Below are 71,651 nucleotides of genomic sequence, written 5' to 3'. Positions count from 1 at the left end.
CTGAACTTTAAAAGACCTACACATTAAAAATAATTCTCATGTTGTAGATCTGCTCTTTACAGCAAACAGTAGATTTTTTGACAAACAAGCCATTATATGGCTGACACCTGAGGAACATGAGTGGGAATAATTCCAACAGTAAGTTACTGTCTCAAGTGCATTTTCTGAGGCTTCTCTTTTAGTTTAGTTTTGTTTTGCCAACCATTTCACACTTACTTTATCTCTGATTGCTTCCTTACACCAAGACCACTAACAAAACACAGTCTAGGGCCCAGTGTCACAGACTAGCGGCCAAAGTCCTCACCTTGAAAGTACTGGGATCCCACATGGGCGCCGATTTTAAACCTGGCAGCCCTGCTTCCCATCCAGCTCCCTGCTTGTGACCTGGAAAAGCAGTCAAGGATGGCCCAAAACCTTGGGACCCTGCACCCACATGGGAGACCCAGAAAAAGATCCTGGCTCCTGACTTCAGATTAGCTCAGCTCTGGTTGTTGCGGCTGCTTGGCGAGTGAATGAACAGACAGAAGATCTTTCTTTCTGTCTCTCCTCCTCTCTGTATATCTGACTTTGCAATAAAAAATAAATAAATCTTTAAAAAAAAAAGAATGATGATCAAAACCACTACTGGGTCATTGTAACTGCCAGCATGCATGCCAGGTGCAGGTGCTGGGGGTGGGTTGAGTCAGACTGCTGCGTGCACCAGTGCTTATGCGAACTGCAGCTGGGGGCTTGCCTGGTAGGGGTTCTGGAAGGCGCCACTCCCATAGGCTGACACACCCAGTGACAGGAGATAGAGCAGGCAGTGGTCCAGGACAGACTGCAGCAACGGCCAAGGATCCAGAGGACTGCAGTCAGGAGTTGTCCCCCTAAATCAGTTAGTCCTTAGACCAACCAACAGGATCCCCAGTCTCAGGGAACATCCCCAGGATGTGTGGTCCAACCATGAAGAACACTTTGTGGGACCGAATCACCCCATGGCTGACTCCAGAGAAAAAATGAAGAACATACCCAGATGCACATGAAAGATAAGACAACCAGATCCTCTGATCCAACAGAAGACATCAAGTAACTCTCCAAAGAATGGAAAGAAAAGCAAGTGGCAGAACACGCCAGGCCAAGTTCTACAGAAAGCACCTAGGCAGGTGATAATCTGAGGCAGACACGGACAACCAACAGGCCTCAGAACTTCTACAGAGAAAATGAATAAGAGCCCCTGTGAGGACGGAGGGACTACCTCACCTCTTAAACAATGACTACTCGAGTAACACCTCCAAGACATTCCCCTCACTCCCCGTCACCACCGAAGCTTCTGAGGCCATGTACATTCCCCACCACTAAGGTAGTCTGACAACAAGGGGTGCTGCTCCCTCCACCTATCCCTCCAGCACCCCACTGGAGACACACCTGTCTCACCCCCGCTCCCTTCTCTCACCCTCTTCATCCCTACCAGAGATCCACATGGGTCTGCAAGCCCAACCCCTCCCCTCTGTAATAACATAAAGAATTAATAATTGTCATGAAAAACAAGCAAATAATACATTGAAAAAAAAAAAGAGTGACAAGAACAAATCTTCCTTCTGCCAACAGACCATACCTGCTTGCAAGCTTCCTTATATGATTGGCAGCCTGCAGCCCAGAATGAGAGGATCTCTGGGAACCCCCTTCCACACCCCAGGGAAAAATAACTCAGGCCTGCACCAAATTCTGCAACTTCACAGTGGCTGGAGTAGCTCTCTGCTTCACAGAGAAGCTGGGGCTGGGGACAGCTGATGTTTGTATTCTCTGCCACATGCCAAAGTTAACCTATGTTAAGTGTGTGAAGGTGCCATAAATGCACAGGTTTATCTTTGCCACAGTTGATTTTCTGAGGTTACCTGACTCACTGTAGATATGAGGTCTACAATTCAACTTAGCCACCAACATTCAGAGTGGTTCATTCTAGGGATTAGCAAATTCTTACTGTCATTGAAAAATATAACAAAGATTTTTTTTTTAGCTTTGTGTGACATACAGTTTGTGTAGCAAATGCTCAGCTCTGCCATTGCAGTGCAAAAATGGCCTTTGACAATATGTAAAAGAGTGAGTATGGCTGTGTTGGAATGAATTTTATTTACAAAAAGAGCAAGTATGCTGGACTTGACCTGTGGGACATAGTTTGAAAATCCCTGCACTAACAAAGCTGTTACCAATTTTTTGATTGTATATGCTATCAGTGTAAACAAAACAAACCAAAAAGCCCCACATACATACAAACCACACACTCTTAAATACATACCCCTATATACTAATTTATATGTAAATTATACACTTGGGAGAATGTGCTAATATAATGTTTTCATTATAAAGTATATGCAAAATAACCTATAAAAGATGAGACATAATCTTCAAAACATTGGTGAAATAAATTGAAGAAAATGGAAACAATGGAAAGTCATTCTGTGTTTATAGGCTGGAAGAATAAAAATTGTTAAAATATCCACTTTGTCCAACTTATACACAAATCTTATGCATCCCTATGAAAATACTAGTACTGAGGCTGGCATTGTGACATAGCAGGGAAAGCCACCACCTGCGTTGCTGGCATCCGCTATGGGTGCAGGTTCAAGTCCTGACTGCTCCACTTCCAATCCAGCTCCCTGGATTGTCTTTTCCAGCATGGGAAGGCAGTGGAGCAGGAACTGAAGTTTTTGAGCCTCTGCACCTATGTGAGAGACCAGGAAGAAGCTCTTGGATTCTGGCTCCAGACTGTTCTAGAGGTGCTGTTGATGCCTAATAGAATGAACCAGTAAATGGCAAATGTCTTTGTCTCTCTCTTCCTCTCTCTCTCTCTTCCTCTCTTTTTCTCTCCCTATAACTGAATTCCAAATTACTAATTTTTAAAAAATACCAGTGACAATCTTCATAGAAAGAATTTCAACCCTAAAATTCATATCTAATCATGAAATCCTCACAACTTTGCCTTCTTTTTGTGTAGCATGAGTAGCTTCATTTGACGTACATAACCATTCCTCTTCTGGCTTATGTTTTTTCATGGAATGGAGACTCAGTTATTGTATAGTAATATCAAAATCTGCCCACTTACTACTCATGGAGAATGGAGACTGTTTTGACTTTTACTGTCCAGAATATACTTTCTATTTCCCTGGGCCTTGAAGCAGGTCTGGTTTGTTTAAAATTGTGTTCCAACTAATTTGGATCAAAAACTGCTACATTCATGATAGCAGGTCAGACCTGAGTTGAAAACAGTACCCGCACCTCACTGCCCTTAAGGTTCTGATAGCTTAAACCTAGCCTTCATTTATTTTGGAATCTCAGAAAACAGACATAAGGTCAAGTTCTTTATTTCTGGGCAAATGGAAAGAACACAAGAAGACAGGAAAGGAATGAAACGAGTCCCATGGGAAGCAAAACCAGAGTGGACATTCGGGCCAAGAGACAGTATGCCTTCCTGCTCAAATGAGAAGATGTTTAGAAGTCAGTTGTGTGTAGAGTAGATGAAATGGCTACAAACCTAGATGCTTTAAAAGACAAAAAAAAATGTTTAGAAAATAATTAAAAGAAAAACATTATATTGCCCAAAGCAGAGAAATATGATGAAAAATGAAATAATGATTTTTATCCCTTGGGCTTCCCGTCCCCACAGTTGGAAAAAAAAAATCCCTGCTTTGCCCTTAATTTGAAATATTTGGAACATTGAATTTATTGACAGGAAATATATTTACTATCTAATCAGAGAAATTCCAGAGGGAAAGGAGTATTGTGCACATCAGAGGTACCCTAGAGGTTCCACTATTCATATCTCTGCATGAATAGTGAGGAAGGAGCCATATTCCCATTAAAGAGCAACACAGTTGGTTAAAGAGTGAACAAAAAGCAGCATTTCTTCATTAGTGTCATTGCAGGAAGCTGATGCTGTGAAAGCTGGAGGCCATCAAATGGGATATTGCAGCAATAAAACAGAATGAAAAAAATGAAATGCTCCATTCTCTTGTCAATCTCACATCCTTGTCTCTTTCTTTTTAATACACCAGGCACTACCCTGGTAAGCTAATCCATATTTGTGGTCTCATTTAGTGCTTGGTAATTGTGCTATGGGCATTTATTCATTTGACAGAATTTGCTTTAGATGAAGGGAACGGCCAGATTGGAAGAAAAAAATCCAGTGTTGCCAAATCACCAATTAAGGAAACTGCCAGAGGGAGAACAACCTGAGACTGGTATCAATAAAAATGATATAATGATGCTGCACTTCCACAGACACTGCGGAGAGACACTTAATGAAGGAGATAAGAGAGGTGGATTACACAGTGATTAATATATATGACTGCCAAATTTAGACCTTGAAGACAGACACAGTGGGTCCAGTCATTTTTGCAACGTTCTGGACATCTAAACACCAAAGGTGTCCCAGTGTGCAGCAATTGACAGCAAGGCTGACACTCTTTCCAAAAAATGGAGAAAGTGGCCTTATAATCAGCTCTCTTCATTGTGAAGCCATGTCACCTTGGTAGGCACTAGGGAAATGATAACAAATGCACCATAGCCCTGATCCACCTTCATGGATCTTATAATCTAGCAAAGGAACAGGCAAGCATGCAAGCTAATAGTATATAGCTCTAAAAGATGAATCAGAATATTGCTCTACTTTTCCCAGTGAGTCACCCATTAGTATCAAGATAACCCTTCTTCCTCCTGTTCCATTCTTCTGAGTCTCCCACCCTCACCTTAAGACTCCAGCTCTGTCTGGGGAGTTGACATCAAATCCTTCACATCTTGGGAATACAGCAGACAGATCAGTTCCTTGTTTGATTATTAAAGCTTTTCTTCCTATAACTGATTGTTTCTCATGAATATTAAACTAAGTCATCTGGGAAGATTCCCTTCCCAAAGGAATGGTAAAGGGGGAAAAAAAGACTGAGGGAAGAAAAGTTCCATCTTGCTGCAGGTACATTCAACCCCAGAGTGGTGGTAGCAGACATGTGAAATCAGTGAGTGCTTGGAGGTTCATGACAAAAGACATAGAGAATGTAATGTTTGTAGAGTGGAATATCTATGCATAACACTGCCCTACATGCTGTCAAAACATGAATTATAAGACAGGGCTCCTGTCCTGAAAAAGTGCTGAATCTAGCCAAGCAGATAAGATAAACGTGTATGAAATAAAAAAAGATACATGACAACTGGTGGTGATATGTGTGATGTAAATGCATTGACACTTTTGAAACTGAAATGTATTTTCCTGTTTCTCTGCCAAATGAGATAAGGACTAAGAAAAAGCAAGCTTGTTTCTTGTTTCTGGAAAGACTTGTTTCTGAAAGTTAGTACTACAAACCAAATAAAATAGCTAACATACTGGGACTAGCTTTTCAATACCCGTTGAAAGGCTCTTGAATTTTGTGCTTGTCACCCCCAGAGCTTGTATCTCTTCTATTGCTCAGCCTTTGCCTTGAAGACCTATTTTAAACCACCCAGCCCTAGCCCTAAAATGCTAAAAATATCTTTCTCAAGATGATCGGATAACCTTTGCTTAACGGAAACAATTGTTCTTTTTCCTTTTTCTTTCTTTTAAAAACTATTTTATCTTATTTTATTTTACTTGAAAGAGTTAACAGAGACAGAGTGAAAGACAAAGAGAAAAATCTTCCATCTTCTGATTCACTCCTGAATTGACCACAAAGGCCACAGCTGGGCCAGTCTGAAGCTGGGAACTAGGAGTTCCTTCTGGTCTCCCATGTGGGTCATTGTCCATTGCTTTCCCATGCCACTGGCAGGAAAAGTAGACAGGAAATGGAGCAGTTAGGACTGGAACTGTTGCCCGCACAGGATGTCAATGCCACAGGCAGAGGATTAGCTTGATATGCCACTATGCAGACTCTCCCCTAATTTCTTTTCTTTCTTCCTTTCTCTTTTCTTTCTTTCTTTCTTTCTTTCTTTCTTTCTTTCTTTCTTTCTTTCTTTCTTTCTTTCTTTCTCTTTCTTTCCTTCTTTCTCTCTCTCTCTCTCCTTCTTTCTTTCCTTTCTTTTCTTTCTTTCTTTTTCAGATTTATTTTTTTTTTTATTTGAAAAACAGCTACAAAGAGGCGAAACATAAGTATCTTCCATCTGCTGGTTCACTCTCCAAATGGTTACAATGGCTGAAGCAGAGCTGATTTCAAGCCAGAAGCCAAGAGTTTTTTTTGGGTTTCCTACATGAGGGCAGGGGCCTACTGCAGTTGGAAACTTAGTCTACTACATCCTGGCATGGACCTAAGTTTTTTCTGATTTTTTTTTTTTTTTTTGAGAATCGACAAGAATAGTTCAAGATTCCCATAAAGGCAGATATCAGGATACTACCTCATAATTCTATGGCCATACTGTTTGCCTGTAGAGATTGTCTTTACTTCTTCCTCGTCTGAGGATGAGGCTCAGAAGCAGAGCAACAGCCATGATTGGGGGCTAGCATTGTGGCTCAACAAACTAATCCTCCACCTGCTATTGCTGGTATCCCACCTGGACACCAGTGCATGTGCTGGCTATTCCACTTCCAATCCAGCTCCTTGCTTGTGACCTGTAGCCACAGGCTGCAGTGGAGGATGGATAGCTCCAGTCTCTTTTTGGTCTCTACACACAAGTAGAAGACCTGGAAGAAGCTCTTGGCTTTGGATTGGCTCAGATCTGGCTGTTGTGGTCGTTTGGGGAGTGAATTAGCAAATGGCAGATCTTGCTCTGTTTTTCTTCTCTGTAAATCTGCCTTTCAAATAAAAGTAAATGAGTCTTTAAATAACTGAAAGTTCATGCATCTAAAAATAATAATAAAGAGGGTGGAGTGAAGGGAAGCCTGAAGCTTAGGAACATTTAGAGACCTAGAGCGGGGCATTTTCATCTCTTTGTGGCACTGACAATGCAACAGGCTGAAGTTAATTTGGATACAACTTTGGGTCAAGTTGTATAACTTCATCTCATCCCCTGAAGATCTGATACACTCTGAATTGTGCCCAAGAGGAGGTGGAGGGACAAAGGGAACCAGTTTACGGAGAGGGTAGGAAACAGAAAATCCATCACAAGCTGAGAGAACACAAAGAATCAGTGTCAGAGACTCAGGTCATGTGTGTGCTTGCAACAGCTGGGCCTGAGCTGGATCTGAGCTGAGGACTCAATCCATGCCTCCCATGTATGAAGCAGGAACTCGGTCACCTAAGCCAACACCACTGCCTCCCAGAGTCTTTATCAACAGGTGGTACTTTCCTTGCTTCGCCACAGTACTGGCCTCCCAGCCTGCTGTCTGAAGACCAGAGCCAGAGAAGTGATTCACTTTCTGGTGTCCACGTGCTATGATCCAGATAATGGATCCACCATAACTTGATTTAAAAAAAAACAAGATGGAGAGGACTCAGGTCCCTCAATAGTTGTGGGGAAGATAGTAAGACAGTTGCTTGCTGAGCCCATTAGGGTATAAGATAGAAAATTATTTTTGCTTGATTCTTTGTATTTTGGGATTCTGATATTTATCCTGATCTTTGTGTAGGGGCTGGGGACAAAATTACTAATTCTCAATGAACTGTTGGGAGCCAAGGAACATAAAGAATGAACTGCAAAGTATTATATGAATATGTTATAGCTACCACATAGCAATCAACAATCACCCAATCAGAACGCATCCTCCCATTGAGTGGATGCAGCCAGTCTCATCTTACACATTAAACAAGTAAACAAGGGTTAGCAAATTAAATAGGGGTAGTGGATACCTGCTGGCAATTGGATGTTTGACCTCAACCTGTTCCCATACTTCTCTTTGGATTGCCTTGGGAGGTAGTGGACCCAAAGCCTAAGAGGCCATACCCCCTGCTGCAGTGACTGCCCGTAACCAGTCTAATATGAGAATGGCTAGAGTTCATGTCCATTATACTGCGGAGCAAAGGACTGACCTTAGCCAGGGGTCTGCCCTTTGCTGCAGGACAAGAACCTGCCCGGATGCCTCAGGCAATCAGCAGCTTTCCTAGAAAGAATGCCCAAGCAATTAAACAGTATCTGTCTTGAGAATCTCCCAATGTCCTTCATTACAAATCCTCTCAACAGTACTGTGAAAGCAGAAAGCAGGTGTAACTTGCCTAACTTGACAGCAAGCAGATGTTTGGGGAAGGATTTGCCAGCTAACAAGGGCACACGGAAACAGAACAGTACAGAGTGTGGACAGCTGCCCTGGGCACCTGATTCGACTAAGCTGCTGAGCCCAGTTTCCCCCAAGAGTGTCCTCCCCACCCTGGGCAGCAAGCGGGGTGGGGGTTAGAGTACCTGGTATTTTTACTGTCATAAATTAGAGACTCATTCCTTTGTATTTACTAGGAACTACAATGTAAGTCTTAGCGGGGTCTCATACATATTCCATTATTACCTAATCTAATGAGTCACAATGGAGGTGCTGAGCCCTGAAGGTAGGGGGCATGTGTAACACCCACTGATTAATGACAAAATTAGGATCAGAATCTCCTTCTCTTTATACCAACTCAGATCCTCTTGCCACATTTGGGCCCCAGACCTGAGCCAGACACAGTCAAGAAAAAGAAAACAGAGCCAAAATTTATAAACAAAAAAGAAAAAGCTGTGTGTATCATTATCATTGCAAATATAGTTTTATGAAACTTTGCCTTATATTTCTATCAAACCAGTGGTTAAGAATGCTATACTATTAACCTTTTAATAATCTGTGATTACTTTAAAATTTACTGCATGTGGGTGAAATGATCATTTTTCCATTTAATTATTGCTTATATCTTTTGTTTATATTCCCACTAAAGTCTTTACTTTTTACTTGTTGAGCCTCTATATTAAATATTATAATGCAAATTTAAAATATCCCAAAAACTTTAGAAAAAGGGAGAGAAGAAGGAAAAATGGTGGGAAGGTGGAAGGGAGCAAAGAGGGAATATCATTATGTTCTTACAAATCACATTTGGACCTGCTAAAAATAATTAAAAATTAAAAAAAATTAGTGAGGTTTTGCTTTCATAATCTGTTTATTGCAGTTTAGCCTCCTGAGAAACAGATTTCTGCTTCTCGGGCTTTTCTGCTAGTCTCCTTCTCTTCTGTTTTTGTGTCTCCTCATCAGGATGTCCTGTTTGTCACGAAAGAGTGCAAATGACAAATCTTTCCCAACAGCACTGGAGGCCAAATGGGAAGACAGACTCTTGATGCAATAAAAGGCCTATTCTTATCTGAGTGCTCTTGGGCAGTGCCTTCCAAAAAAGTTGCACACAAACCGTACTGTACTGTGACTGGATGCAGCTGGGTGATAGCACCCCATAGTAGTGGGCAGATGTGACTACATTTTGGTTCCTTGGTTAAGTTTCCAGCATAGTTAAGGGCAGCTATACACATGCTTCTGTACACATGCTTGGTAGCTGATTGGCTTAAAGTGTCCTCTGAGTTTTAAGTTAAAGTTGATTGGATGATTTGTAATGCGCACCACCTAAACTGATTGGATAATTTGTGCGCCAACCAGAATGTGGTCCACTGATTGGATGGTGTGAGAAAAAAATCCTTGTTGTGTCAGCTGGAGCTTAAAACCACTGACTTTAGTCTTGGAGCATGGTGGTTCACAGAGTGTAGTAGAAGCTACCACTGCGAAGCTTGCCTAATAAAGACTCCTCCTGGCCCCTGCGTGATAGAGCAGTGGTTAAAGTAATCGCCTTGAACGTGCCAGAATCCCATATGGACGCCGGTTCTAACCCCGGCGGCCCTACTTCCCATCCAGCTTCCTGCCTGTGGCCTGGGAATGCAGTCGAAGACGGCCCAAAGCTTTGGGACCCTGCACCCACATGGGAGACCTGGAAAAAGCTCCTGGCTTCTGATTGGCTCAGCTCCAGCCATTGCAGCCACTTGGGGAGTGGCTGCTTGGGGAGTAAAATTCACTTGGGGAGTGAATCATCGGACGGAAGATCTTCCTCTTTGTCTCTCCTCCTCTCCATATATCTGCCTTTTCAATAAAAATAAATAAATCATTAAAAAAGACTCCTCCTTATACCCTATGCTTGTGTCCTGTGTGATCTCTCTTGTTCTGTTAACAGAGACACACTCAATCTATCTACTTACAGATTTGTGCTAAACAAGACACAGTCTTTGAGGGCTTTAGATCTGTTGTGGAAACAGATTGCTTCCCTCCCCCCCTCAGTTTTCTATTCCATGTAATTAGCGTTGGTTTCTGATTTCTAAAAACATTTATTTATTTTTATTGGAAAGTCAGATATACAGAGAGGAAGAGAGACAGAGAGGAAGATTTTCTGTCTGTTAACTCACTCCCCAAGTGGCTGCAATGGCTGGAGCTGTGCAGATCCGAATCCAGGAGCCTGAATCTTCATCTGGGTCTCCCACGTAGGTGCAGGGTCCCAAGGCTTTGGGCCATCTTCGACTGCTTTCCCAGGCCACAAGCAGGGAGTTGGATGGGAAGTGGGGCCGCCAGGATTAGAGCTGGTGCCCATATGGGATCCTGGCATGTGCAAAGTGAGGACCTCAGCTGCTAGGCTACCATTTGGGGCTCTGATTTTTTTTTTTTAATCCTCTCCCACTGTTGTAGGCCCTGAAGCTCCTAGGGCTGCTTTCTTCTCCTGGCTTATGATCTATTGGTCTTTCTTGGGGGCATGTGTCATTTACTGCTTTAGAGAGGGGGAAAGGGAGATCTAGAAACTTGTGTCTAACTCACACTTCAACCTTGTTCTATATCAAGACAAAGACTTCCTTATTAAATGACCATAGAAATCACACTGACTGTTGCTTTTGACTGGAAGTGTGCCTGGAAGGAGGAGTGTTGGGGAGTGGGAACCAGAAATGAGTTTTGCACCTGCAGCTCCGCATGGCTGCTTGTTCACCATGTCAACATGGCTAATTATTTTTTTTAAAGATTTATTTTATTTTTATTGGAAAGGCAGATATATAGAGAGGAGAGACAGAGAGGAAGATCTTCCGTCAGATGTTTCACTCCCCAAGTGGCCGCAATGGCTGGAGCTGAGCCAATCTGAAGCCAGGAGCCTCTTCTGGGTCTCGTACGCGGGTGCAGGGTCCCAAAGCTTTGGGCAGTCCTCGACTGCTTTCCCAGGCCACAGGCAGGGAGTTGGATGGGAAGCAGGGCCGTTGGGATTAGAACCGGTGCCCATATGGGATACCGGTGCGTGCAAGGCGAGGACCTTAACCACTACGCCATCGCGCCGGGCCCAACATGGCTAATTATTAAATAGCTCAATTTTCTGTTTTATAAAATGAAGGTACAGCTCTTGAACCTATGTCCCTCAAAAGTTCTTGTGTTGGAACTAAATCATGATGATAGTATTTGGAGGGAAAGCTCTGGGAGATAGTAGGCTAGATGAGGTCATGTGTTTGGGACCATCACAGTGCCATTAGTGGCTTTAGAAGAAGACAAGTGACATGAACAAGCACCCTTACTCTACACTCTTGCTGTATGGCCATTTGAGGCCTACTTGCCATGTCAGGACACAGCAGGAAGGCTCTCACCAGATGCCAGCAAATTGGCATTGGATTTCCCAGCCTCCAAAACTGCAACACATAACCTCCCTTTCTGTCCAAAGTACTCAATTTTAGGTATTCTGACATCACAGCAGAAAATGGACCAAGACAGATTCTTATCTCACAGCCTTGTTGAAATCACTGAACATTAAAAGAAAGGGTAAGTAACTGGAGCCCAATAACTATTTTCAACCTCCTATATAGGGAGAATTTGGACATGGAAGTCATGTTGAAACAAAAAATACTGTGAGCTATTATTTGCGATATGGTCCAGAATGGCTTCTCTTGTAAAATATAAAGAAGCAACTAGAAGACATGCTCTTCCTCCCTTCAGCTCTGTGCTCCATTTCTGTGAGATGCTGTGGTTGTAGTGGAATCTCATCCAATGAAGACAATGAGAGTGTCATCCTATTCTACAATTATTATAACTGGTATGCTAAAAAATTGCTATTGTAGTTTACTGAAAACCTAAAAAAAGTAAATGTTGAGCTGGAGAAGAAACTAGAATGTGATGATTTACTTTGCTTGTTTTGAGTTTTGAAAGCTTATTAACAATTACATTTGAGTTTTCGGTATATACTTGACTTTTTATTCTGGTCTTACGTTTAGATAGAACTATGTGTTTGCAAGCAGATCAATGTTTGACACTGATTGATGCTTCTTTGCTATTTGATTTGACTGAGTAAGAGATCAATGTCAAAAGATGGGACAATGGTTCAATTGGCTAATCACCCTCATCGTTTCAAGCAATGGGATCCTACATGGGTGCCAGTTAATGCCGCAGTTGCTCCAGCTCCCTGTTTATGTCATGGGAAAGCAGTGAAGAATGGTTCAAAGTCTTGGGACCCTGCACCCACATAGGACACCAGTGGAGGCCCATGGAGCCTGGAGCCTGGGTTTGGATGAGCTCAGCTCCAGTCATTGTGGTCATTTGGGAAGTGAACCCGCAGTTGGAAGATCTTTCTCTCTCTCTTCTTCTCTTTGTAAATCTGCCTTTCCAATAAAATAATCTTTTTTTAAATTTCATTTTATGACAGAGTTTGATAGGCTCTGGGATTTCCCCAAACCCTGCCCCCATGTTGGATTCCTCCACAGCATTGCAATAGTACACTTAATATCCAGTCATAGTTCCTTCATTGCGGGCATGTACCATGCATAGAGTCCAGTGTCCTTCCAATAAAATAATCTTTAAAAAGGTGAGGTGGGGGCAGCGTGGTAGCCTAGTGACTAAAGTCCTTGCCTTCGGAACAACAACCAGGAGCACTGAGCGGTCCGCAGAAACAGAAGAACAGTAAACTTCCTTCGGGAATAGGGAGAGGAGCTTTCTCTGGTCCTTGCCTGATTCCAACTTTGGGTCCCCACCCTCTCTCGTAATAACCATCCAAAGATTAGTTACTCCTCACTGGGGTATTGGAGATTTCTCTGCACACCTCTCCTATAACTGTTCACCTAAACTGTTGACATATGTCTTGTTAGAGTTATCGAGTTAGACTACCCGAAAAACAGCCAGGTTCAGCAAAATCATGCCTCAACGCTATAAACTGCTAAATACTAAAATTAAAATAGACTTGAGACAGCTGAATAGTAATCTATAGCCATTTTAAGGTATATAGCACCGGTTGTATATAAACTAATAATTGAAATGTCAATGTGGAAGTCACAGGATGTGGTTCAGAACTTGCGTTCTTTTTTTTTTTTTTCTCTTTTAACATATTGGTTACTTAATACCATGTCAACTAATTCCATAACGTTATAAATTGTTACTGATGTAATGTCACGGCTTTTAATTGATCGGGATGATACTCTGCCGGCTCTACCTTCAGACCAGAGATGGTCTCCCCAAGAAGCCGTAGAACTTATCTGGACAATAAGATGCTGGACTTAATGCTTGGTAGATGCTTGCAATGAAAGAATCTCAACTGAATTTGAGCTGTGGTAATGCAATAAGGTGGAGGAATCCTCCATGAGGGGAATCCCAGTGCCTATAAAACTGTCACATAATGCAATGTAATCAATAAAAAAAAAAAAAAGCAGATTTACAAAGAAAAAGAAAAAAAAAATAAAGTCCTTGCCTTGCATGAGCCAAGATCCAATATGGGCGCCAGTTCATATCCCAGCTGCTCCATTTCGCTTCCAGCTCCCTGCTTGTGGCCTGGGTGGACACTGTGCCATTTTGGGAGATCCAGAAGAAGTTCCTAGCTCCTGGCTTCACACCAGTTCAGCTCGGCTGTTGTAGCTGCATGGGGAGTAAACCAGTAGATGGAAGATCTTTCTTTCTATATCTCCTTTTCTCTGTAAATATGCCTTTCAATAACAATAAATAAATCTTAAATAAAAGTTGGGACAAGGTATGAACAGGACTATGTGTGACAGCCTAGAGTGTATTAGTCTTTAATCTTCAAAACAATACAATAACTAAAAGAACATTTTTATTAATGACCTATAGGGAAAAAAGGCTGAAATAGTACAAACATTGCATGATGCAATTCTGTTTGCTGGAAAATAGCTTTGAATTTGACCCTTAGGAAAGGGTTCTATACTTGGAGCAGGAGCTTTTCTTTTCTTTTCTTTTCTTTTTTTTCTTTTTCAGCCACTTGTTTTATAGCACTAGATAATGAATTCAACATTCGTGCCAAGTTTGGGCTTTTCAAAGGAGGGGTGATGTGTTTGGTTTGGGCAGTAGAGTTTAAGGTGTCATCTAAGTGAGATGTTAAATAAACAGTGATGTATAAATGTGTGCAGCTCAGAGGAGAGCTGAGTGGAAATTTGAGTCTGGGAATTCTCAGATTATAGATGGTGTTTGAAATACCAGAAAGAGTGTGAAGCAACAAAATAAAAAATGAAGTGTCTTCTGGAAGGAAGTAATAGGTGAACTCAATTGTTACATATGACTAGGGGTGATCCCCCCAAAGAACTGGGGATCTTAATGGGAGAAGGAACTCAGGAACTTCAGGAAGTTTTGGTGCAGTTAATTTCTGGTGGAAAAGAGGTATCCATTGGATTTGAAGCCTCATATGTGCATCTCTGAGTATCTCCTCACTGCACAATAAAGTTCTTAGTCCACACATGCAACCTCTCCAAAGATCATCCCTTCTAGCAGGGTAAAGGACAAAAGAAACTATATAAACATAAATAGAATAGTTGGGGTTAATGACGGACACAGAGAGAGCAAATGTTAATTTTGAAGATTTAAAAATGGTCAACTGGCAACAAGGAAATGGCTGACACATTCTAGACCACCTCAGGCCTTATTTCACAAGCTGATTTGAGAAACAGATACTCTCACTCAGTGACCTTTCATTTCCCTTTACGTGTCTGCATTGTTTATATATATAAATATGAATGTATATCCTAAATAAATGCATATGATATATATGAATATATACCCTAAATAAAACTTGAGTCTTTGCATAAGAAAAGGTATATTTTAAAAATGGCATAGAGAATATCTGGAAAGGTTAGATATGAGTCATATTCAAAAAACCGAATAAGAAGCACAGAAATATATGTGTATACATATATGGATATATATATGTGTGTGTGTTATACATGTTGTGTGTGTGTATATATATATAAAACAGCCACTCTTTGCTATTAGATTAGCCAGATGGCAAGGGTTTATACACACAATTCCATAGAAAGAAGGGAGTTGGACCATAATCAAATGAGAAAGGATTAACTCAGCTACCTGACTTTTGAAATTTAATGGGTATATTTATGGAAGACTATTAGAGGTGACTAGTTTTGATTCAAAAAATGCTAAATTTCCTAAACCTGGGCTATGTTTTCAAAAATTCAAGATGCATTTAGCAAAGCGAGGAAAAATAAATTCAGGCTGCTAGCTTGGCAGCTGGTCTGGATACAGTATTTTGCTCTGTTTACTCTGTCAGGAAGCCAGTTCCATTTGATTAAATTCTGAAATTAGAATGCATGCACTCTGGAAGATACCAAGCCGCTTCATGCTTTCACCCGTATGGAAAATGTGATTAAGGAAATGAACTCAATGGCTGTAGCATCAGAAGAGATCAATGCAACAGCTGTATTCAACTAGGCTCAATGGGCTAGACCTTTACTTTATTAAAATGGATGGCTTTAGCATGGAAACTGTGTCCACATCACAGAACTGCCGTATTGCTCTGAACTCAGTCCGAGAAAAGAGCCAAGCAGAACTGCCATCAAATATTATGGCAGCGATGCAAATTCAGATTCACTCTCACACCACAAAGCTAAATTTCAGCCAAAAGAAGAGATAATTAAAGAATTTATATGCATAGTCTTACCACACCAACATATTGGGCTGTTTTCAAAACTGTTGGAATGTCCTAATTTGGCAAGCTTTCCCAAGTCCCCTCAGAAAAGTCTTAAAATCCTCTGTGGAGTGGCAATCTCTTTTGCTTTGTCTGAAATGAAGTAGGCTATGAATAACAATTCATATGTGAAATATTGTCAGAAGCCAGATCAAACCAGACAACCCAGTGGGGGGAAAAAATCCTTCATTGTGTTTGTTCATCCAGTTAACAGAGAGAAAGGGAGAATTCTATAAGAAAATCCTTAAGCTACCATGATTTTATTTTGGCCATACATGCTTATTAATGAGTTGAAAATGAAATGGAATGACATATTAATGCTGTGAGGCATGGGGTGTGTAAGGGTAATGTAACTGAAGAGATGCTGGTTTTGAGGAGGTCTCGATTAATCTTTTTAGAACAGAAGGATAGTGATGGGGTCTGTGTTGTGGTGTAGCTGGTTAAGCATCCCCTGCAGCACCAGCATTCCATATGGGTACCAGGTAAAATCCTGGCAGCTCCCTGTTAATGCACCTGGGAAAGCAGTGGAAGATAGCCCAGAGCTTGGGCCCTCCTGCACCCACACGGGAGACCAGGAAAAAGCTCTAAGCCCTGGCTTCAGTCATCGTGGCCATTTGGGGGAGGAACCAGGGGATGGAATAGACCCCTTTCTTTTCCTCTCCCCCACTCTGTAACTCTGCCTTTCAATGAATTAAAATGAAATAAAAAAACATTCATTTATTTTTATTGCAAAGTCAGATATATAGAGAGAGGAGAAGTATCTTCCGTCCGATGATTCACTCCCCAAGTGACCACAACGGCCAGTGCTGCGCCAATCCAAAAAAGCCACTTGCCCAGATCCTCTTTTGGGTCTGTCATGCGGGTGCAGGGTCCCAAGGCTCTGGGCTGTCCACGACTGTTTTCCCAGGACACAAACAGGGAGCTGGAAGGGAAGTGGAGCTGCTAAGACATGAACCGGTGCCAATATGGGATCCTGGTGCATTCAAGGTGAGGACTTTAGCCGCTAGGCCACAGCACCGGGCCCAAAATGAATTTTATTTTAAGAATAAAAGTGATAGGAAAATTGTGTTTCATGATCCTATTGCCAGGCCCTATATTTTAAGGAACTGTAACAGTCTACACAAGATCAGATTCTCCATAACTATTTCTCACTGACGAAACTCATGAGAAGCTGACACAGCCAGCCAAATGATGATAACCACAATGAATTCTCTCACTGAAAGAATGCTAAACAGAAGCTCACTTGGTCAGCTTGGAGCCATGGCAGGACAAATCGATGGATCTCACAAGCTACTTTAATTTGGCCTGGCATCCATCTTTACAGACTAAACGTCTGTGTTCTCACACCAGGGCCCATTCCTCCATTCACAGGGGAAACTGACAAATTCTTGTTTATAGAAATGTCTTCTGAGAAACATTAGGTAGACCAACTCTTTTGTTAATACAACCCTTGAGATACTTTTGTTTGTCTTCCAACTTCATTGAAATACATTATATATACAATAAATAGACCCCATTTTAAAAACTGAACAATCTGGGGGCTGTTGCTGTGGCGCACTGGGTCAGCCGTTGCCTGTGATGCTGGTATACCATATGGGTGCTGGTTTGACTCCCGGCTGCTTTGCCTTCCATCTACTCCCCGCTAATGCCGCTGGGAAGGCAATGAAAGATTGCCCTAGTGCTTGGCCCTATTGGAGAGATGTAGATGGAATTTATGGCTCTTGACTTCAGCTAGCTCCAGCCTTGGCTGTTTTGGTAATTTGGAAAGTAAACCAATGTGTGGAAGATTCTCTCTCTCTCTCTTTAAAGATTTATTTTTTATTGCAAAATCAGATAGACACAGAGGAAGACCTTCTGTCTGATGATTCACTCCCCAACTAGCCATATGGGGAGTGAATCTGCAGATGGAAGATGTTTCTGTCTCTCTATAAATCTGATTTCCCAATAAAAATAAATAAATCTTAAAAAAAACACATAAGGTATGGTGTTACTGTCTATAAGTTGAGTGGTAACTTTACAGGTATTGGTTGGCTTTTAGTTATGTTGTTTTGTATGTTTATTGTGTAATGCATTCCTTTTTAAGGGGGTAGGGAGTCTAGGCAAAGAAAACTCCATATAGGATTTGGCTACTGACTACCCTAGCACTATTTTACTAGTAGTATGGCATGGTCACAATTCGAGTAAGCTCTGAGGAAAGGCTGCCTGATCAAATTTGAATTCCTTGCTCTACCAGGAAACAGTTTTGTACCCTTGGGCAGCTTAGCAGAGAATTACCAACGTTCTTTGTAAATGAAGGCCCAAGGGCTAAGCACAGCCCTCTGCTGGCTTATGTACAGCCCTCTAGCAAAGAACACTTTGTACATTTTTAAGTGCTTGATAGATTTGCCCAAAACCACTGCTATTGAACTGTAAATGGCTTTGGAATTTAGCTTTTGCAGCAGATTTGATTATGCTTCTCAAACTCAAACTAAAAAACCAAACAGTACTGACATGCCAAGTGTATATGATGGCAAAGTCATTTCAACAATAACTAGCGTCTTTGGAATCACAAGCAATTGCAATCTGTTTTCTATACTTCCTGTGTTGTTAAAACAAGAAGCAAGATCTCCGTACAGTTACAAATTTGCAGTAGATATATTCGAGCTGTTAGAATTCAAATTAAGAGTCCTAGAAGCATTTTCTAGATCTAGACGTAAATACAGAGACATTTTTCACATTTCAAAATCCATTTGGCTGTGCAATTGAAGAGCTTTCACCTAAACTTCAACTGGAAGTGATTAATCTGTAATGTAATGACATGCTTAAAGGCAAATGTCAAGAGAGGAATCTAATGAAATTGTATAAACGCCTTCCCAGTGATGAATATGTTCAATTAAAACCATATGCTTAGGAATTCATATCAGTATTTGGCAGTATCTATCTGTATGAAACTCTATTTTCAAAGATGAAGCACATAAAATCTCATTAAAAACCAGCATTAACAGATGATCATTTGCGTTTGATTTTGGTAAAGAACACTGAGCTTTGAACTGCAAATGAACAAGATATTGTCCATCTCCTCCACCAAAAATAATCTCATCTTCTCCTTAGCATTCCAAACATTTGTCTTCAATTATTACATTTTAAGTTACATCAGAAAATTTTGTGACACCTGTTAAGTAAATATATCTGCCTGTTGAACTGCAACATCTATTTACCACCTGACTCTCAAAAGTTTGCCAACCTATTGTAGAATGACTGGGAAGATTCAGTAATCCCTGTGATGGTGAAAAGTGAGAACCTGGCACACGGAAGGCACAGTTTTGTTGTTGTTGTTAGTTTTTTTTTTTTTTTTTTTTGCTCATCACCTAATTTGAACATGCTTCCACATGCCTTTTATTATAAATTAGAAAATGTTAAATGTAAAAATATTCATGCATTTAAGCATTGATCCACATCTTTCATCAGGATCTAACTTTAAGTTATAGTCCTAGTGGTAGATTGATTTCAAATCCAACCAAACCTTTAAACAAAATTTATTTCACTATGTTACTCTTATCTTGTCAGGCGATGAGATCATTTTAGACTGGAGGCTACAATTCCTGGATTCAAAATAGAAATAGAATTAAGATGTTGGGGAGGGGGAAGAAAGATTAGATATAACACACAGGTTGACCATCTTGGTAAACAAGGATATTTAGAGAGTAAAAGAGGGCTGTGTCAATCATAGCAAGACAACAGACATTAAAAAAAAGGGGGAGAGGAGAGGAAGCGAGCTATCCTAGGTAGATAAGTTGGCTTGTACGATCATCGCCTGGAAATGGTTTTTAGCCAACTGAGTTTTTTTATTTGCTTTGTTTTAAAATAATCTTTTCTAGGCTATCAAGGAAAAGAGTCTATGAGTTGTAAATGGGCACAATGGTCTAGTTTAAGAGTACATCCAAGTAGGGAGAATCAAGATGGTGGAATAGTGTAACAACACATTTAAACAGATGGAGAAACATTAACCAGTATGAAGCAGAGAGGGCACATTCCAGGAAATAGGAGAGGACAGAACAACAGCAGAGGGTACCTGGAGACTGTGAGACACAGAAAAGTAGTAAAAATAATGATGTGGTTTTGCAGTGACTGATATCCCAGTGGCACTCAGCAAACGCAATCTGAACTTCACCGGCAGCCAGAACTCCACCAGCTGGAGCTCCAGAAACAACCCAAAGAACTTCCTGTCCTGCTGGTCTGTTTGATTTGACCAGCAGCAGAGACAGAGCAGCAGAACCCAAATGGGCAATATGGAAACAGGATGGATTTCGCAGCCTAGTCCGTTGCCCTAGAGTCGAATCGGGCACCATTTTGTTTAAGGTAGCCAAGGACTATGCATGCACTGAGCTGGGAGTCAACAAATTTCTGACTCAGTCAACTGCAACAACGTGGCATCCTATAGGTTCCACCCAAGAAGGTCCGGGTAACCCTCAGACCTGACAGCCAACATATCAAGCACTCTAGTAGTGGCATGTCAGGTGCCATTTCTCACAGTGTAGCAAAAGTTTTAGGACTTTAGTGGCTTTTTAAAATCATTCTTAATAACTTTAGTAGTTGAAAATTTTTATCCAGAGAAGGGACCCAAGAGACCTGGTTAAACAGAAGAAATATAAAACTACTTTGTTGATAACATTAGTGTATTGTCTATAAGCCTTATAAAGTTGTATTTTGGCATAAAAAAAGTTTTAGGACTGTAGGGACAACAGTGAGCTGCACATGTGCTGAGCTTGTGAGAACTCACTGAGCTCAGTGAACTGCACTGGTCCCACAGGAAAATAATATCGACTATGGCATTGTATGGATCAAAACAGGTCTGTAAACAACTCAAATTCAACATACCGTATGATCCGGCAATAGCACTCCTAGGAATATATCCAGAACACTTGTTTTATGAGAAATCAACATGCACTCCTATGTTCATAGCAGCATAATCAGTAATTGCAAAAACATGGAAGCAGCCAAAATGCCCATCAACAGAGGATTGGATAAGAAAGCTATGGTTCATCTACTCCCATGGAATACTACTCAGCTATTAAAAAAAACAAAATGCAGTTCTTTGTGGCCAAATGGGCCAAACTGGAAACCATAATGCTAAGGGAAATGAGCCAATCCCAAAAGGTTAAATACCACGTTTGCCTTAATTTAAGATGACACGATGTTATGTATAACAAGTTATGTTATGAATGTTATATGTTGTGTATAAACTAAAATTGAAATGTAAGTGAGGTGGTCACAGAAGGTGGTTAAGAACTCGCATTTACTTTTACCATATTGGTTACTCATTACTATGTCAATTAATTCCATAATGATGTAAATTTTTGCTGATGGTATGTTGGAGCTTTTAATTGATCGGGATGATACTCTGCTGGCTCTGTCGTCAGACCAGAGAGGGTATACCTAAGAAGCCGTTGAACTTGACTAGACAATAAGATGCTGGACTCTATGTTTAGTATATGCTTGCAATGGGGGAATCTCAACTGAACTTGAACTGTGGTTATGCAACAAGGTGGAGGAATCCACCATGGTGGGAGGGTTTGGGGAAGGGTGGGGAGAACCCAAGTACCTATGAAACTGTGTCACATAATGCAATGTAATTAATGAATTTAAAATAAAATTAAAAAAAAAACAGGTCTGTATAGCCCTCAGACCTAACAACCAACAGGTTCTGGCAAGATCAGCACCATCAACAACCTAGCAATGTAGGATACCTGGTGTCTCCCTCCTGGGACCTACTCCAACTATAAGTGGGAGAAAGATAGTACAGACAACGGTGCAGCCTCAGTACAGTGTCACAGGAGGTGGGGAGTGGTGAGCCAGGAGCTGGGGCTATGGAGACCATGCTGGAAACCTAACATAAGAATCCAGATCTGGAACTTGCTGGAGGGAGTGGCACAATTGGCTGCAAACAATGAGCCATGTGCCAACTGCAATAAGTAAAATTGAACTGTAGATCTATGTGTGACAGAGCTTAGAAACCAGCCTCAAGGAGAAGATTCTGCTAACCCGAAGTACAATGACCAAGAGCAAAAGAAGAGACAGAGGCACAATGAACACTACTGAAGACTTCCCTGCAAAGCAGCAAAACCCTTTGCCAACCTCAGAGTTTACTGAGGAAGACACTGAGAAAACGGGGATGCAGAATTCAAAACACTTGTTATAAAGCTTATTATCAACAACAAGAAGCACGTAAAGCAGGTGTTCAAGGATTTTAAGGAATATGTCACACTAGAAATGAATCAAATGAAAGCTAATATATCAGAAATGAAGAATACAGTGGAGTAAATTAAACATAGTGGAGAGTCTCCAAAATAGAATGAAGTAAGCAGAAGAAAGAATCTGAGAATTGGAAGATATTTTCTGTCACCAGGGGAAACAAACAAAAAGCTGGAAGCAGAGCTGGAGCAGGCAACAACAAAAAAAGGATTCAAGAATTGAAAGACACTAATAAAAAGCCAAATATAAGAGTTATGGGAGTCCCAGAAGGTGTAGAAAGAGAAGCTGGGTTTAAAAATGTATTTAGTGAAATAATAAGGGAAAATTTCCCTAATCTAGAGAAAGAATTGCGAAACAAGATCCAGGAGGGGCACAGAACTCCCAACAAGGTAGATCAAAAGCAATCTTCACCAGGTCACATGATCATCAAGCTCTCTTCATTCGAACATAAGGAAAAGATCCTTACATGTGTACGTGAAAAAATTCAATTGACATATAAAGGAATGCCAATTAAACTCACAGGCGATCTCTCACAGGAAACTCTACAGACCAAATGAGAATGGAGCAACATATCCAGATTTTAAAAACAAAAAAGTGTTGGCCCAGTATAATGTATACAGCAAAGCTTCTTTTGTGTTTGAAAATGAAATAAAATTCCTCCACAGTAAAGTTAAAAAAAATTTGCCTCTTTCAAACCTGCCCTACAAGTGATACTTAAAGATATTCTCTTGACAGAGAAGAGGAATAGCACCCACCAAAACCAAAGGCAAATGTGAAGAACATCCCAGTAAAATGGCAACAGAAGACTAAATCAATGAACAACCCATTGCTAAAATGACAGGACCAAAGTACTACCCATTCATATTAACCCTGAATGTAAATGGCTTAAGCTAAATCAAATGTCATAGATTAGTAGACTGGATTAAAAAACAAAACCCATCTATTTGTTGCCTACAAGAGACACATTTCACCAACAAAAATCAGTGAAAACTGTATTGCATGGATTTTGATTTTTTTGTTGTTGTTAGCTTCACCTCTTCAAAACACTTTCTTCTGATTAAGTTCTTCAGTGACTCATAGATCATACAGTAGCATAATTTTCTTCAAGAAGATTCTTGAGGGCCTGGTGTGATAGCGTAGTGGTTTAAGTCCTAGCCTTGCATGCACCAGGATCCCATATAGACGCCGGTTGTAATCCCGGCAGCCCTACTTCCCATCCAGCAACCTGCCTGTGGCCGGGGAAAGCAGTCAAGGATGGCCCAAAACCTTAGGACCCTGCGACCTGCATGGGAGACCTGGAAGAGGCTCCTGGCTTCTGATTGGCTCAGCTCCAGCAATTGCGGCCTGCTTGGGGAGTGAACCACCAGACAGAAGTTCTTCCTCTCTGTCTCTCCTCTCTGTATATCTGCCTTTCCATTAAAAATAAATAAATCTTTTTTAAAAAAAAGGTTCTTAATTTTTTTTTTACATTTCTTCAGCAACACATTAGTCATTCAGTAGCATGTCATTTAATTTCATGGTGTTGTTTCTTTTTTCTTCCTGCTGTTGATTTTGTTTTGTGGCTTGTCATTTAAGGGGATGTACAGTAGCTGTGTAACGGAGACTGTACATCTAGTAACATGTTATTTAAGTTCATGGCATTGTAAATTTCTATTTTTCTTCCTATTGTTGATTTTGTGTTGTGACTTTTCATTTAAGAAGATACACAATAATTGTGAAATGGCGACTATCATATCCAGTTATGAGGATACAATACAGTATGCATCTCTACTTGCAGACTAAAGATGGACTTACAATGAAACTGTTTACTATATGACAATAAGATGCTGGACTTTCTTTGTCCATGTCCACATTAATTGACATATGATTGTGTATGAAAAACTATACTTTGGTAATGATACAGGGAAACTCGGTGGGAGGGGGAACTGGAGAGTAGGTAAGGGAAATCCCAGGGTCTATGGAACTATATCATAAAATGATGATGATAATAATAAAAGATTAAAAAAAGAGTACATCCAAGTGCGCTGGCACATTGGCTCTGTGGGCTAATCCTTTACCTCAAAATTGTGGGCAATTGGGCCCAGTGTGGTAGCCTAGCAGCTAATGTCCTTGCCTTGCCCATGCCGGGATCCCATATTGGTGCCACTTCTAATACCGGCAGCCCTGCTTCCCATCCAGCTCCCTGCTTGTGGCCTGGGAACGCAGTTGAGGATGGCCCAAAGCCTTGGGACCCTGCACCCGCGTGACAGACCAGGAAGAGGCTCCTGGTCTTCTGGGTTGGGAGTGGTACAGCTGCAGCTTTTGCAGCTACTTGGGGAGTGAATCAACAGATGGACAATCTTTCTCTCTGTCTCACCTCCTCTCTGTATATATGACTTTCCAATTAAAAAAAAATCTTTAAAAAAAATTATGGGCAATCGCCCCTAAGTCTCTTCCTGCTACCTAGTGGGCATGGTTTGAGCTTATCTGCCCTGGCCTAAGGCAAAACTTCCAACCCTGTATACAGAACATGACTGGAGGGCCAACAGGATTAGGCGAGCCTTTTAGCCTATCACAATGCCATTACTGTGTGAAGGGACTACCTGAAAATGCCTTCTTATCCTCCCTTTTCTTAACCTTAAAAACCTGGAACTTGGGCTGCAGAGGGACATTTCTCACCAGCCTGGCTCCAGTGGTTCCTCAACTGAACACAGCGGCCCCACCCTCAGTGACTCTGGGGCCTGTTGTCCGGCTCGAGACAAGGAAAAACAGCATTTTAAACACAGGCACTGACACAGCTTAAAAAAGTGGTAAGTCTGGCTTTCTAATGAAAATATGTAAACCTAAAAAGAAAAAGAGTACACCCAATTTTTAGAGTAAGGAAGGACACAGTGAGAATTTCATTTCTAGCGATTTTGCTTAGTGTCATGGGGTCATCAAAAGTAGGGTTGTTTTGTTGCTGTTGTTTGTGTTTTTAAAAACTTATTTCTATTGGAAAGGCAAATCAGATTTAAGGAGAGTAGGAGAAACTAACATCTTCTGTCCACTTCTTTACTCCCCAAATGGCTATAATGGCCAGAGCTGAGCCCATCGGATGCCAGGAGCCAGGAACTTCTTTTGGGTCCCTCATGTGGGTGCAGAGTCCCAAGACTTTGGACTGTCCTCTACTGCTTTCCCAGGCCACAAGCAGGGAACTGAATGGGGAGGGGGGCATCCAGGACACGAACTGGCACCCATATTGGAATCTATAGCATGCAAAGTGAGGACTTTCAACCACTATGCTGCTGTGCTAGGTCCCCAGTGCTTTTCGTGAACAATAGCAGATGTTCCAGAGAATACTACTTTGGAGCTAGCCCTGCAGTATATCAGGCTAAAGTGCATTTTGGCATATCAGTATCCTAGTGGAGTGCTAGTTCACATCTCAGTTACTCAGCTTCTGATCCAGCTTCCTGCTAATATGCCTTGAAACACAGCAAAAGGTGGTCCAAGTGCTTTGAGTTCCTTCCACCTGCATGGGAGACCAGAATGGATAGAGTTCTTGGCCTATGGCTTCAGCCTGCCCAGACATGGCTGTGTGGCCACAAGGATGATCTGTATCTATAGTTTCCTTTCTGTGTGCCATTCTGCTTTTCAAATATGTCCATGAATGAATAAATCTTAAAAAAAAAAAAACAACCTTCCCATTAAGCTTCCTGATATATACACAAAGAGACAGCGGAAGATGGCTCAAGTAAATATTTGGACCTTGCGACTTTCATGGAAAGGCAGAATGGAGTTCTTGGTTTCAGGCTTCAGCACAGCTCAAACCCAGCTGTTGGCAGCCACTAGTATGGTGAACCAGTGGATACAAGACATATCTCTTTCTCTGTACCTTTTATAAGTAAATCTTACTAGATTACCTACCTGTGATGTTCTATGTTAGGAATTTATTTATTAATATTTGGGAATGTTATTTATTTGGGAATTGCCAATAGGGACAACTTGTTCATGAAGAGTGTTTACTCAACAGGCACTCATTAAATATGTATTCTTCAGTCACTTAACAGATATAAATAAGATTTAGCCATGTTGTTCGCTTTCAGACAGCTTTAATGTATAGGGAAATCAACACAAAAATTATACCATCCCTGGAACTACATATAAAGTCCTCTGAACAGAAAATGAAGGGGAGGCCCCAAGAAAAACAAAGGCAAAGTCCTATTAGATGGCAGATGCACAGTAGCAAGGTAGACAACTATCAAATGTTCTCTCATTTCCCAAGCTCTATCAATTAATGTAGTTCATTCGCAGATTAACTAGATTAAAGTGAGTGTTTTATTTGTTTGTTTGTTTCCCAATCTAAACAGACCTGGCCAACATAGGTAGATAACAGTTCAAAGGCAGAAAAGGGCAAGTAGTTCAGTTCAGTTCAGGGGACTAAAATGGGCACAGGCTCAGAAAAGAGCAGCAATCAAATGACTGTGGGAAGTGTGGATACAAGAAACATAGTTTGGTCAGACTATGGAAAGTCTTAAATCTCTGTTTATGGAGTGAACAATTTATTAGTTTTCATTGCTTCCATGGCTCTCATGTCTTTGGTAGCTTAAGGCAGCATTTCTCTCTTCTGATTTGGAAGAGGTGCATTTTGAAGTAGGGCTGTCTGCAGATATTCCAATGCAACAAGGACTCGAAAAAAACACTACCTTTCAGAAAATTTGCATGGTTAGCAAACTTAAAAAACCTTCACATTTACCTGCATTCATCAGGGCATATGCCACATGTCTTTCATGGATAATAACAATGCAGCCTGGCTTCTCAGTGCCTAGGGAATCTTCAGCCAAATGCTTGCCTTTCTCCTTTCTTCTACCTCACAATATTGATAGGTAGAGGTCACTGTATGAGTTGAACCTTGTTGAACCAGGAGTGAGGAAACCACAAATACGCCTAATTAATAGCATTCTGGAAACTTATTAAAATCTGTCACATCATACAAAAATCCATTTTGTGTATTGCACAAAATACTGTGTCCTGCTGAAAGTAATGCAATACTTCTAATTTCTTCACTGTAGGAAAAGTTTCCTTAGGGAGATGGACAGCATACAAACAATTAATGGAAAATAAACTTGGGACACTGGTTAAAATGAAATGCTTCCTTTCCTGAAGGGATTATCAGAATCTTTGACATATTACTACATGTTGTATATCCTTAAGAAGCCGGTAGAACATAATACCACATGTCAAGCTTACTGACCAGGCTGGAGGATGGACAATTTAGCTTTCTGACCATTACTTACTTTTCTCTTCTATAAGGTTTTTCTTCTTCTTTTCAAAGATTCTTCTCTCTGAGAGGCAGAGCTAAAGACAGAGTGGGAATGGTCTCCCGCCCACTGGTTTACTCCTCAAATGGCCACAACAGTTGGGGCTGGACAAACCTTAAGTCAGGAGCCAGAAATTCCATCAGGATCTTCCAAGTGGGGGTGACAGGGGCCCAAGCCTTCAAACCATCTTCCACCTCCTTCCCAGGCACATTAGCAGTGAACTCAGCTGGAAGTGGAACAGCAGGGACTGGCAACCAGTGCTGTTTCCCTCCCATCCTTTCTATTTTCTCATTTATCAATGCTAGAGTTACAGAATATAAAATCCAACTCAGGGAAGCAGTCTTCTTGGTATTTTTTTCTATATCTCAGACATTTTTAGTGGGAGTTTCAGTGCTGATGAGTAGAGGAAGTAATATCCGATGATTCACTCCCCAAGTGACCACAACAGCCAAAGCTGCACCAATCCGAAGCCAGGAGCCTAGAACTTCATCCAGGTCTCCAACACCGGTGCAGGGTCCCAAGGCTTCGGGCCGTCTTTGACTGCTTTCCCAGGCCACAGGCAAGGAGCTCAATGGCAAGTGGGGCCACCAGGATTAGAATCGGTGCCCATATGGGATCCTGGTGCATTCAAGGTGAGGACTTTAGCCACTAGGTCACTGCACTGGACCCTAGAATTCTTATTTCAACACCTGCTAGCCAGCTGCTCATAGCAACACAACCAAGTAGGTGCAACAAAAACAGAAGTCACAATACCTTTTCAAAAAACATTTTCTGGACTCTTGGAATTTATCTACTTATGAATGACAACATACTATGCTTATTCAGTGAGTTTAAATAAAAATTTAGGGAACCAACACTGTGGTGCAGCTTGAAATGCCAGCAAACCATGTCAGTACCCCACAAGTGCCAATTCAAGTTCCAGATACTCCTTTGGAGTCCAGGGCCACAGTGTGCCTGAGAAAGCAGCGACGGGGCCCACCTGCTTGGGCCTCGTCTACAAGGAGACCGCAAGAATCTCCCAGGTCCTGACTTCCGTCTGGCAGGCTAAGGTGATCATTGGGGAAGCTCTTTCTCTTTGTCTCTGTAATTGTCTTACAAATAAATCTTTTAAAAAAAATCACTAGTGCCTCAATTTTCATACTATAGTCTTCTCTGAGGAAAACTCAAATGAACTGTTTTGACAAATTTTATTGAAAGAATGTATGTCAGTTTCTGTTTCTACAATGAGACTGAGAGACACTCTGTAAATCGGATGCTACTGCAGAGATAAAGAACAAGGAGGAATTAGAAATCCATTGATTCAGACTCAAAATAATGGAGCACTTATGTGAACAGTATCTTCCTTCTGCCAAACAAAACAAAGCAAAACTCTCCACAAATGTCCCCCCCCCCTTTTTTTTTCTGGTACATCCACTGTTACTCAGGCAAAGCTGCATTCCTGACAACTCCATGAAAGAACACGCACAAATTTATTCTTACTCGGCCCTTCTTCCTGTAGGAGACTTTGGTTTCTTCATGTATAAGTCTTGGTTTCCTTTCCTGAAGAGGAATATGATATAAAGGCAATCCAAAGGCCACAGTTACCTTGTAGGTAATGTTTATGAGAGCCAACTGGTCTACTGCAGACAGCCCTTTTATGCCTTTTGCCTGTCTCAAGTGTCCTGGTTTGTTAAAACAGTCACCCTATTTACTGTATGTCATTTCCTTTACCCTCTCCTTTCCCACTTTAAATAAAGTTGACTTTAAAAAAAAAGATTTATTTTTATTTCAGAAGTAGATTTACTGAGAGGAGAGACAGGTCTTTCATCCACTGATTTAATTTCCAAATGGCTACAACAGAGCTGGAGCAGCCTGAAGCGGGCAGACAAGAGGTTCTTACATGTACCCCACCTGGGTGCAGGAACTCAAGGACTTGGGCCATCCTCTGCTGCTTTCCCCGGCACATTAGCAGGAAGCTGGATTACAAGTGGAGCAGCTGGGAGAGTGACTGGTGCACAAATGATATGCCAGCACCACACCTGAAGAATTTGCCTGATACTCCACTACACCAGCCCCAACCAAAATACTCATAAATGAGAAGGCACTGATGAAGTCATCTAGTCCTATATCACATTGTAAACACTTTGACAAAATTCTTGGCAGGATTCCACCTCTATCCTACACTTCTGGCAGCCAATATATTGCTTTTAGGTGACATTTTCCATTTTTAGGTATCCCTTCACTTTTAAAAAAAAAAGATTTATTTTTATTGCAAAGTCAGATATACAGAGAGGAGGAGAGACAGAGAGGAAGATCTTCCCTCTGATGATTCACTCCCCAAGTGACCGTAAGCTTCGCTGCTCCAAACCCAGGATCCAGGAACCCCCCTCCAGGTCTCCCACACGGGTGCAGGGTCCCAAGGCTTTGGGCTGTCCTTAACTGCTTTCCCAGGCCACAAGCAGGGAGTTGGATGGGAAGTGGGGCCTCTGGAACACGAACCAGCGCCCATATGGGATCCTGGTGCGTTCAAGGTGAGGGACTTGAGCTGCTAGGCCACCGTGCTGCCCCCTCCCCCTTTTTTCCAAGTCGTTACCACTTTTATTCATTAATTTTGTCAGATGGTTTAGTGGGCTGTGGGGGTAGATGGTCAGGAGCATATCCCCCAGCCCCTGCCCAGGTCAGGATGTACTGGGGGCTCCTGGGAGAGAGGGGGCGGGGTGCCCAGTTGTGTGAGGGTCCCCAGTTTGGATGGGGATAGGAGGATGGGCATCCCCTTGAGGCCAGAGGAGACATGTCATGACCACAGGTTAGGGAGGCACATCAGAAACCAATTACAAAGTTAGCAACTTGAGGTGTGGATCAGTGGCTCCAGAAAAATACAAAACAAGGGACTGGTCGGGCGCCATCCGGGGCGCCATCCAGCGAGGGGAAGGGCACCGGCAGGTCTAGGTCCTGGCTCTCTCTCAGCTGTAGCTCCAGGTCTGGCCTTCAGAGGGCAGGGACCAGCATCCTTTCACTTTTAACTAAGCTTCCTTTACCTCAGTCTGACATTCAGAATCAGCTAGGGAAGGAAGACTGGGGGAAACGGGAGAACTTTGGAATGCTTCTTGGAAAGGTGTGAATGAGCCCATCCAGGTCTTCTGAGGTCTTGGCCACACCTTCAGATGGGCAGCACCAGCATTGCCCACCCGTTTTCTAATTAATTAAGAGACCACCAATGGGAAACATCTTACCTGTAGGTTCCCCGCCCAACAAGGAGGGGTCAAGGAAGGCTTAAAATCCCAAGACCCTTCCTCAAAAATTTGGTCTCTCTCTTTCCCTCCGGCTCTTCGGAGGTGCTTTCCCCTTGCTCTCCCTTCCCTGCTCACCTGGTCCCTACACAAATAAACTTCTCTGTTTGCAACAGATTCCCGGCTTTTTATTTCTATACTAAGCTGAGGAACCCACCGGGCATTTCTGGTAACATGAACATAGCTGTCTTTTGATCAGCCTCGTGAATACTAAACAAAAGAAACAAGATCCCTTCTAACTCCTCTCATCCTTCAGGTCACATCTGAACCCATCGACAATTTCCTTTGTTGCCGCTCTACAGTAACAGCGTTTCTGTTACTTACTTTCGCATAGACTAAACTGCAAACAAGTTTGTGTGAAACAGACCGCGGGCACACGGAGGAAGGGTTTGGAGAGCCTTGTTCGGAGCTAACGGGTGTTAGGCTGCAATCCGGGCTGCCACGACCGTTCCCAGGGCCACCAGTCGCTGCTGCAGCACGCTCCTCAGCAGATCCCGCTTCAGCCCGGGGGCCGGGTAGGGGGCGGCTCGGTCCGCTCGGCGGCTCTCGCGGGCGTTCGGTCGCACGGCCGGCCGAGGTCTCGGACGAACCTCCTCAGGCCCGCCAACGAGGAAGCCGTCCCCAGACACCATAGCGAAGGCGGAGGCCGTCGGGCTGAGGCGGCTGCGGTAATCCCGGTGGGCCACCCCGTGCCCCTGGTCGCCGGCGGACCAGCACACAGAGTTCAGGGCCATCTTCCAACACTGCTCGTGGTGTCGCCGTTCCGTCCCCGGGTCAGGGCGGGAGCGCCGCGACCCCACAGATCAGTCTAGTCCGTCAGGGACGCAGACACAAACCACCACGCCCGCCATGACCAGAGGCGGCAACCGAGTCGGCTCCGGGCGCGACTGCGTATCCGCCGCACGCACGCGCGTCGCTGACGCAGGGTCAACGTCACGGAGGGCTTCCGCGATTGCGCAGTGCGGGCGTCGGTCGCCACTTTTCTGGCCTGGGCGGGGAGGCGGCGACGCCGACATGGGGGCGGCCGCGGCCGAAGCGGATCGCACTCTGTTTGTGGGCAACCTTGAGACCAAAGTGACGGAGGAGCTGCTGTTCGAGCTGTTCCACCAGGTAAGCGGCCGGACCTGGGTGACCTAAGGCCCGCGGGAGCCGGAGCAGAGTCGGGGTCCTGAGGGATCCTCGCATCTGCTCGGGAAGTTGTATTTTCCGCTTTCTTTGTATCTCTTTTTCCCTGCGGGTTGCTTGTAATTACTGCAGCATTGAAAGCAGACACGGATACACTGTGGCGTTAGTGCATAAAAATGCATTGTAACAATTCCCAAGCATCCCGTTCCTACCTGGCCTGCTCCCTCCCCACCAACCCTCCCAACCGGCACCATTTGGATTTAACTCCTTGGTAAAACGTTTCCGTGGTCAGAAAGTGATGGTTGCTTGGTCAGCTTTTCTAAAAATCGGATTAGTGCTGGGGAGACCAAATTAACCTGCTGCTTTTCTAGTCCCTCAGATAAGTGGATCGAATTCTCAGTCATATTTAGGATTTTTACACTAATCCAAATGGACATCCGCATGAGTGTATTTTCTAAAGTTCTTAATGGCATTTCTGTGGCTTTTTGACTTTGCAAGCTCTTTTATTTGTAAAGATTTGAGCGTTTTTCTGAAACTGCCTTGTTTAAATTTAAATTCCTTTTTTGTTTGTAGGCTGGGCCAGTAATAAAGGTGAAAATCCCAACAGATAAAGATGGCAAACCCAAACAGTTTGCATTTGTAAATTTCAAACATGAGGTGTCTGTTCCTTATGCGATGAATCTACTAAATGGGATCAAGCTTTTTGGGAGGCCCATCAAAATCCAATTTAGATCAGGTAACTATTCGGTGATATTCAGGTTACGATTTCACTTTGGATTAGTGGAAAAGCACAGACTAGGTTGCTAAAGAGACTTGAGTTTGAGAAAGAGTCAGGCTTATTTTCTGAAAATACTTTTTTCTGGTTGCTTTGAAATGTACTCTTCCAAATGTTGGTTCTGGATCATGGGGGGTGAAATTTGCCTCGTATCCAGTATAAAAGGCACTATAGGGATCAGAATATTATGGTTGGATTGGTTAGTTCTGCATTGGCCAGTACCTTGTGTGGATCACTAAGTTGTGCATATGTATTATACACTTAGCGTTTGCAGTGTGATGAGGCTGTAAAGCAGTTCATAACCATTTGGGATATTACTTGTTCAGACAGTTTACTGTTGTGAAGTGATTTGGGGTGGGGAAGACAAAAAGGTCAAATTAAATGTCCTCCCAAGAAGAGTTTGTCAAATCATTTCATTTTAGGAAGTAGTCATGCTTCACAAGATGTCAGTGTGTCTTATCCCCCGCATCCTGTTGGAAATTCAAGCCCGACCTCCACATCTCCTGGAAGGTAATCTTTATCACTGGTTATTTAAATCTACAATCAGGAATTCTCTTAACGTTACAACTTCAGATGCTTGAGTGAATAGCTTCCTCTGTAGGTGCCGACCCTTTTCTGGTACTTGTCTTGTTGAGTTATTGTTACGCTGGCATCATTCTAAGCAGACTATACGTAAATGGATACACAGTCCTTTTAAAATAGATACATATGTGTGTTCTCTTGGGATAATTACATATATTATTACAATTATGTTCACTTGTAGAAACAAATCCCCACATACACATGGATACTATCAAAACAAAATTTCTTTCTTTTTTTTTTTTTTTAAGATTTATTCTTTTTATTACAGCCAGATATACACAGAGGAGGAGAGACAGAGAGGAAGATCTTCCGACGATTCACTCCCCAAGTGAGCCGTAACGATCCGATGCCGGGAACCAGGAACCTCCCCCGGGTCTCCCAAATGGGTGCAGGGTCCCAAAGCATTGGGCCATCCTGGACTGCTTTCCCAGGCCACAAGCAGGGAGCTGGATGGGAAGTGGAGCTGCTGGGATTAGAACTGGCGCCCATATGGGATCCCGGGGCTTTCAAGGCGAGGACTTTAGCCGCTAGGCAATGCTGCCGGGCCCAAAACAAAATTTCTTAAAACCTCCCTTTACCCTTACTACTTGTAGCACACTGTTTTCTATTTTATTTCATCTTATTTCAAATTAATATTAAGACCACCAATATTACTTGCAGTTTAAAAATACTGATTAGTAAGCAGTGGATTGCAGTGAGTTCAAAGAATTGAATTCCAGCTATGCCTGTAGCAATTGTGTGATCTTCAGCATGTCTTACTTCTCTGGTCCTTTGCTTTGTAAGGCAAAGAAGCTGAATTTCCTTTCAAACTCTTGAAGCTACAGGGGAGAACAGTTACAGAGTTTCTTCACTTAAATGATTTTATTTGCTTTAGGAAAACTAATTTTTATCAGAGATAGTGTTTTCATTTCTTAGTGGTATTGAATCAGTCATAATAGGCTTTGCTTATATGATCTTATTTGTTCCACCCAGCGGTCCTAAGAGGTAGCCATTACTTTACCTTGTTTGTAAAAAAAATGGGGACTGGATGTTGACGTACCCAAAGTTGAACTGCTTGTAAGCAGTGGACTGGGATTTAACCCATAGACTGTGATTGAGAGCAGCTGTTACTGATCCTGCTTGCCTTAAAGGCTAGATGAAGATGTGCATTTATTTTTATGAAAGTATATTCTCTGGAGAAGAGTAAAAAGTAATTTGAGAAAGTTTGGACAGAGAGAGATGTATTATGATATTGGGGACTTCAAAGAAGCCAGTGTGCCAGTGGATGCTGGTGAGATTTCATCGTGCTTGGAGTTCAGCAGTAACTCAGAACTGTTGAACTATCGAAAGCTCTTGAGCAGGACCCTCAGAGTATGCCCACATCGGGCACCCTGGGGTAGTGTTGGGTGGCTGTCCTCAGTCTCAGGGTGCAGAGGTGTTTGGGAGGATGGGTGTGGCTTCTGTCCTTGCTTCCCCGCTTCCCCCAGATACAGGAAGGGAAAAAAAGAGAATGTGGAAATGGTAATCTCACCCACCTTCCTGTAGCCCTTGACCCTTACCACCCTAATCAACTGTGAAAATCATCAAATAAAAATAATAATTTAAAATGAATTCAGAATGGATTCTTAATCTATGGCCCAATACTCTCAAATTAATAGCAAAAAACATCAGGGAACAAAAAAAAAAAAAGAAGCCAGTGTACCTAGACTGGGGTGAATGAACATGGAAAGCAGTTGTTATGCAAGTATCGTGCCTAGAGGTTGTACACAATGGCAGCATGGACTGTAGGGATCAGAGTGAAAATGGGAAAACCAATTAGGAAGCTGATAGTAGTAAGGTATTGATACCCATGATAATGTAGCAAGGAAGTTGTTGTGGTGAGGTTGGTGGTTTTGATGCTATAGTGCTAAGAGCTAGAGAAGTGGATGGATATTAAAAGGAAAGTGGAATTGTAAGCCGGCAACCATGAGGGGGAAAAAAAGCAAAAATGTTGCCCTCCTTATATCCTTTCTTACCACTGACATTGAGTGGTATTTAACTATTTTTCAGCACAGTTGGAATTTAAGGCACTCCCAACCAATGCTAATGGAATTTACAGGTGTATGCTAGGTGGAGGGAGGAAAAGACTTTCCCTTCCTTTAGAAGTTCAAGGCAGAAAATGCACAAATAAATAGTCTTAAACAATTGAGTATCATTTTTATCCTTTTTATAATATAATTATTTTTCTGTCCTTCCCATACAGATACAAACCTAATTTAATAAAATAAAAAGTCCATGACAAATAGTTGATTCCAGAAAAATATTTTAAAATAATTTAGAACATTTAACTGAATTTTTCTGTATAAAAGTTGCCTCTTTAGGGAGTAGAATTAAGGTCCTTAAAATTAATATCAAAATAAATAAATCTTCCAAAAAATTAATAGAGCTATAATAATGCCTTACATTCTTAAGTCCTGGTCTTTTTCCCGGTCTCATTAGATGCCTCTCCAATTGCTCAAGCCAGACTTCTAGATCTTATCCTTTATTATTTCTTCCATCCTTCATATCCAGCATAGCACATCCTTTTGATTTTATATCTTAGACTAGACTTCTGTTCTAGCTAGGGATGAAGTAGTCCGTGTTTTAGGCTTTCAGGCCATATCCTGTCTGTCTACCACAATAGTAGCAAATTAGCCACAGAGAATACGAAACTACAAGAACGTGGATATTTCCAATAAAACTTAGTGTACAAAAACTAGTTTGGTGCAGAAGCTATAGTTTGCTTCCTCCCCCAGCTGTTCCCATACTTGGAATGTTTTGCCTACAAATAATCTTGTTATTCAGTTCTTACTTCAGATGCCTCCTTTCTGGAAAGGCTATTTGGCCTGACTAGCCCAACATAAAATGAAAGCCCATCATACATTATAGTATTAAGACTGGCAGTGGGGGAGGAACATCCTTTTGTCTGTATTCTAGTTCCCTAAGAAGCAGATGCCACGACTGTCTTACTCATTCTCACCTCTGAGAGTTGTATTGCTGCTGCTGATTGGTGTTTAATATTTTTGGAATGAATGGTTAAATGTTGATTTTGTTATTTTTAGCAGATATGAAAGGATTTTGGATAATGTGAATGCATCAACACAGATAATCCAAAGGTCTTTCTCTTCTCCAGAAAACTATCAGAGACAAGCAGTGGTAGGCTAACTTCTTTAAACTTGTTCTAAAAACTTGTGCTTAGAATATTCAGGTTATGTCACTGAGCTTTTGAAGCATAAATTAAGTTTGTAAATGTGTAACAACTTCTGAAACTTTTGTTAAAATTAGCATGATCTTTGTATATTGACCATTAAGTCTTCCCTGGACTGTTATAAACCTAACAACTGAAGATAAGTAGAAATAAAGTTAAATTTCATGTTATTTTCTTTTCGGCCTTCATTGGGGTGTATGTATTTGTAAACACCGGAGAGTCAGTCTCTGCTGTTTGTTGCTGCCTATGCTGAGTGACTTATCACCTTTTTTTTTAAAGATTTGTTTTATTTTTACTGGAAAAGCAGATAGAGAGTAGGAGAGACAGAGAGGACGATCTTCCACCTGATGAATCATTCCCCAAGCGGCCACCATGGCTGGAGCTGTGCTGATCTCCCACGCGGGTGCAGGGTCCCAAGGCTTTGCTGCAGGCAGAGGATTAATGTGCTGTGCCACTTTGCCGCCCCTCACCAGTGCCTTCTTGGAACTTAGAATTTTGTTAATAATGTCACCATGAGATTAGTTTTACATTCTTTTATTCTGTATTTTTTTCTCTACTGATTGACCACATCTTTTTGTTCATTTTTTATTTATGTGGTTTAAATTACTTACATTCATTTCTTCATTCAAAACATGATCTTGGCTTGTGGTTTGCAGATTTTCATATTTTACAGGTCTGCAGAATAACTATCCACAGGCAGAATTTGGGGACCACTGGCCTAGTCATATCATGCCTCAGTTTCCTCCCAGCTAGTCCACCTTACACATCATTTTCAAGTTAGAACTGTTTTAACTTCCCCACACTTTGACCTTCCATTTTTCACAGCACAGGTTAGCTTAGCCTTCTTGTGCACTGATTCCATTAAATTGGCTTAGTTCTTGTGGTGTTGGCTGCTTTTATGATGATAACCTGTCACACCCTCAATTATTTTATATTCTTTGAGCCCATTCTGTGTTACTCTGTAATTTTTATTTTCGCAATTTCCTTTCCTTGTCACATACCCCCTTTTGAAATATTCCTTAAAACAGTTCACCTTTTAGTATTCAGATCATGTGTCTTCATGAAGCCTTCCCAATTGGCTTTAAGTGCCTGTGTCTGTATGTTTATTAGTGATTTGCATTGTAATCATTTTGTACACAACTTCTTACCTTCTAAGTTTGTGTTTTTGGGAGGCAGAGTGTAATATTTATGTATCAATAGGTTGTAATCATAAGTAGGTATGATTTATACTTTTGTACTATGATGTTTAAACTTGCATTGATTCAGACAAGAGTGATTTGTCTAATTCTTATGTGCTTGGTTGACTGTGAGTACTGACTTTGAGAGCTTGAAGTATTTGCAGTTAACGTTTCCTTCTTTTTCTCTCCCCTCAGATGAACAATGTTTTGAGACAGATGCCATATGGTGGGAAGTTTGGTTCTCCACATGTGGATCAGTCAGGATTTTCACCATCACTTCAGTCCCATAATCATCCTTACAGCCAGTCTTCCAGCTCCCAGTGGCGCCAGGATACACCACTTCCACCACGTAAAGTCAGGCAGAATTCTCACCCCTACCTGGCAGACAGACATTACGGTCGTGAGCCTCGGCTCTCGGATCCCATCTCTGAGCGTCATTACCGAGGCAGCCGAGAGGACTACTCTGAGGACAGGAACCATGATGGCTGGAGCGCTGACTATGACAGCAGGAGAGACGGCAGGAGAGAGGGAAGATGGCGCACAGCTCGGCACTAACAAGTGTCCACAGCATGTTGTGTTATACGGTCATTCTAGGCACTTTTGACTATGTCGGTCTGGAAATATTTTGTTTAGAACTGTACAGAGCAGCTTTCCAAATTGCTACCTTTCTTTATACATTTTATAAAGCTAATGCCTGCAGTTGAATACAGAAAGGAGGATTGTGGTTCCATTCTTATTACACAAATAACTTTTCATCTCAGGGTTTTAGGCAGAAGAAAGTGCCCCAGTTCCTAATCACTTCACAGTGTAGAAAGGGTGAATTATAGATTGCTTGAACTATGAAGCAAATATTTTAATTATCTGTTATCCTTTTGTATTGCAAGAAATTTCTTAGTGAATCAGATTTTGGTGTGTATGATAGAAAATATTCAAATTGATAGTCTGAAATGATTATCAGTATTTTGGTAATAAATTTAAAAAACTTCAGTGATTCATTTTACTAACATTTGACAAAGTTCATGGTTAACTTTGGGGATAAATCATATTGCTTAGATAACTTAAGTATAAATTCTGTGACATGCTCTTTTTTATCCTAATTGAACACATAAGTGTAAATCTACACATGGTATGTCATTTAAACTTTTGGAATTCAATAAATCATTTGATGTATGACTGGAGTCACTCAGGAAGTTAAATATCTCTTGCATATTTTTACATTAGAAGTTACAGTATTAAAACTTTTTTCTTTCCTTTCAATGTATAGTCAGATAAAATAGTGAAGTGTTTGAAAGAATACTTGCTAGGCAAAACATGAAGTGCTGTTTCTATAAAACTTCAAAAATTTTAACATTTTTAGGATATGCATTCCTGCAAGAACACATTGTGTTACGAAGATTATATAATTTGTTCTTTCTTGAGCAATGGGAAACGATTTAAACACTTTATGGTTTTAAATTTTTAAAATCTTTTTAACAAAACTTTTATATATCAAAATGTAGTTGTTCTTTCACTGCACAATTGTTTCTAAAAATTCATTACTTAAAAAATTTGGATCCCTTTTAATACCAGCCACAATATATGTACGTGTTGCTTTTTAATGTATTAAAAACAAAACAAAACAAAATCCTGTCTTTTTTTGGCATCACCAGTTTTTGAAACATCACATACAATGAGGCCACAACACACTTTATTCAGTGATTGCTTGGTGTTATGAGAACGTTAGTTCCTTAAGTAACAGCATTCTGAAACATGTCTTGTATACATGAGAACTTAGTCTGTGGGTTTGTAAATATTGACAGATTGAGATTGCTTCATTGTAACTTCCCTGTGGGCCAGATCCTTTCTTGTAGATTTATAGAATATCCTGACTCAGTCATCCTTTTTAATGGCTTTCTCTCAGGGATCTTTGTTACATTCAGTGAAATCTTCACATCAGCTTCCCTCAACTTAAAGTAATGGTGTATACTATATAAAGTGTTAGAAGAAGACAGCCTGAATATAGTTGACAAAACAACTCAGCTAACTGTTGGGATCCAGGAGAGCAGCATTAGATCTTCCCACAGTGCCCCTTGGAGTTTGTCTTGTATATTTTGATAAGGATTCAGTATTGAGTTTGGAACCAGTGAATGTCAATACTTATTAGTACTGTAGTAAAGTCATCTCTATACTTAAACTAGTATTTTCCAACCTTATTTGAACATGTTCTCTGTATATACATAACACCTATTTAGATTTCTAACCTTTTTTTCACTCCATCCTTCCCTACAGAGTGAACCACCAATGGTTTTTACATTATTATCTAGTTCTGCTATGCAAACCCATTTTCCCCATGCCTACTGCTGCCATTTTAGAATGGATGGAAAAGACTCAGCAGGATCCCAACAACACTGTTTCCTTCCAGAATTTCTCAAAATAAATTCATTTCATACAAATAGAGAAAGTAGATGTGTCACCTAAATTAAAACTTTAGTACCTTCTTTCTCCTGATTAAATACAAAGTTCCTATTTATTGAAAGGCAGAAATGACCCCCATTTGCTTTGGCCAAGGCTGAGCAAGGCCAAAGACCAGGAACTAGAAGCCCAACCTGGATCTCCCCCATGGGTGGGAAAGACGCCCACCATTTCAGCCAGACCATGAACCTAGACACTGATATAGAACACAGATGTCCCAGTTTGAGCCACTGTGCCAAACTGTTGCCCCAAGTACAAATATCATTTTATGAATTTTTATTTATTTTTATTGGAAAGGCGAGATATCTGTCCACTGGTTCACTCCCCTAGTGGCCACAATACCTGGAGCTGAGCCAATCCGAAGGCAGGAGCTTCCTCTGGGTCTCCCACACAGGTGCAGGGTCCTAAGGCTTGGAACCACCCTCTGCTGTTATCACAAGCAGGGAGCTGGATGGAAAGTGGAACAGCTGGGATATGAACCAGCACTCCTATAGGATCCTGGTGTGTGCAAGGCAAGGACTTCAGCTACTTGGCTACTATTCTGGACCCTCAAATACAAAATTCCAATATGATTTTAAAATGACATCTGCTTGCTTTTCATCTCTATCCCTTCATTCACACTACAGTTCTGAGGAAATGGCCTTTTCTCAAAACTTAAGAATCCCTTCATTGAAAGCTTTTTCTAAGAGTTCTAAAATGTAGATGAAGTGCCATTGTATGCTTTTCCATTGTTTCCAATATTTCTCTTGTAGATTTATACTGGATTATGGTTCTGTTTTTATTTAATTTTGTTTTTCTTTGAACAGCCACACAAAAAGGCAAGGGACTCATAGCTTGTTCACTGTTAAGTGCTCAGTACCTTCTTCATGGTGTATACTTGTTTGTAATATGGTAAGTTTTTGGTAGAGTTACTGGACAAGGGTAAGTAGGATTTAGGATACGATTTTTTTTTTTTACTAGATTGCCTAACCCTGAGCCATGTTTGCTTCTTATAAAAACTGTTAAGGGGCATTTGGCTCTGTGAATAGGATGCTTGCATCTCATAATAAAAGAGAGTCTGATTCCTGGCTCTGTTCAGTTTTCTACTAGTGTATACCCTGGACTGCAACAGATGATGGCTCAAGAACTTGGCTTCCTGTTCCCCATTTCGGAGATTAGATGGGGGTTTGGGCTCGTGGCTTCAGCCTGGCCCATGCCCAGCTGTCACAGGCATTTGGGGGAGTGCACCAGCACATGGAAAATCACTCTGCCTTTCAAATAAAGTGAAATTTTGCTTTTAAAAACATGTCACCATCTACTATGCCTTTAATGCACTCTAGATCTAATTTTCTCAAATTTTAGGAAGTTTAAGCTCTGTATTCATGAGTGACAATTTTTAGGAATCATCTGCTTTTGAAATTAACATTCTGCTAGCTTTGTAAAACAAATTGGTAAGTTTTTTTTTCTGTGCACTGGTAAAATAAACTAATAATGCAGAAATAATTGTTTCTTCAATATTTGTTAAACCCATTAATACAAGTGTCTACATCTGTCTTCATTCCTTTTATTCCTTCTCAATCTTCTCTCGTTACTGATGTGTTCATGTTTCCTACTTTCTCAGGAATCAATTTGAATAGTATCTTTTTCGAGAAAATCAACACATTCTACTGAAGCTCATTGCTACTGACTTGTACTCAATTATAATTTTTGGGCAGTTCCCCATATCTAGTTATAGTTCCATTTTGCTCCCTAGTCCATCATTTGGTCAAACTGGCTAGGAGCTTTGCTATTGGTATGCATTTTCCATTCATGTATGGTTTAAGTCCCATGTCATACAATTTTTGTTAACATTCTCTTAAGCAGACTTAAACAGGAAAACTATCTTGACTTGTACTCACAGTTACCATTTCTGGAGCCCTTTATTCCTTATCAAGATCCATTTATTTGTCTGCTAATACTTTTGTACCTCCAAAAGAACTTCTATGTTTCTTACATATGAGGTTTACTAATGGAATCTTGATGAGTTGCATGTCTGAAAATGTTCCACTTTAATTTTTTATATAAATATATTAATTATTTTTGTTGGAAAGGCAGATATAGAGAGAAGGTGAGACAGATCTGTCCCCTGGTTCACTCCCCATGTGGGTGCAGGGTCCCAAGGCTTGGGGCATCTCTACTGCTTTCCCAGGCCACAAGCAGGGAGCTGGCTGGGAAGTGGAGCAGCTAGGACATGAAATGGTGTCCATATGGGATCCTGGCACATACAAGGTAAGGACTTTAGCCACTAGGCTATGGCACCAGGCCCTGATATATATTTTTGATTGGGTGTGGAATTCTGTTGATAGAGTTTTCAACATTTTGTCAATACTTTAAAAACCCTTGCTGTGTTGTTTCTTCCTAGTTTGCTATAATAAAGTTGTAGTTAGGTAATTCTGCCATTTTTTTTCCTGCTGATTTTGAGCAATTAGTCATCAGCATTGCGGGGTCTTCCCCACAGATTCCTCTAGTACTCCCTTGCCGGAGGGGGTGAGCCTGCTGGCAGCCATCCAGCCTCCTAGCACATGAAAAACACAGGCGTGACAGGGGTTCTGACTAAGCAGTTCTGATCTATTTGGGAAATGCAAATTCTTACATGGAGTAGCGAACAGCCTCAGGCCAGGAATTCCAGGAGGGGAGAAACTAGGAGCCAATTGTCATCAGCACAACTGTAGAAGCCACCTCCCACAGGCCAGGGGCAGGTGAGCAAAATGACCCTGACCAATCAGTCTTTGAAACAACTTGACTCCCGCCCTGGTTCACGCCTAGGGCTCTGTCCTTGGCCACCATCTTGCTTGCCTCGCCATCTGCCATCTTGCTTGCCAGTGACCTTGACTGTTGGTTACCAACTTGTTGACTTAGTGACCTCTTCCTCCTTTGAGCCCCACACCTCCCCCTTTCTTTGTTAAATGGGGCAGGGATCCATAGTGGCTGTGCCTGGCTTAGGTTGTCCCCTTTTTCCGGGGGATCTTATCCATCATTAGCTATCTAGCCATCACAGGACCCTGGGTGACTGTGCCTGGCTTAGGTTGCCCTCTTTTGAGGGTCTTAGCCATCATTGGCTGGCCGGCCAAGCTGATGAGATGGGCTTAAAGGGCTTATGGGGTGCTAGGCCATTTTAGCAATTTCTTTCTTTTTTTTTTTATTATTTATTATTTAACTTCATTAATTACATTGTATTATGTGACACAGTTACATAGATACTTGGGTTCTCCCACCCCTCCCCAAACCCTCCCACCATGGTGGATTCCTCCACCTTGTTGCATAACCACAGCTCAAGTTTAGCAATTTCTTGAAGGGCGATGAGCCCAGGCTTCAGGTGGGCAATGATTGGCAGCCAAGTTTTTAACCATTTCAGCGAGCACAGGATTACAGTTGATGGGACAATATTTGTATGATAAACAACTGAATGGATGTCTTGTGTGTGACTGATTGGATATCCTTTGCATGAGAACAACTGTATGGCTACCTTTTGTATACCTGATGAGATATCATTTGTATAAGAACAGTTGAGCGGGAAGTAATATACAAGGCAAAAGGACTTCCAAACTAAGGCATAGAAACAGTTGATGGCTCTGTTGATGAACTAAGTATCTCTACCCTAATCCTGTATGACCCTCAGCATATAAAGTCTGTTGCCCCTAATAAATTTTGGCTTGGAAAAATCCAAGCGTGTTATTATCGGCTCTGTGCACCAAGTCCATCGCTGCAGGACAGCGACACCCTGGGATCCCATATGGGCACCGGTTCTAATCCCGGCAGCTCCACTTCCCATCCAGCTCCCTGCTTGTGGCCTGGGAAAGCGGTAGAGGAAGGCCCAAAGCTTTGGGACCCTGCACCTGCATGGGAGACCTGGAAGAGGTTCCTGGTTCCCGGCACCGGTTCGGTGCAGCACCAACTGTTGTGGCTCACTTGGGGAGTGAATCATTGGATGGAAGATCTTCCTCTCTGTGTCTCCTCCTCTCTGTATATCTGATTTTGTAATAAAAATAAATCTTTTAAAAAAAAAGGCATTTCATCATAGAGGTGCTTAGAAAAAAAAAAAAAAAAACGTAAGGACCAAGGGTGAGTAGAAGTAATAGGGTAATCAAAGGGCCAGCAAGAGTGGAAGTTAAGGTGGTGAGCCACAGAGAGGAATTAAACCCTGACTCAAACCACCTCTGGTCTTCATACTGTTCTCTACTTTTTGCTAAACTTTCTCTAACCTTGGCCATAGAATCCTTAACTATTCCTAAAAACAACACTCCTCTCTGAGAGCACGCAAAGTCTGCCTTGTTGGAGGAAAAGAAGATCGAGGCCTTGTCTATGCTGAAGCCTGTTGTATTGTTGGACCAAGGCGGAAATGCGCGTACTTGTCTCTGTGAAACTCAGGGTGACCAAGCAGACAGCAGTCACTGGTTCTAGCTTGACTCTCAGGAAAAGGTTAGGGGGGTTTTAGGGGATGTATCTCTTCCCAATATATTTTTGGAAGCAATATGATTAAGATATAAAAATCACTGTTGCTACCATTCAATACTTTTCCATAAGTGCAAGGGGTCAATCAGGCCCCATTGGCAGGGACCAAATAATCATAGTTGGAAGTGTCTGTTATAATTTGATTGCACAAAGGCCGGTGTTGAGGGAGGATTTTGCCAACACAAAGTCCTTATCCGGACACGGATGGGATAGTGAGTCTTGCTGTGCCCAGTTGTTGCCAGTGGCACTGACAGGCATTGGCTGATTCGAAGAATTACCCATTACTGCAAGGCCCTCATAGAAGGGGGTCAAGCACTATAACATAGTCAGCAAGGATGAGTGAAATTAAACCCAGATATTTTTAGGGCCCCCCATGCCACTTGCATGAGGGTCCAGAGAGGACCTGAGCTATATAAATCACCTATTGTCAACCTAGGGGGTGTGGGACTTGTGACTGAAGGGGAAGTTGAGCTGGACATGCAGGGGGTGGGAGGGAGTGTGTGGGTCTGGAGAGATCTCCTGCTAAACCCTATTGGGTTCCAGTGCCAGGGAGTAACTTTGAACGATTAATTGAAGAGAAAAAAAAATGATACCTGCATCATATCCTTTCCTGTACAGCCTTAATCCCCATGGCTTGCTTTAAAGAGGGATCAGCCTCAGGAACCTCTGGTTCTTGGGCATCACAAGTTGGATTCTTAGGAGCATCTATGTAAAATTTGAGGCTTCTGGCTGGTATCCATAATGGGTTGTTTTCTCCTAAAGATACACCCAAATCCTCTGCTCAATGTTAATAATGGATCTGGGCCTCTCCATTGTCTGGTCAATTGGGTCTTTCCATCTTACCATATGATCTCAGGCTTAATTTCTTGACTGGACCAATGCCTTTGAAAAAGAGTTACTGATTCCTTTTTGAACAAATCTAATGTATTTAATGTTAAGAATGCCAGGCCTAACTGCTGATGAGGATTAACTCCCCCTTTTTGTTTTTGTAATTGAGTTTTTAGATCTTGATGGAATTTCTCTATAATAGCTTGTCCTTAGGGATTATAAGGGATTCCAGTAATATGGCTAATCTTCCAACATTTAAAGAATTATTCTAAATTCTTACTAACAAAGCATGGTCAATTGTCAGTCTCAATCTGTTGTGGCAGGGCTAAGATAGCAAAGCACTGTAAAAAATGACTCCAAACATGTCTGCTTTGTTTTCCAGAATGAGCTGTAGAGAATGAGAATAACTGTCTACATGAGTTAAGTGTCTACAGTTACAAAAACATACTTTAGGTATATAGTGAGTAACATTCATTGGCCAGAAGGCATTAGCCCTTGGCCCTTGGGGGTTTACCCCAGGAGATTGTAGGGGTGGCACCTAGATAAAAGGCATGCATGATTTACAGATATGGACAATCCTTTTGAGATCTTTAATTGGCATATTTGACCAATTATGGAGGCCTTTCCCAATTAACATGAGTATGATCCATATAGAAATTGGGCAGCTTGTAATGAATTAATAAGGACTCTTTGAGAGGCTAACTGACCAGCCATGAAAGAAAGCTAGGGATGTTTTGGTGGCCCCTAAGATGTGTCACATATAGGGGCTGCTTTTGATGGCTGCTGCTTTGCATTGGGGCATGGACCCCTGAGGTCCTTCAGGGAGGGGACACTCTCCACAGCAGTGTCCTGGCTTTCCACATCTGATATGCTTTTTCTCTTGTGGGCTCTCCTGTCAGACCAGAATGCCTTTTAGGCCGATTCTGAGGCCATTGAGTGCTACTCACGATTGCCAGTCTATGAGTCTGCTGTAAGAACTGCTTCCCATGTTGGAGCATTTTAATATTCCCTGACATCTGAATTATTATTAAGCACTTACTTACATATCCATATGGGGTCCCATGGCCAATTTTGAAACTGTACCCTTAGCAATAAGTCCATTTGAATGCATGCAGAACTATACAGCTGAGCAGACTTTGTAGGTCCTGAGAAAACAGAAACAGACATGACTTTCCAGGAGCCTAATTATACATTCATACATAATTTTCAAAAAGGATTTAGCTTAGCAATTCTCATTTATGAACATTTTCACCTATAAGCCAATTAAAATAGGCTACATAGCTTGCCACATAAACATGTACATGTATATCAGGTAATACGCATTATAAAACAAAACAGCTTTTGTGACAGCCTTTTTGAAAAATCTCTTTGGTGATTTAAAGTTACCAATTGTTTAGAATTACATCTTGCTCTTAGTAATCTGAATAAACCATACCTATAGTTTACTATTAAGCTTTAGCTTTAATGGATACAATAGGTCTGCTGGAAATTAGAAAACAAAGAATCTCTGGGCCCGGTGGCGTGGCCTAGTGGCTAAAGTCCTCGCCTTGAACGCCCTGGGATCCCATATGGGCGCCGGTTCTAATGCCAGCAGCTCCACTTCCCATCCAGCTCCCTGCTTGTGGCCTGGGAAAGCAGTCGAGGACGGCCCAAGGATTTGGGACCCTGCACCCGCGTGGGAGACCTGGAAGAGGTTCCTGGTTCCTGGCATCGATTCGGTGCAGCACCAACTGTTGCGGCTCACTTGGGGAGTGAATCACTGGATGGAAGATCTTCCTCTCTGTCTCTCCTCCTCTCTGTATATCTGATTTTGTAATAAAAATAAATCTTTACAAAAAAAAAGAAAACAAACAATCTCTGTTTAGAATTATGAAACATTGAACAAGTAGAGACATCTATATTTCACACTGCATGTGAAACCACTTGTAGGATTTTACATACTCTTATACCTTGGGGCCTAACCTTCACGATTGATAACACCACCTTTAGCCTCCTTTTAACTTTGTAATTTTTAGAATATTTGTATTAATGGCATTTTTTTAACATAACTTAAAATTCGGCATTACTTTGTATGCAATCCAAACAGCCAAAGTAAGTTATTACCTTTACCAGAAGGTAGAGCCTTTGACACACATTCTGCTGACTTTGAGACTCCCGGGGCCTAGCTGGAAATCCCCAAATCAGGAAGAGTTAAGCCTGTTAAAACCGTCAAGAGGCCTTAAAGGATTCCTCATTGTCATGAAGTAATACCCATCCATTCAGTAAGGCTGATTCAAACAGTGACAGATCAAGATTTTTTTTTATCACTTATAAAATGATCACATAAATATTTCAAAATAAATACGTTATCAGAAAACACTCTTGAAAATATAACTCTTTTTAAACCATGAGAATTTTAATTTATTATTTTTAATTCATTAATTACATTGTATTAAGTGACACAGTTTCATAGGTACTTGGGTTCTCCCCACCCCTCCCCAAACCCTCCCACCATGGTGGATTCCTCCTCCTTGTTGCATAACCACAGTTCAAGTTCAGTTGAGATTCCCCCATTGCAAGCATATACCAAACATAGAGTCCAGCATCTTATTGTCCAGTCAAGTTCAATGGCTTCTTAGGTATACCCTCTCTGGTCTGAAGACAGAGCCAGCAGAGCATCATCCCGATTGCAGTTTTATTTTTATCAGGAAGTCAGATATACAGACAGAAGGAGAGACAGAGGAAAATAAACCATGAGAATTTAACAAAGACAATATAGAGAACCAAAGGGGTTACCTAACTGAAAGGCAAAATGTATATTTCCTTAGTCACCAAAAGGGAAATATAACCTTAAACACAGGAATTAATGCATAAAATCATCTCATAGCTTTTTAAGAATTTAACAAATTCAAGAGTTGGAACAAGAATTGAGCTTACTTAAGCTGAGTAGACAATTGACCAAGTCACCAATTAAACAGCGACTATCTAAAGTTCAATGTTTTAATTTTTTAAAAGCTTTCAAAATTAGAGATTTTTAAAAAAAATCTCAGATATTTACTAGCATTTTTATGTACGCACACTTCAAAACCTTTTGCAAACAGATATTAACTCTAATGTGTCAGCATACATTAGGTATTAATGTTAAAAACTTAATGTTGTAATAGTATCTTAAAATTGTAGCCAATTATATATATGTAAAACTTGCAAGATTCATTTCTCAAATTTTCTGACTTGCACATCTCTTTCTAAATATGCTTAAGCTTTTAAGTATTTTGTCCCAGCTTTCCCTTTTCACACAGAAGTATGATAGCCATACACCTGTAGGACAAAATATTCTACAAATCTCTTCCTTAATAATCTGCTAAGTTTCTTGATTTACATTTTGAAACAATCATGTAAGACTACAAATTAAGACATTTTCTAAATAAAAGCATACCAAATTTTAAACACAATTGCTTTAAGCAATTCTCAGCATTTCTCCCAATTTGTGGAAACATAACTTTAATACAAACTCACCTCAAAACCAGGAAGTGGTAAGTTTTTCGAATTACTTTCCTCTCAATTTCGCTGTTGTCCTAAGAGACTACCTAAGAATTTACTGAAGCTAGTTAGCAGGTTTAGTTATCAATAAGATGAAAATAACTTAAAAGCTGATGTTAAAACACTGTTGTTTTTCACAAGAAATCAGACTTCAATTCCCTTGTTTTAAAGGCAAATATTTAGAAAATATATACAATATGATCAATTTTACTATACATTTTTGAAGAATTTGCTGTTTTCCTGTAAGGCAAAATCTCACATACTTCCTTGTAAATGAGAACACAAATAATTTATGATCTGGATCAATTTCATGATTAGGAAACATTTCAACACATGAACATAAACATCAATATACATTCTTTGTAACCATGTATTATTTACTTGAATAGCATATATGATGCAACAAATTTAGCTTAATTTTATAACATTGTGAGATTATAATCCAAATTATTTTGAATGACATTTTTTCAAATTTTGTCTCAATCTTTGAGAGTTTCAGGGATCCTGATCGAATTTTCAAAGTCATGAGCCTTGGTTTAGAACTCCGAAGAATTTAGAGGTCTAAATGAGTTAAACAAAAGTACATTTAACATTAAACTGAACATATTAAACAAATACTGTATGTTAGACCCGATCAGTGTCAGGACAACACTGTAAACTGAAGACCAAACAGCAAGAAAACATTATAGGAACCTTTCCCCAGCGGGGATGGGGAGTCTGGTCGGGCCAGGTCCTGTTAGATAAGCTAGACCTCTCTAAAATTGTTTACCAGGAGAGAAAGAGGGGTAGTCACGGTCTATCCCATCTCGTCTGTCAGTCAGTCACACATGCACCCAATTCAGAACAAGAACAATAATTAAGCAATTCAAGGCAATGACAGAACTGGAGAAAGAGGGTTAAAAAGAAATTTAGTTTCGTCTGGACAAAAGTAATAGAACACAAACAATAATGACTAAATAAACATATACACAATCACCAAACACTTCAGAAAAGAGATATTGTTCTTACCCCGTTCCTCAGCTAAGGGGTGGAGGTATGAGGGAGAGCTAGAGAAATTTAGGCCCTGAGGGTGGCTGAGTGTGGTTAAGAGCAGGTTAGGCCTAAGGTTAAAGCAGTTAAAATGGAGAAAAAGAAAGCTTAAACATAGGAAATCTCTGCTGCCAGTGAGGAGAGCAAACGGAGACCCTCAGACAGAGAGGGATGGGCCTGCCCTCGCAGCAGTGTTGGGACTGGATCATAAGAGGGGTGATGGAATTATCCAACCTTATGTATGCCTGAGCCAATCCTGGGAGCAAATTTACAACGTAAAGGCTATTGGAGAACAGATTAAAGCGTTCTTCAACTTTTGAGAGCTAAAACTGCAGCAAATAGTTTCTTATACTGTGCTGATCCTTGATGGGGTTCAAAATAGGTCTTACAGACACAACTGCGCAGAAAAAACACTGCTGTGACCCTTTCTCTTCCTCCATCCTCATGGTTTGTTGGTAAAATGGTAGGATTTTCCCAATCCAAGCAATTGAAGGAGGTGGCCCACTTATACAGCCCATAATGGCAGTCAACGGTGCCAAGATAACCTTCAAGGGAGGCTGCCAGCCTGTCGCTATTTCTTCGAACCCATTCAAAATCACTCATTCGATATGGGACAACAAGCTTCGCTGGTTCAATGCCATAACACCTAAGGGCTAGCTCTCGGCCCTTCTGAATTAGATCTACCAGTTGATCGGGACAAGTATAGACTCTGGGTGCCCCTCCAACAGACAAATGGACCCAGTGGAAGGGACTATCCTCCTGGACAAGAGTCTAATTTGGTTGTATGGGAATAGACATTCATCTTGTTCTATGTGTTATGAGTATTTTTATCTCTGATTCTTTGAGAAAATTCTTCCCGTAGTCTAGGGCAATTGCTTCTAACCTCTATGTTGATCAGTACTCATGAATGCTGGAGAACATCTGAGGGTTCCTAGCAGCTCCCCCAGGTACTGCCTATCCTTCCTTAGTTCCGAGTACTGGTCTCTCTAGATGCTTTGGTTTCACTGGCTTTACCAGCTGTGTCTTCTCAGTTCAGGAAATTTGTCAGGCTCTGCCTGCCCTGCTTTCCACACTGGCACTTGAACCATCACAGGACTCATCTCATTAGTTTCCTCTGATATTGATCACCTTTGTTCCTGGTGTCCATGATCTTGTGTTTTGATTATTGTTATTATGCCTGGGTGTTGATTGTTTCCAGAAGATAAGTGAACTTGAAACCTGTTCCTCTATCAGGGGTGGAAGTGAAAGTTAACAGTGTTGATAAACAGTGCACTTGCCATTCTTCCTTTGAAACGTTCTGCATTTTTATGTCTTTCTGTATAAATAACTGTTTCCACCATGTTTATTTTGTACTAATTTTATATAATTTTTCTAATTTGTGGACAGAGAATGTGATCTAGGTGCTTAAAAAAAAATGTGAAGAGACGAACCAGATAGCTACCTGGTCCCTTAATGCTGAGCCAGATGATTCTATGTAGTTACTTTTGCTGAGTCTGTCTCGTTTTTCCTTTATTTGTGCCAAAGCCATCACAGATGCAAAAGTTATACATTTTTCATCATGTACTATAACGTTTGTGAATGTGATCTCCTTGACCATTTTCATGTATTTAACTTTCAATTTTATTTTGTTTTATATTACTATTATTAGGTCTTTATTTTCATTAATACTTGCCAGTTATATCTGTTTGGCTACTGGTTAACATTTAATACTTATCAGTACATTTTATGATAGGGGAGGTAATATTAATTTTTTTAAGACTTCTTTTATTTGAAAGACAAAGCAAGAGAAAGAGAGTAAGAGTTGGAGAGCCAGAGAATTTTCTGTCTACTATGTCACTCTCTAATTGGCTGCAATAGCCAGCTCTAGGCCAGGTGGAAGCCTGGAGCTGAGAATTCCATGCTGGTCTCTTACATGGATAGCAGAGGCCCAGAAGCTTGGGTCATCATTTGCTGCCTTCCCAGGCACATTAGCAGGAGTCTGAACTGGAAATGAAGCAGTCAGGACTCCAATCAACACTCTCGTGTAGGATTCTGGCATCCCAAGCAGCTTAACTTGCTATACTACAGTGCTGGCCCCTAAGGTATATTTTTAATGTATTCATGCTATATATGTATTATGGATGCAGATAATATTGATCACCTCCTGTTTGCTATTCTTCCAGCTAGTGAGGCACTTCATAACCCTGAATGTATATGCTAACAATCTAGGAGCTTCTCAAAAAAAAAAAAAAAAACCCCAAAAACAAACAAACAAACAAACAAAAAACAAAAAAAACGGGAAGAAAGTGTTTAAACTACCCCAGAATCTCAGGTTTGGGGAATGCTATTAGTACTTTTAAAGATTCTAGTATAGCTGGAAACTCTAGTGTTGCACTATTGCTATTCCTGTAGTGTTTCCCCTTATATTCCTAATAATTACAAGTTTTACAAGTTTGTAGTTTTTCTAACAGTGTTGTATCCATGAAGTGAAAAATCAGGGAAGCAGAAATAAGAGTGACCTAGAACAGGGGACTTATCGTTGGATTAAACCTTGTGCAACTGTGAATGCTCACGGAGCCATCTGTTGGATTACATCTGGCACTGGGCCTGAAGCTACCATCAGTCTGCCAGACCAGCAGTTGGTGAAGGAAAACTGAGCAAGAACAAACTTCAGAGAAAGATGGAGCTAGCATCTGCCTCTTGCTATTCCATTACATATTGCTGGCACTTTTTGCTGCCTTTTGGCCCAGGACTCAAGAGCTGCTAGAAGGGACATGGCAAGAACTGGAGGAGCTGCAGGCCTGGTGCTGCATGCCACGAGGAGCCAGCACATCAGCAATGTGTGTGAGGTACTGTAACGCCTAACATCCTACACCAATCTTTCAGAGTATAAACATCATTACTCAAGCAAGCATGTTTTGGTCAATTACATTGCAATTATTATTTTTGTAAAGGTTTATTTATTCGAGAGAATGACAGAGAAGGAGACAGAGGGAGTTACCTTCCCCCTCCCCCACCTTTTTAAAGATGTATTTATTTTTATTGGAAAGTCAAATTTACAAAGAGGAGGAGAGACAGAGAGTTCACTCCCCCAGAAACTCCAATGGCTGGAGCTGAGCTCATACGAAGCCAGAAAGCAGGGGCTTTTTCTGGGTCTCCCCTGTTGGGTGCAGGATCCTAAGGCTTTGGGCTATCCTCTGCTGTTTTTTTCCAGGCCACAAGCAGGGAGCTGGATGGGAAGTGGAGCAGCTGGGATAAGAACTGGTGACCATATGGGATCCTGGCACATGCAAGGCAAGGGCTTTTGTCACTAGACTATCACGCTGGACCCAGGGAAGTAGCTTCTATTAGATGGTTCATACCCCAAACGGCTGCAAAAGCTGGGTCTTGACTTAGCTGAAGCCAGGAATCTGAAACTCTATGTGAGTTTGCCATTTGAGTGACATGGGCCAAAGCAGTTTTGCCATTTTCTGTTGCCTTCCCATCACATTTAGCAGGGGGACAGATCACCAGAGGACTCAAACTGGCAGTCTGATCTAGGAGGCAACCTATAAATGCAGGGGTTCCAATTAGCCTTTGAGGCTTACTAATTCACTAGAAAGTCACACAGAACTGAGGAAAGAGGGCTACTTAAGATGTCAGTTTTCATTATAGGAAAAAGCTAACATGTAAACAAAACAAAAAAATTAATATCCCAAATGTGATGCTTCCATGTGCTTTCCTCACGGAGTCGGGACGCACCATTTTCCTGACACATTGATATACATAAATCAGTAACTTTCTCTAAGCTTCCATGTTCTTACTGAGGTTTCATCACATAGCCTTCACAGCTCAAATCCTTGGCTTTCTGGTTGAACCCAGTCTTTACCCATCTCCCCTCCCAGGAGGTTAGACTGAAATCATGTATGAACTTTGCAGTGTAGCTAAGCCCCGTTCAGAAACTATCAAGGGCCATCATGAGTCATCTTAGTAGCATAAGGTAGCAGGGTCTGCTATGAATAATAAAGGCATTCCTATCACTTGGGAAATTCCAATAATTTCAATAATTTTGCCCCAAGGTGCAAGAACAAAGGCCAATTTCTTGACATATATACACCAATTCTGAAAGGGAAGTAGACAGGGAATTCTGGGAACTTTAGTTCAGCCTCGGTTGACCAAGATAACACTATTATGTTTGTCTCTACTATATCCCAGCAAGAAAATACCTCTACTGTACTTTTACATTCCTCATTGTTTCTTTCTCAACACTGGCTTATAAGCCTGTCTTTCAGGATTTATCACTGGATTTTAGTTTCAGAACAACACATTGGATTTTAGTTTCAGAATAACATTTGAAGATATTATCTGTTTTCGTCTAAATCAGTCAAATTCATAGAAGCAGAGGTTAGAATGGTAGTCAACAGAAGCTGGGACATGAGTGGAACAGCACAAGGAATGGGAAGCACTGGTTAAAAGATCAATGGAGTTTTCAGGAGAGGGGGAATGAATTCTGCTGATCTGCTACATGGCATGTAACTTTAGTTAAAAATAGCATATGAGGCAACTTGAGAAAGTCCATGGAGGGGCCAGCATGTGGGACAGCAAAATAAAGCCTCCATTTGCAATGTCGGCATACCATTTTTGAGTGCTGGTTCAAGTCCTGGCTACTGTGCTTCTAATCCAACTGCTTGTTAATACACCTGGGAAAGCAGCCGAATAAGGCCCAATTGCTGGGATCTTTATCATTCCTGAAGGAGAACCATCCCTGGCCATGTGGCTCTAAGGAAAGTGAATCCTCAGATGGAAGACCTCTGCTTTTCAAATAATCTGGAGAGAAAAAAAAGTCCGCCTGCGATGCCTGCTACCCACATTGAGATGCCTGGATTTAGATGCCAGGTCCACTTGCAATGCCAGCTTCTGATAATGCACATGATGGTTCAGGTGCTTGGGCAATGTCACCCTGTGAGACCCAGATGGAATTCCAGGCCCTGGCTTTTAGCCTGCGTACATGCTCACTGTTGTGGGTGTGCAGGATGAAGCAGCAGAGAGAAGATATTTCTCTGTCTCTGTGTGTCTGCCTTTCAAGAAAACTGTGAAGAAATAAAAATTATTTTTAAGAGTTCATGGAAAATGGAGTCTAAAGATGAAAAGTAAAAAAACATATATATATACATATATATATATATAAACATATATATATATATATATACACTTTATTTCTGAATGTAAGTTCCATGAAATTCAATGTACTTTTGTAACTGACTATATCAGCATTTGGTTCATCCTACAAAAAACTAAGGTCCTGGGAATTTAACCACATCACTGCAGTGTTTGAAAATGTTAACTGACAGATAAATGGATGTTTTTTAAAGATATTTGAAGAATACGAAACCAAAAATCAGGACTGTAAGGTGGATGCCACATGGTTTCTCACAGTTGCCCTTGTTTGAGGGAATAAGCAGAAGTGCTCTGTGGTGAGGGACTCCGTGGAGCTTTGCTGGTGCCTGCTAACCTTCTCAATACACTCTCCTAATAAGGAGATGTCACTTTTCTTAGGTCCTCGGGAAAGTCAACAAGCAACACAGCTTGGACATGCCCAAAGAACGATTGCCAAGACCTCTCTCTGCACTTGATCAGTCTGGTTTGGCTTTGCTGGACCAACGTTACCATTAGACATTACTTCAGTTGTGCTTTATCTTCAGGATCACACTGGGAAAAATTGTGTGTGTTCTTCTGTTATGTTTCTTCAAAGAAGTGCTTTAGGGTCTTGATCCCACTTGCTTAACTTTTGTTAAACTGATGATCAGGAATCAAGAGCAGATGTCATGACTCAAGCAGAAAGTTTACTGCACTTTAATTTTTCAGTCAGAATTGTGTAATTGGAATCAGTTTATGGCGTTGGCTTCTGCTGTTATTTATCAGTCCTCTGCAATTAGGTCATAAACAAGACTGATTTTAAGGACTTTTAAAACATTTTCATTTTCACCTTATTTGAAAGGCGGAGAGAGACAAAGAAAACCCTATCCATTGCTCAGTCTGTGAATACTCCAAAAATCCAAGGCTGAGCCAGTCTGAAGTCAGAAGATTAGCGCTCACTTCAGGACTAACACCTGACTGGCAGGGGCCATGTGCTTGAGCCATCACCTGCTCCCCTCCAGGGTGTGTATTATCAGGACACCGGTCTAGAAATGGAGGCAGGACTCGAGGCTATGGATGTCCTGTCCAGTGTTTTAATCAGTAGTTTTAAAGTTTTTCCTCCAAAATTGATGCAGATGGTCTGCTACTGTGAGCTTCATCTTCAATATCATCTCCTTTTTTCTTTAAATAAGTTATCCACTTTTTTTAAAGATTAATTTATTTTTGTTGGAAGGCAGATCAGATTTACAGAGTGAAGGATGAGAAAGATCTTCCATCTGCTGGTTCACTCCTAAAATGGTCCCAAAGGCCGGAGCTGAGCTAATCCAAAGTCAGGAACTAGGAGCTTTTTCCTAAAAGGTTCTTTCCTGGTCTCCCACGTGGTTGCAGGGTCCCAAAGTTTTGGGCCATCCCCCACTGCTTTTCCAGGCCACAAGCAGGGAGCTGGATGGGAAGTGGAGTAGCTAGGACATGTACTTGCAACCAAATGGAATCCTGGCACTTGCAAAGGTGAGGATTTAGCTACTGAGCCATTGTGCTGGACCCGCTCACACACTTTTTGTAAAACATCAATGATTTCATTGTAGTACTAGAGGTTCATGGCAAATTTCAAGTTTGTTCTTGCTACAATTCTGGCAAAATTCATATTGCTGCGTAAGGGTCTGTTTCCAAATAGATGTGTTAACTCTCCTAAGTGCCTCAAAATAGATCTTGGTTAGGACTCTAAGTGCAAGTTAGTGTAAGTTTATTTTTGTATAAGAGAAATTTGAAATCCAGGAATAGCTTTTTTCTTCTTTTTTTTTTTTTTTAAAGATTTATTCATTTTTATTACAGCCAGATATACACAGAGGAGGAGAGACAGAGAGGAAGATCTTCTGTCCGATGATTCACTCCCCAAGTGAGCCGCAACGGGCCAATGCGCGCCGATCCGAAGCCGGGAGCCAGGAACCTCTTCCGGGTCTCCCACGCGGGTGCAGGGTCCCAATGCATTGGGCCGTCCTCAACTGCTTTCCCAGGCCACAAGCAGGGAGCTGGATGGGAAGTGGAGCTGCCGGGATTAGAACCGGCGCCCATATGGGATCCTGGGGCTTTCAAGGCAAGGACTTTAGCCACTAGGCCACGCCGCCGGGCCCCAGGAATAGCTTTTTTCATAATATGCATTTCACAACATTTCTGAATACCCCTCAGTATTTCAGAGTCCTGGGTATGTTAGTCCTGAGTGATGGATATGTTAATCAACCTGATTAGACCACCCCACAATGTACATACATATTAATACATCACATTTTATCCCATAAATATATACAATTTTTAGTTGTAATTTTAAAAAAGAAAAACAAAAAGAGGTGCTGATACACAGTGAGTTAAACAGCTGCTTTTCATGCTAGCATTGCATGTCAGAATGCTGGTTCAAATCCCAGCTGTTTTGCTACCAATCCAGCTCCCTGCGAATGAGCCTGGGAAGGCAGAGGAAGGCAGCCCAATATATGGGCCCATAAAAGCCTCATAGGAGACTCAGCTATAATTCCTTGGTCCTGGTTTTGTTCTGACCCAAACCTGGCTATTGTGGTCATTTTTTTGGGAGTGAGCCAGTAGATGGACAATTTCTGTCCCTCTCTTTGTTGCCTTTGAAAAATAAATAACTAGATAGGTAAATAGATAAATCCTTATTTTTTTTCAAAATCCCTTGTTTTTCTAAAGAGTTACTTTTTTCTTTTCTTTTTAAAAACTGTTGAGTTGTTTTTACTTTCCCCAAAGTACCAAGACTCCCTTGTTCCAAACTGCAAAGTTGCAAAGGTTTCAAAGTAGGGGAAATTCCTAACTGGTTTCCTAACCAGGTGCTTTGGTGGGGTGCTCAGGTAAATGGTAGTGCCTTCCCAGAGGCATAGCAGCTGCAGGGGCTCAAAGCCACCCAGCATTCTCTTTTACTGTTTCGTATTCAAAGTTTGGATTTCCTAGCTGAGAGGTGAGCTGTGAGTGCTGAGGGGAGGGTGGTGGCAAGCGTGAACTGCAAAGCCAGCATCTGTGAGCTCAGGCAAGCTGAGGAACCAGAGGCCACTGGTGGGAAGTTAGCTTGCAGTGCTGGACATCTGCAATCAAACTGTGCATGGGTCAGCACAGATGGTTGGGTCTGTTTGGGATAGCAGAGCTGGGGTGGGCAGCAGGTAGGTGGACCCCTCCACAGCCCAACTCTGGTCCCTCTCAGGACTAAGACAGGGAGCTGGGAAGCCTACATTGCACGGGTCCCACGGCCTGTGGCTGCCCTAGCTAACCCCAATCCCGGGAATGTGTTCCCCCTGCAGCTCTGGGAGGCCGGAGCGCGCCCTCTGGTGGCTCCGAGATCTTCCTGCCCTTTCCAGTTGTTGTAGCCCCTGAGGCCCCCTGTCCCCACTAGACATCTCTTGTAACCTCTTTGGTTTTAATTTCAAAAAAACAAAAACAAAAACAAAACAAAACAAAACTTCATTTATTTGAAAGGCAGAGAAACAGAGAGCACAGATACACACATAGATATTCTCCATCTGCTGGAGAGAGAGAGAGAGAGAGAGAGAGAGAGAGAGAAACATGCATCTTAACAGCTGAGGCTGGTGCAGACAGAAGCCAGCAACCTGAGCTCCATCCAGACACCCTCGTGGGTGGCAGGGGCCCAAACACTTGGGCCATCCTCTGCTTTCCCAGGATTATTAGCTAGGGCCTGAAAGTGTGCTCTGATATGTGATGCTGCTGGCTTCATCCTGTATCACAACACAGGCCCTGTGTGTTAACTTCTTAACACCTGTCCTGCAAACTCTTCGCTTAGTCATTTCTAAATCCTACTTCTGTAATAAATTAATTGAAAATCAATGTTTAGATCTTGAATTTCTCTAAGGAGAAAGAAAGATTGGTTGGCGAATGTTTTCAAAATTACTGTATGCTTTCAAGACTACTTAACTGTTGAATCCATCTCTAATTTATTTTACCACATCATATGAAGTTCTGGTTGAGTCAGTTTTTTTCCCTACTCAATCTCTCCAAGCGTTAAATATTTTACTTATTTATTTTCAGAACTCAAAGGGTGACTGACCAAAATAAAAAATCAAATTTTAAGAAAAAACCCAATCAAATGAGCCAATCCCAAAAGGTTAAATACCACATGTTTGCCTTAATTTAAGATGATATGATGTTAAGTATAACATGTTATGTTTTGAATGTTATATGTTGTGTATAAACTAAAATTGAAGTATAGGTGAGGTGGTCACAGAAGGTGGCTGAGAACTCGCATTTACTTTTACCATATTGGTTACTCATTACTATGTCAATTAATTCCATAATGATGTAAATTTTTGCTGATGGTATGTTGGAGCTTTCAATTGACTGGGATGATGCTCTGCTGGCTCTGTCATCAGACCAGAGAGGGTATACCTAAGAAGCCGTTGAACTTGACGGGACAATAAGATGCTGGACTCTATGTTTGGTATACGCTTGCAATGGGGAAATCTCAACTGAACTTGAGCTGTGGTTATGCAACAAGGTGGAGGAATCCACCATGGTGGGAGGGTTTGGGGAGGGGTGGGGAGAACCCAAGTATCTATGTAATTGTGTCACATAATACAATGTAATTACTGAAGTTAAACAATAAATAATTAAAAAAAAAAAAAAAAGAAAAAACCCAATCGTGATTTTGACTGTGAGTGTGTGAAACTTGTAACTCCAGAAGAACTGGCTTCAGAGCTAAGTGTGAAAGCGCAAGTCGCAGAGCTAAGGTCTGCTAGCTTTAGAACTGGAACCTTTTCATGGGAAGATAATTCCATTAAAACTATTTTACTATGGTAAAATGTAGAACACAGAATTTAGCATTTTGACTAAAAAGTACAATTCGGTACCACTGAGTACATTCACACAGTTGTGCCAATATTTCTCCATTTCTAAAACTTTTACATCACCCTACACAAACCCGGTACCTATTAAAGGAATAACATCCAGCATGCCCATGCCCCGGCCCTGGGAAGCTGAAATCTGCTTTCTAGCCCTGTTAGTATCTCATGTAAGTAAAATCATACAGTATTTCTCTTTCTGTGTTTGGCTGACCTGCCTTGGAGGCATCTTCCCCAGTGTAACAGGTGCCAGCAGTTTCCTTTCTTTTTATGGTTGAGCAATATTCCATTGTGTGTAGATATCACATTTTGCCTAATTATCTATTTATGGACATGGGTTATTTCCAACTTTTGGCTGCAATGAATGGAAATAGTGCTATTTTAACCAGTCATTTGATTTATCACCAGGGCGCCCAGATTTTTTTTTTTCTAAAGATGTGGAACTTGTGAATTCAAGTCTGAGTTCCTCTCCCAAATACAGTTTCCCACTCTAAGAAGCTGCAAGAAACGGTTCAAGGATATGAACTCCTGCCACCGCTCTGAGATACCTGTATTGAATCCCAGGCTCCTGGCTTTGGCTGGACCCTGTTCTGGCTGCTGTGGGCATTTGAAGAGTGAACCAGAAGATAGAAGATCTTTCTGTGTCTCTTTCTATCATTCAACTAACTAACTAAATAAATAAATACTTTTTCTTGAAAAAAAAAAAAAGAAGTAATTACGTGACTGGGCATCTCTTAAAATTAACTTAAAAAAAGATTCAGCACAAACAGATCACAAGGAAACCTACTGCCAAGAAGGAGTTCACTGAATAAATGTATACATCTATTACTTGTCTTTTTGTACTTACAGACGAGCGAAAACCAAAGAAGGAAGGAAAGGCTAGTGGTTTCTGAACTAGGAGGGAAAAAAAAGGGAAAAAGAAAAATCTCTCTTTTCTCTTTATTATGCCCTAGCAAAGTTAAAGAACCTTAAAAGAAGAATAAAGAACAGTTTTTATGTAAGTAAAAACTCTCAAATGTATCTCATGAGGGAGATATAAGTGTAATAAAATAGTTCTGTACCAGGAACTTACAGTATGGTTCACACATGAGATGACGTCACCTTCGCTAAACTTAAACCAACGGGGGAGGGGGGCTAGTTTCGTTGTTTATAAATGAGGAAAAGGCAATTCACAATTTTTGTTAGTTCACAGTCATACAGACAGTAAGCGATCACTGGAATTTCAATACAGCCTTTCTGACTCTTAAATCCATGTCCCTAAAACCAAACAGGAGTCTGTGTGTGAAACTCCTGTAGTACCAACCATTATCTTTCTCCTTTGTGTTCTGCTTTGGAAAGAACCATTTGATGTGACAGGAAAAAAAAGGGGGGAGGGAGAATACTTTTACTACATTTGTAGTATTGAAAGTTTGCACCTTTTTCCTTTAGAGGGGGATTTTAAAGATTCAGTTTGGTGCCTTAAACTTATGAGTAAGGAAAAAATTCAGTTTGAAGTCAGTGCAGAATTATCAGAGAGGAAATTGAAGACATCTTCCTGTTTACAATGCTGAGGATCAGTAATCAAAGTGTCATTTAAAGTGAGGTACACGTCTTGTATTACTTTTATGGGAAGTAAAACAGATACGGTACACTCTAAGAAAGTAGTAGTACCCAGGAGTTTGCAAGTTTTAGCACCGCTGAAATTTAGCAGCCTCATTTTGACAAACCATAACATAAAAGGAGATGTCTGCAATTAGATGAACTTAGAAACAGATCATGAAAATTTTTAGATGTATCACGCACTGAGGATTAAAGCCCACAGGGAGGTGGCGTTTGATTTCTGCAGTGTTTGACTTCCTGGACACGCTTCTGAAACACCACTCTCAGTTCTTTCATTGATAACCAAAATTTTTAGAGTTCTATTTTATTTGTTAAAATTATGCAATGTTACCAACAGTTTATGTTTCCATGTGAAGTTTGTTATTGTTGTTTCCACACAAAATTAAACCCGAAATGATTATTTTTGTGCTTATTTGTATATGGAGACAATGTTTAAAGATGGTGCTCAATTTACTAAGAAAAAATAAAATTACTGTTATCAGCATTTTGTCAAATATAATTATTAAAAAAACAAAAGCAGGGCCAGGCACAGTAGCCTAGCGGCTAAAGTCCTTGTCTTGCATGTACTGGGATCCGATATGGGCTCTGGTTCTAATCCTGGTGGCCCCCTTCCCATCCAGCTCCCTGCTTGTGGCCTGGGAAAGCAGTCAAGGACGGCCCAATGCATTGGGACCCTGCACCTGCATGGGAGACGTGGAAGAGGTTCTGGGCATTGGCTTCAGATGGCGGCTCAGCATCGGCCATTGGGGCTGCTTGGGGAGTGAAATCAATGGACTCAAGATCTTCCTCCCTGTCTCTCCTTCTCTCTGTACACCTGACTTTCCAATAAAAATAAATAAATCTTAAAAAAGTAAAAATTAAAAGACAGTATTTGGGACAGAGGTGGCACAGCTGCTTGGTTGTAAAACCAAGGGTTGTAAAACATCTGACCTTAGTGTTCTTTCCCGCAAACTATTTGCAGCTAGCTAGTCTGGAATCTCCTCTAGGTTCCTGTGCAGTCCTAGCTCACTCCTGTTATCCTGCTCCACTGTCAACACAGATGCTGGGATTTCAGCCACCAAACCGGAATTCCAGATAATCAGGAAAGGCAAATCAATAACTTCTAAGAAAGCATTTGGAACCCTAATTATCTCATTAGCCAGAATTTGGGCACACGATTACATGACTAGCCAAGAGCATAGCAGAGTGCCCAGCTGAAAACCAATAAAGTTGGGTCAATGTTCCTCCATAGTTGCTTTTCTGCCTCCATCACCAGAAATGACTATTGTGTTTAAATGGGTTGTTGATTACTAATGACTTATTTATGCTACTAATTAAAACCCCCTTTGTGTTAGCCTTCAAGTTACCTTTGCATTAATTTTTAAATATTTAGACTAATCTTTCTTTTTTTTATATTTATTTATTTTTATTGGAAAGGCAGATGTACAGAGAGGAGGAGAGACAGAGAGGAAGATCTTTCGTCCGATGATTCACTCCCCAAGTGGCTGCAATGGTCGATGCTGAGCCGATCCGAAGCCAGGAGTCAGGAACTTCTTTCCTGGTCTCCCATGCAGGTGCAGGGTCCCAGTGCTTTGGGCTGCCATCTGCTGTTTTCCCAGGCCACAAGCAGGGAGCTGGATAGGAAATGGAGCTGCCAGGATTAGAACTGGTGCCCATATGGGATCCTGGCAGGTTCAAGGTGAGGACCTTAACCATTAGCGCTATTGCAACAGGCCCTAGACTAATTTTTCAGAAAAGATTGTGCTGCCACTTTCTTTAAAGATAGGATAATAATTTTCAAAGTGATCAGAATCAACCTGTTTAAAGAAATGTAGATGACAGTAGCTGAGATATGGTTTGAATTTAGATTTAAATGTTTTCAAAACCTTTAAACTTTTTTTCAATTGTAAGTGGAGCACCCCAAATCTGTATTCACACTGTTATTCTTTTGCTTAATCAATATGATTACTCTAGGTGGGCATCACTTTTGGATGTCATTAATGCCATGCTATTCTAAATGAGAAAATTGCCTGAATTTTGGCTACAAAGAGAGTTACTAATGGATTCAAGCTTGTTATCAAGGCAAGACATGTTAGGTGAGAGACTGACAGAAGTAACTCACTCTGGCGCCCCAGCTGGGATGTCAGCTCCCTACGGAAGTCACCTGTCCAAGCATGTCCAGGATTCCTAAAAATGCCCATGCCTCGGCATGTTTACCTTGCTTCTGGAGGCACTGCCAGGAGACTGGGTTTTTCCAAATGCCAGTTTCTGAGTGGTCCCTGGCAATGCCAAGAAGGAGGTAGTTGGATCTTTGCTTTATGTGAAAGTGCTAGGGAAAGCATAAATGGCACTGCATTGCCCATGTCTAATTTCTGTCTAAAGTCTTCAAATTTATTCCACCCTTGAATAAGGCCAGATGCAACAGGCCAAGAGTGTCGTGTTAGGGGCAGTTCCTTCACATGGAAGGAAACATCAGGTTTCTTCCCTTTCTCCAAAATGTTATTTTGCCTTTAAAATTTTATTATCCTAGTGGAAAACCATTATCATTTGTGCTTTTCTTTGAAGGAGCTCTTTTAGTACAGCTGTACCCTCTCCCTTCCCATCTGAGATCGCAGTCCAGTATTGTCTAATGCTTAGTACATCGTTACATTAAGTGCTCAGTGTTGACTGATCCAAATTGTGGCACAATGCATTTCAAATTTCATAAAGATTATTGCAGTGTTTATCTCACACCGGGAGTGTTTTGAAGATTACAAGTCTGGTCAGTGTTTCCACCCCGCACTTTTGCTGTGAGAGATTTTGATTCCTCCTCCAGACCATTAGAAGGAAATAAAATGTTACCTGTTATCAACAGTAAATACGGATATCGACATTTCTCAAGATCAATTTTCATAAAATGGGGGAAAGTAAGTATAAAATGCTTCATAAACTGTAAGACAGTTTAAACACGTGAAACAGTTTCATAACTTAGAGAACCACCAGCACCATCATTGCTACTGCAGTAGGAGAATCCTACACAGGTATAAAATAAATGTGTTCTGTAAACTAAAGTTCCATTTAGTACCACGATGATAAATCCCATCAGATAAAGCTCTCAGGGAGCAACCTGCAACAATGTGAGGTTTATGAACATGCTGGAACAATTGCCAGGAGGAACTAAATGACTTGCCCCACAGAGGTGCCTTTAATAATGCTTGGGATGATTCCAAAGAGGAACCAGGGGAACAGGAATCACCTTTGGGTTGGTTATCAGGATCATCGGTACTCACGGGGTGTGTGGTCGGGGGCAGAACACGTCTGGGAAAGTCACAGGTCACAGGTCGGAAAGCAGCAATAAAAAAATAAGAATAAAAAAAAAATAGGAGTCAGCCGCTAAAGGGTGGAAGCAACCCAAGCATCCTGCAAGGAATGAAGGCCAAAGCCAAACAGCATACACTACCGTGCAATATTATTCAGTCTTAGAAAAGGGAGATTCAGCCTTGCGCTATAATTTGATGACACTGAGACTATTATGCTAAGTTACACTAAAAAGTTTGTGTTTGGAAAGCTGAAAAAGTTCTGTGGGTGAATGGTGGTGATGGATACGCAGCGGCATTAGAATTACTTAATGCCACCATGCGATCCACTAAAAATGGTTAAAATGGTAAGTTTTTTTGTTAGGTATATGTCTCCACAATTCTAAAAAGTGAAAAAAAAATACGGTTAAAAAGAACACAAGCAATGAATTCTCAAAAACAGCTTGGTCATGTCCTATTTGGAACACTGTCTTACCTCCTATTAGCAACACCACAATCTGATTACTAGCAGCAAACTGGTGCTCCTCTTTCCTTGGAAATCAGGAAATAAGTGTGGAATATTCGTGCTTGAAACCCTTTTATGTGCCTCTCACACCTGGGTGGGAAATTAAGGATGCTTCTCTGTTAGAGTGAGTTGCAGGCTGAGATCCTTGGAGGCACAGGTGGTGCTCCACTCTTCTGGAAAGACTTCAAACAGCAGTTTCTCAAGTCTGTGATTTTTAGACAAGACTAGGCAGTACCACATCCTTGATGTTCATTCACATGTTTATAGGCTCACAACAGCACCGAAAAAGCATTCTCTGATTAACGTGGCTTTTACCGAATCCCATTAAGAAACTGGAAAGTAGGGCCCGGCCTGGTGGCCTAGCGGCTAAAGTCCTCACCTTGGGCGTGCCGGGATCCCATAAGGGTGCTGGTTCTAATCCTGGCAGCTCCACTTCCCATCCAGCTCCCTGCTTGTGGCCTGGGAAAGCAGCAGAGGACAGCCCAAAGCCTTGGGACTCTGTGCCCGTGTGGGAGACCCAGAAGAGGTTCCTGGTTCCCGGCTTCGGATCGGTGCAGCACCAACTATTGTGGTCACTTGGGGAGTGAATCATCAGACGGAAGATCTTCCTCTCTGTCTCTCCTCCTCTCTGTATATCTGACTTTGTAATAAAAGTAAATAAATCTTAAAAAAAAAAAAAAAAGAAAAGGGAAAGTAATGATTGCAGCCCAGTGTGCCACCAGGATGTTCTCGGATTCTGCAGTCCTGCGCCTTTGTGTATGTGCTTTTTCTTCCATAAATGGCTTGAATTTGTGAATTTGATTCACATCTGACTATTGTGGAACATTAATCTTTAACATTATTAATGTAATGATAAAAACAGTCTACAAAGTTCCTTCTAACATCATTTGCCTAACATCTGTGTCTATCATCAGAACCAGTGCATTATTGTAGCTGAGTAACACTGAAGTTTCCAGAACATTCACGAGTAATCTTAATGATCCATCATTTAATACTTATCATCATGATTTTTCAGGATTTAAGCTCTTACATGTAAATATTACCATTTAGTTTGTAATTTGTGATAAAACTAGTCAATGTTTCAGTAACACTGGAAACAAAAGATACTCTTTGAAAATTAGAAAATGTGGGCTGGTGGCGTGGCCTAGCAGCTGAAGTCCTTGCCTTGAAAGCCCCGGGATCCCATATGGTTGCCGGTTCTAATCCCGGCAGCTCCACTTCCCATCCAGCTCCCTGCTTGTGGCCTGGGAAAGCAGGAGAGGACGGCATTGGGACACTGCACCCGCGTGGGAGACCCGGAAGAGGCTCCAGGTTCCCGGCTTCGGATCGGCACGCATCGGCCCGTTGCGGCTCACTTTGGGAGTGAATCATCAGATGGAAGATCTTCCTCTCTGTCTCTCCTCCTCTGTGTATATCTGGCTGTAATAAAAAATGAATAAATCTTTAAAAAAAAAAAAAAGAAGAAAAAGAAGAAAATGTGTATATTTTATGGGAACTGCTGTTGGGTTACACAGCCACTTGCATCCCATATGAGTGAACCATTTTTGCTCCCAACTATTTCATGTTCCATCCAGCTCCCTGCTGATGCGTGTAGAAAGCCACAGATGATCCATGTAAGACATGCGACTGGAATTCCTGGCTTCAGCCTGTCCAAACCAGGGCTGTGGCAACCATTTGGGGAAAAAGTTCCCCGCCTCTCTTCCTCTCTCCCTCCTGTCTTCTCTCTTCCTCTGCTTCTTAAATAAGTAAATGAGTAGATGTAGGGGGAAGCAGAAGAATAATCAAAACTCCAGTTTTTAAAATTTTCTATATTTCAAACCAACTCTAGTTTTTATGAGTCAAGTTTAAAACTTATAAAAATAGTGCGGACCACTTCTTACCAGACTGTACATGAATAAAAATCTACAACCAAACGATGTGATTCATCAGGCAAGGCAGTTGCAATAAATACACACTGCCTATAATAAAAGTCTTTGTAAGGGCAATCTGTGCCCAAGTTTGGATAGCTCTTCAAAGAAGCGCCCCTCTGTGCCCTGGCGGGAGTTGGGTTGGGTCCACCTCAGGAATTAAGGGGGAATTCAGTACACTATCCTTAAGGCTTTGAATAGGCTACAAAGTTTCTCCCTCATAAAACAGTTTACTAGGTATCAATTACTGTGCAAGGGACCACCAACTCTATAATTAGCGGCAACAGGGCTTTCAGAAAAATGTATACAAGGCTTGAAATCAACATCTGGGACAAAGCTGCATGGTGCACACACACTTGCCACTGAATGTCAGAGACTTAAGGGAACTAGGACATTGGACGTTGCAGAGCAGAACCGTCCTGTGGGTGGTGGCTGCTATTCCTAGAGATGATGGGAACCAGCGCTGTCATAGGAACGCGAATGAGGACACGTCCCTTAAATGTACAAGCAGATGACAGAGCAGGCAGGGCTGCTTCCGCTCCCTGTAACTGACCGGCTGCAGATTCACCATACAGGGGCAAAGCTGAACTGCGAAAACTTTCAAGGGAAGCCAACCAGGTCTTTCCGTAAGGAAACGGGGATGAAAAGAAGGAAAATGAACTTACCATGGAACGCCTAATGCATATTAAGTCATCTGTTAGGCACGGCTCCTTAAGAATGCCTAAAGAAGTTGATGGCCGTGGAATTGGCTTTCTGGCTTAAATAAACAGAAGAGTCAAGTAAAAGTAAATTCGAAGCATACCCAGTGTGTGGAAGAGGGGCAAGTGAATAAAAAAAAAATTCGGGGGAATTTATCTAGATATTCTGGCGTGTCGTGACTCACCAAAGTCAGAGTTCTTTTTTAAACTGCGCAGTTCACTATGAACGAAAACTCAGGAAGTAACTCCTGGCAGCAAACAAACTTATCCGAGAAAAACATGCGCGTCCAGTAACATCCGAAAAACACGTGGCGGGGGTGGGGAATCCGAGCGCGGTGGGCCGCCAGACTACTCGTCCCAGCATCCTCTTGGTCACCCGAGCCGCGAGACTCAGGGCGAGCCGGCGCATGGGATGCTGGGATCTGTAGTCTTAGGGCCGGCACCTCCCCGCGGGTTTGCGACGTTTAGCGACCATCGCGCCTGCGCCTCGAGCCGGCTGCGAGTCGGGCCGTGGCGGCTGGTGCCGGGGGATGCTAGGCGGCTCCCTGGGCTGCAGGCTGTGGCGAGGTGTGGGTGGGAGTGGCGGGCAGTTCGGGGCGCGGGGTGTCCGCGAAGGTGGCGTGGCCATGGCGGCAGGGGAGAGCATGGCTCAGCGGATGGTCTGGGTGGACCTGGAGGTGAGTGCCGTGAGGGTTCGCGCGTGGGACCCCCTGGCCGAGCCAGCCCCGGGAGAGCGGCGGGCGTCGGGTGCCAGGGTGGCAGGTGAGCGCGGCCGGGCTGTGAGCAGGAGCAACCCGGTGGCTGCCGGGCACTGTGCGGGACTGTCGGGCTTCTCCTGGCCGGGGAGGAGTCTCCATATGGCTGCCTGCCCATGCCTGCCCCCCACCCCCACCCCTCTGCCCCGGGGGGCACCTCCCTAACGCCCCCAGGCCTCCTGGGGGTCGCGGGGGATTGGACTGGGCACCACGACCCTGCCCGCGCCCGCAGCCCCTCCCCAGAGCCTGAAAGGAGCCCAGGTTGCTGGAGCCGGACGGGACTCCGGAGATGACTCAGCCTTACTTCCCTCATTCCATAAATGAGAGGAGCGAGGCCCGAAGAGAGGACTCAACTCTCTCAAGGTCATGCCGCCTGTAAGGGGCTTTGCATCTGTATAACCTAGGGGCTCCCCTCTCCCGGGAACCTCGGCTTTCTCCTCTATGAAATGAGGGTTCGTTGAGATGAAGATCCAGCGGTGTTGTTCACGGTTCACCGGGAGCCGGTATGGATGGGAGTTAACCTGACTCTTCGAAAACCGAGGGCTGGCTGGCAGCCATCAGTTGTACTCGCTCTGCAGCTGTCCTAGAGTAGAACCCCAGGGCTTGACGTGACAAATGGCAGCGCCTTGGGGAGTTTGTGCATTGAATGGGTGAGGAGTGGAGTTTAGTACCTGTTCCAGGAGCCTTAGCTTTGGTTCTGCTCCGGGGATGTCAACTGAATTAAGTGTGGGAGGATGCCTGTTAGATAAGATTGGGTCAGATAGACCAGAAAGGTGGTTTTGTGTGTTATATATTTGTTTTTTATTGCAGATGACCGGATTGGACATTGAAAAGGACCAGATAATTGAGATGGCCTGTCTGATAACTGACTCTGATCTTAATATTTTGGCTGAAGTAGGTGATGACATGTAATACATTCATATTGTTTAGAGGGTACTGATAATACAGACAGTTCTCTCCTTTACTCCATGTTTTGTACAGATTAACATCAGGTCTGGGGTCGGGTGGGTATTGGAAGCCAAGTATGTAATCTGTTTCGCTGTTTATCTAATTTTTCAAGTAACCATGTCAGGAACTTACAGAAACAAAATTGTGTTATTTAATGAGAGCTTACAATGTGCGCTCTAAAAGCTTTACATATATTCATTCTTAATTTCCACAAATGTGGGGCAGATCCTGTGATGGTGTGTTTTATAGCTGAGAATATTTAGGTATGGACACGAAATGTCATCTGTCCAAGGCCACCTGGCTAGTTATTGGGGGCATCCAGTAGCTCAGCCAAAGCCATCTTAATAAGTGCTCAGGCTTAGGGACTGTTGCCCAGATTCACACCTTTGTAGCATGGTCTTTAATTTGACTCCATCTTCAAATCTCTGCCTTTTTAACTGAGACATGTGACTCTTCTAGATCCGCTTTAACATTTTAGAGTTTCTTGTTGCACTTCCATCAAATGCTGTCAATATATTGGGCAAGATTAAGGTTTGTACATGTTGCTTTTAATTGAAACATTCAGCAAAACAGCTGAGACACACTTGTTGCATTTCAGTCGCAAGTGAAACATGTAATAAGAGATACCATCTGATTGGTAGAGAAGAAAATCTCTGACCATGAATAAGTATTTTATACTTTTAGCAGAATTTGGAGCCATGAAGAGTCTAGGAATAAAAAACAGGCATGTTTATAGAAAAGAGAGTCTTGTTTAAGCTGGAGGGGAGGGTATTGGTGTATTACCAGCACTGGATTAATTTCATAATTTTACCATCTAGATTTGCCTTTATTATCCTGGAGAGGTGAGAAGACGAGAAGGCATTTATAACTGAATCGCTGAATTTTAGAGTGCCAGCCTGTCTCCCTGACACATCAGCTGCAGAATTATGAGACTGTATCTCTGATAATGGTCCCTCCCCCACCCTTTTAGCTTTATATAAATGAAGTCCTGGAATTGTAGGTGCGGTTGTTATTTTCTGCAACTTGGAATTCACTGGAGCTGAGTAGTGAAGAGAAGTGTCTGTATTTCACCATCATTACCTACCCTTGGCTGAAGGAGAGTTTTCCATTAGACTGTTGATACAATGTGAAATTCTGACAGTGAATGCACTTGCAGGTTGATATGTACCCTGGAGGAAATCTGGGTATGCATCCATGCAATTGCACATGAGTGCAGCATTTATAAATACAATTATAAATGCAAATTAGGATGTTTTAAAACAAATGTTTAGGGGTTGTCAGTTCTGTGAATAATGTTTTGTTCCTACGTAGGGGTCTGAGGAATGTTTTGTGCTGGTGGAAGAACAGATGTCTTATTCTAAAGATTTTTCTGTAGATTCAGACTGGAATTTAGAATAGGTTATATGCAGTCTTAGATTCACTTTTTTTTCCCCGACCATTATTAGGTCTTTAAGAAATTGTAGTATTTTTTTTTTTTGCAGGAGTTGGGGAACATGAGGGAGAGAGCCCCATCTGTTGTTTCACTGCCCATTTACGTGCAGTAGCCAGGGCTGGGCCAGGCTGTAGGTGGCAATGGGTAACTCAGACCAAGTATGTTCTCGGAGCAGTATTTTTGTTTTCTTCATGGAGATTATGAGTACCACTTTTCTTATCCGGTTACTAAAACTCCTTTTTAGTCACCCATTTTAATCAAATTCTAGCCATATCTTTTAGTGATCACAGACTATTTTTACCGCACTGGGTGGTAATGATACTTTGGATTTTATAGAGTACTTTTCTTCCAGAGAGTTCAAACAACTTTCATGTCTATAATTTCTTTTTATCCTGCTAATATCCTTGGAAGAGAAAGGTCACAAGTTTATTATTATCACCAAGGTGACTTAATGCCACAAGGCTACTTTTACTGCTGGATTCAATCCAGAAACACACAGTTGAATGTTATGATAAGGGGAGCTGAAAATTTGAAGACTTTTTTTTTAAAATGTGACCTCTTATCTCTTTTATTTAGGAGAAAAAAAAAAACCTAAGGATTTGTTTATTTATTTGAAAGGCAGAGTGACGGACAGGGTGGGAGAGATCCACTGCACAAATGGGTGCCACAGCCAAAGACGAGGTCTGGCTGAAGCCAGGAGCCGGAAGCTCCATCTGGGTCTCCCTTTGGGTGGCCGGGCCCCAGGAGCTTGAGCCATCTTGTGCTGCTTTTCCAGGTTCAAGAGCAGGGAGCTGGGTCAGCTGCAGACCAGCTGGAACCTGAACTAGCACTCCACAAAGGGATGCTG

At 41.7% G+C, this 71,651-nt stretch overlaps 3 protein-coding genes and 1 long non-coding RNA gene across 6 annotated transcripts in view; 3 read left to right on the top strand and 1 right to left on the bottom strand.

Moving 5' to 3' along the window:
- Positions 1-30,961: 30,961 nt before the first annotated feature.
- Positions 30,962-31,431, bottom strand: C4H11orf71 (chromosome 4 C11orf71 homolog). Its single transcript, XM_004585086.2, has one exon. It carries the CDS (start codon positions 31,308-31,310, stop codon positions 30,996-30,998), a length of 315 nt encoding a protein of 104 aa, XP_004585143.2. The 5' UTR covers positions 31,311-31,431; the 3' UTR covers positions 30,962-30,995.
- Positions 31,432-31,520: 89 nt separating this feature from the next.
- Positions 31,521-39,065, top strand: RBM7 (RNA binding motif protein 7). Of its 3 annotated transcripts, none has more exons than XM_036493808.2 (5): positions 31,521-31,686; positions 32,275-32,437; positions 32,899-32,986; positions 36,121-36,215; positions 37,637-37,865. In XM_036493808.2, exons 1-5 carry the CDS (start codon positions 31,591-31,593, stop codon positions 37,729-37,731), a joined length of 537 nt encoding a protein of 178 aa, XP_036349701.2. In that variant the 5' UTR covers positions 31,521-31,590; the 3' UTR covers positions 37,732-37,865. The 3 variants fall into 3 exon arrangements, with proteins under 3 accessions (XP_036349701.2, XP_012782427.2, XP_004585144.2); XM_012926973.3 differs by having other exon boundaries at positions 31,524-31,686; positions 36,118-36,211; positions 37,637-39,065; XM_004585087.4 differs by having other exon boundaries at positions 31,525-31,686; positions 36,121-36,211; positions 37,637-39,065.
- Positions 39,066-40,331: 1,266 nt separating this feature from the next.
- On the top strand, positions 40,332-40,959 carry LOC131480091 (uncharacterized). The gene is made up of 2 exons (XR_009245246.1): positions 40,332-40,794; positions 40,853-40,959. It is a non-coding gene; the product is annotated as an uncharacterized LOC131480091 (long non-coding RNA).
- A 27,157-nt stretch (positions 40,960-68,116) lies between these two features.
- The window catches only part of REXO2 (RNA exonuclease 2), a 10,750-nt gene continuing 7,215 nt past the window's right edge, over positions 68,117-71,651 (top strand). The window contains exons 1-2 of the mRNA XM_004585088.3: positions 68,117-68,346; positions 69,235-69,318. Coding sequence (XP_004585145.1) covers positions 68,200-68,346; positions 69,235-69,318 — 231 coding nt within the window. The 5' untranslated portion in view covers positions 68,117-68,199. The remainder of the gene's footprint in view (positions 68,347-69,234; positions 69,319-71,651) is intronic.

The sequence above is a fragment of the Ochotona princeps genome, chromosome 4 (assembly GCF_030435755.1).
Source record: "Ochotona princeps isolate mOchPri1 chromosome 4, mOchPri1.hap1, whole genome shotgun sequence".
Taxonomy (NCBI): Eukaryota; Metazoa; Chordata; class Mammalia; order Lagomorpha; family Ochotonidae; genus Ochotona; species Ochotona princeps.
This window is presented reverse-complemented; position numbering and strand designations above follow the sequence as displayed.

Excerpts from the sequence above, each read along its gene's own strand:
- C4H11orf71 (XM_004585086.2), bottom strand. The coding sequence starts at position 31,310 with ATGGCCCTGAACTCTGTGTGCTGGTCCGCCGGCGACCAGGGGCACGGG.
- RBM7 (XM_012926973.3), top strand. The coding sequence starts at position 31,591 with ATGGGGGCGGCCGCGGCCGAAGCGGATCGCACTCTGTTTGTGGGCAAC. Across the intron at positions 32,438-32,898 it reads CAAAATCCAATTTAGATCAG|GAAGTAGTCATGCTTCACAA; the intron begins GTAACTATTCGG and ends ATTTCATTTTAG. Across the intron at positions 32,987-36,117 it reads ACCTCCACATCTCCTGGAAG|CAGATATGAAAGGATTTTGG; the intron begins GTAATCTTTATC and ends TGTTATTTTTAG.